Source organism: Microtus oregoni, unplaced genomic scaffold (genome assembly GCF_018167655.1).
Source record: "Microtus oregoni isolate MIOR12 unplaced genomic scaffold, Mior012 000005F_ref0000423, whole genome shotgun sequence".
Lineage (NCBI taxonomy): Eukaryota > Metazoa > Chordata > Mammalia > Rodentia > Cricetidae > Microtus > Microtus oregoni.
In genome coordinates, this window is record NW_024543064.1 from 6,523,555 (window position 1) to 6,593,730 (window position 70,176).

At 49.2% G+C, this 70,176-nt stretch overlaps 2 protein-coding genes across 3 annotated transcripts; both read right to left on the reverse strand.

Moving 5' to 3' along the window:
• Window positions 1-898: 898 nt before the first annotated feature.
• LOC121448596 (solute carrier family 2, facilitated glucose transporter member 7) lies at window positions 899-21,765 on the reverse strand. 2 transcript variants are annotated; one of them, XM_041652725.1, is made up of 12 exons: window positions 21,715-21,765; window positions 21,164-21,262; window positions 16,112-16,272; window positions 13,893-14,017; window positions 12,070-12,222; window positions 11,188-11,313; window positions 10,748-10,938; window positions 6,995-7,105; window positions 4,230-4,331; window positions 2,514-2,589; window positions 1,999-2,126; window positions 899-1,117 (listed from the first exon to the last, which is right to left on the reverse strand). In XM_041652725.1, exons 1-12 carry the CDS (start codon window positions 21,763-21,765, stop codon window positions 899-901), a joined length of 1,542 nt encoding a protein of 513 aa, XP_041508659.1. The 2 variants fall into 2 exon arrangements, with proteins under 2 accessions (XP_041508659.1, XP_041508658.1); XM_041652724.1 differs by having other exon boundaries at window positions 16,112-16,297; window positions 21,153-21,262.
• A 12,331-nt stretch (window positions 21,766-34,096) lies between these two features.
• On the reverse strand, window positions 34,097-55,295 carry LOC121448421 (solute carrier family 2, facilitated glucose transporter member 5-like). The gene is made up of 12 exons (XM_041652450.1): window positions 54,999-55,295; window positions 50,269-50,367; window positions 49,699-49,859; window positions 46,831-46,955; window positions 41,668-41,820; window positions 38,007-38,132; window positions 37,735-37,922; window positions 37,474-37,584; window positions 36,616-36,717; window positions 35,445-35,520; window positions 34,914-35,041; window positions 34,097-34,819 (listed from the first exon to the last, which is right to left on the reverse strand). Exons 1-12 carry the CDS (start codon window positions 55,029-55,031, stop codon window positions 34,619-34,621), a joined length of 1,503 nt encoding a protein of 500 aa, XP_041508384.1. The 5' UTR covers window positions 55,032-55,295; the 3' UTR covers window positions 34,097-34,618.
• Window positions 55,296-70,176: the final 14,881 nt, after the last annotated feature.

Here is a 70,176-nt window from a genome sequence, read left to right on the forward strand (position 1 = left end):
ATTTTCTGAGTTTTTATTTAATTGGCACCCAATGTTGGTCTCGAACCTATGACCCTGAGATTAAGAATCTCATGCTCTGTTGACTGAGCTAGTAGGATTTGCTAGAGGCAAGCAGAGCCATGGCTAGAACTAATGCTGCTGACTTTGCCTGTTGGCTTCACCCCATCCAACATGGTAGAGGTACGCTCACCACCAGCTCTGTGAGCCATGCTCAGGGCCCAGCTCCAGGGATGCAGAGGGTCTTAGGCTTGCATAGCATGCGCGTCGCTGACTGAGCCATCTCCCACCCCTCCATAGCACACTGAAGACTATGGTTTGGATGAATGTCCCCAAAGGTTTATGTGTTGAAAGCTTGGTCTTCAGCCCACGCGCTGGCTGTTGGGGGGTGGGTAGCAGAACTCCTGAGAGGCGGAGCTAGTAGGGGATCTCAGAATATTGTGTTGTGTTCTGGAAGGGGACTCTGTGGCTCTCCACTTCCTGGATCATGATGACGTAAGCAGTCTGTTCTGCTACACCCTTCCACCGTGATGTGTTGTGTTTGCCAGAGGCCTAAAGCTGTGGGGTCTGCCCAGTCTTGAGAAACAAGAGCCCAAATCATTTTTTTTTCCAAATCAGCTAATTGGCCCAGTTATTTTGTTACAGTAATATGAAGCTAAGACCCAGAATTTGTTGTGAAGCCTTAGCATCCCTACCTCATTGTAGAATCAGAGAATCAGCTCCGACCTGTCTACACCGCCCTCTCATGGCTGGTCTTGGAAACTAACCGCTTGTCGAGTAAATCAGTGCTGTGTCTTCCAAAGTCTTCCAGTTGCCAAGGGAACACCAAAGCCTCAGAAGGCCTGTCCCCAAGTGTCCTTCTCCAAGAGAGAAGCTGAGTACGTGTGGGCCTGCAGAGCCATCAAAAGGACGTCTGCTTGTCGGGCAGAGAGGGTGTGTGAGGCTCGGCCGTCGCTCCTCCTTTCTCTTCTGGAAGCTCCACTCCGTTTCTCTTGGCGAAGGCACAGTTGATCTCCACAAATGTCTTGCCCTTGGTCTCAGGAATTACCGTGTAGATGTAAACAGCGGTGAGGAGGCAGAGGGCAGCGAAGATGAGAAAACTGTAGGCCCCGATGGCCACCTAGAACAGAGAGGGGACGAGGGGGGAGACCCTTCAGACAACACACTTGGTGCCTCTGCGAGTCACAGGGATTTTCTTCACGGTCACTTTTATTCCACTCCTAGAGGGGAAAACAGCGGGCAAACTGGGCCCATCCCTAACCTCCAAAAGGGACCTTTAGTGTTGGGCTCCCATGGACTTCACAGGCTCTGGGTCCTTCCTGCACTGGAAGCCAAGGTCTGGTTGACCCAGGGGAGGGAAGCAGCAGGGGTTTGCTCCTCTTCTGGAACTGCCATTTTTGATCTTTAACAAAGAACCATTTCCAACTCTGAGGGGCAATCCCCTCTGTAAGAGGGGCATGGCATACTAAAGGATTTTGAATTGGGTGCTGTGGTGTGCGCTTCTAATTATAGTACTATGGGTGCTGAGGCAGGGGGACTAAGAGTTCCAGACTGAGGATACCATGCAGTGGGGAGGCATGGTAGGTTCTGGGTTGAATCGCCAGCCCAGGAAAACAAGCAAATAAAAAGAACCGGGCTGAAGCGAATCTCACACCGAGCACTTGAGAGCTCCTTGTGGTAGCTTTGAGTTGGTAGATGCTGGGGGGATTGTCGCTGCTTTGAGAGTTCACATATCCCAGGTGGGCCTCAAACTCTCTATGTAGTTAAGGACGGCTCTGAACATCTGATGCTCCCGTATCCACCTTCCAAGGGTTGGTTTTACAGCCCTGTACCACCGTAAGCAGGATATGTTGTGCTGGGATCCAACCCAAAGCCTTTTGGCAAACTCAGCAGAAACTGAACTTCATTCCCAGCCCCAGGAGGTACTTTTCAGAAAGGAGGAACTACTCATCGTCTTGAGGTAAGGCAGGGTGGCCAAGGACGGCACGAAGGGCCACTCACCTGGATGGATGGGAACGCCAAGCCGACGATGAAGTTGGTGAACCAGTGCACGGCCCCATCTACCGTGAACGCAGCCGTCCGAGAGGACTGCAGGACGATCTCTGTCCTCACCACCGAGGGGACAGGACCTGGGTGGAAGGAAGGTTCAGATGGCCCTGAATGCTCCTAGGACCTCACTTTGAACCTCAGACCCTCGGAGCACCTTACCTCCCTGTGTGGATCACCCTTGCTGGGACTGGGGGCTGAAAAGAAACCCCATTTTATCCTCAAATTACGGCAGAGGGTTGGAGAGTAGGGAGTGATAGCTGGCGCTATTTCTTCAATTGGATGCTAGTGAAGGTTTGTAGCAACCCAGCAGATGGAAACTTCACAGTGCAAACCCTCTCCAGCCCTTGCTCCATATTGGCTCCCCATCGAGGTGTGCAAGATCTCACTGGGCCCTATGGAATGCCCCCCATCAAGGTGTGCAAGAGCATCCTATAGAATGTCCCCCATCGAGGTGGGCAAGAACTCACTGGGCCCTATGGAATGTCCCACGATGTAGGCAAAGACACAAACGATGCCAAGGTAAGACAGCTCAGGGACCGTGCTCTGTAAGAGAAGCAGCGCTGTGGGCCTCAAGCCAAGAGCCTCACAGGAAGCTGAGTTCACCTGTGACTCCTACCCTCCTGCTGCACGAATTCTGAGCCCCACAGAGGCCACAAAGATAGGATGGAACCCAGAACGTTCCAGTTCATCAAGGTTTCCACAGCCTTACCTGATAGCGGTGGGGTTGAGGGGAGAGCTGCCTTTCTGTCATGTTTGAGTCAGGCGGCTTTATGTTTTATCTTCATGTCGCCCTCTTTGAGTGTGGTTAGCACTGTTTGTGTCCCACAAATCTTCTTGTCACCCTGAGTGTGGATAACTTTATTTCTATCCCACAAATCTTCATGTTGCCCTCTATGAGTGTGGTTAACACTGTTTCTATGCCACCAATATGGACTCGGAGCCCATAGATCCCTGAACACAGACCAGGAGAACCTCAGTCCTGCAGGGACATAGCAACAGTGGTCACAGTCTTGAGGTGACTGAGTGGGGATTTCAACTTATTTGACATTGTCTGGGGAGAATCCTTCTAGGGGTCCCAAAGACAAGGGAGTCCCAGACCTGCTCTCTGTTCCCTGCTCTCTATGACCAAGACAAAACCAGGTTAACAGGCTTAAACTGAACTATATGGCAGGCTCCAAGCTAAGTGGCTAGCTAGTGAGAATTAGGATGGATGCTGAAGGGACCACTGATGGCGGGGTAGGATGGATGCTGAGGGAGCCACTGATGGTGGGGTAGGATGGATGCTGAGGGAGCCACTGATGGCGGGGTAGGATGGATGCTGAGGGAGCCACTGATGGCAGGGTAGGATGGATGCTGAGGGAGCCACTGATGCCGGGGTAGGATACCATGGAGGGTCAGAAGATGGACAGTTGCCAGGGCTTCTGACAGAGGGACATAATCTTTTCCCTTTTATTACTTCCTTCTGGTTTATATGAGTTCCTGGCCAGCCAGGGCAACATAGTCCCCAAGTATTTGTTTATTTATTATTTATATTCTTTTTATGTTTTTTGAGACAGAATTTCTCTGTGTAGCCCTGGCTGTCCTGGAACTTGTTTTGTAGACCAGGCTGGCCTTGAACTCACAGAGATCCACTTGCCTTTGTTGCCTAAGTGCTGGGATTAAGGCCTGCGCCACCACTGCCTGGCATCCCTAAGTATTTTATAGCCCCTGTTATAACTGTTTCCTTTCCAGGTTTTTCCAGCTCTAGTCTTCAAGATATTTTGAACACTGGGATTTGGCGCTCTTGACATCTGGCAGGATTCCAAGAGGGGATCTGGGCTCAGCTGTCCCCATTGCAGAGGATTACCTCAAGACCGCATTTATAAATCAGAGTCCAGGGACTACAGAGATGGCTCAGTGGTTAAGAACTGTTGTTGTTCTTCTAGAAGACTCTCGTTCAGTTCCCAGCATCTATCAGGTGGCTCCCAACTGTCTGCGGTTCTAGCATCATACTGAGTTACACACCTGTATTTGCGGGCCCCGTAGAGCAAAATCCCTCATGAACTTCACATTGGGAATGGGTTTTATGAAGCAGTTGTCCATGAAAGGAGGCAGCTGGAAAGCACTGAGATTCGCCCCTGCAGTTGGGACCTTGAAACCCTATGGTGACACCCCAGCCCACAGGGCAGGACCTGAGAACAGACCTGGAGGAGGAGAGCCACGGTCAGCACCACGCAGGCCAAGCCACAGATGCCATAGCCAGACAGCAGGAGAATCCGCCGCCCCAGACGCTCTACAGCGACTGCCTGCAGGGGAGTGGATGAGGAGGAGGCTCTTAGTACTAAGGATTGACCCCAACCCCGAACCTCCACCCTCTCCTGCATGGCCCTCCTTAGGTTCTTCTTATTCACCCCTGCTACATCAGGTGAACTATTTGGTGTAAGCTACACCTTGGGATTCCACAACACTGTCTTTGTCATTTGCAGACCCCTGGATATCTACGCTGTCCTTATAACCACATTGTGTTTTTATGTGGATGTGTGAGCCTGCTTGACTTTCAATGTACTCTATGTGCATGCAGTACCCGCAGAGGACAGAAGAGGGAGCTGGAGTTCCTGGAACTAGAGCTACAGTGGGCTGTGAGCGTCCCTGTGCTAGCGCAGCGTAAATGCTGAGTCATCTCGAGACCAAAATATCCAGTCTCAGCCAGGTGTGGTGTGAGGCGTCTTTAATCCCAGCAGTCAGGACGCAGAGGCAGGTGAATCTCTGTGAGTTCAAGGCTGGCCTGGTCTGTAGCGTGAATTGCAGGACAGCTGGACTACATAGAGAAACCCTGCCTCAAAAAAAACAAAAACAAACACATATCCAGTCTCTTTTAGAACTCAAAGTCTCTGTAAAACTCCAAAATGTCTTTTTTTTTTTTTTTTTTTAAAGTTTAAAGTCTCTCAACTACGGGGTAGAGTAAAATAAAGAAATAAATGAAGTACTTTATTCCTTCAAAAAGAAAGAAGCAGGTCGCTGTCTCCATCTAAACAAAGCACCCCCAACTCCAGCACTGTAAATAACCCAGTGTCTAATAGCTGAGATTTACTCATAACCTTCCGGCTCCTCCATAGGACTTGGTCGCTTCTCTGTCTCAGCCTCTGCAGAACACACAGCCTGTCTTCTAAGCTTGGGCAGGCCTCACTCCACAGCTATCCTGTCCTTGGCAATCACACGACGGTACTGGTGCCTCCAAAACGCTGGGATCTCTGCTGCCACTGGGCTGTGCCATCACCAGCAGCCTCTCCCGGGCTCTCCTCATGGTGCCAAGCCTCGACTTCTCTGCATGACCGCTTCAGTTCTGGGCCTCCAGCTGCTACTGAGGCAGCACTATTGCCATTGGCTTCTCCTGAACTCTCCCAGTGCCAAGCCTCAGCTGCTTCCCATGACCCCCTCGTGCCTTCAAAACCAGTACCACTGCGTGACTCTTAACAACTTCAGCTGCCAGCAGGAGGTACAACCTTGGCCACCTGTGGAACACAGCCTCTGTGTGCTGACATTGAGGAAGCACTTCCCAGAAGACCTTCACCACGTTGATGCTGGTCTTTCCTTAACCACAGCTGATTGGTTCAGCTGACCAGAACTGCAGATTCTCAACCCAAAATAGCCAGCAACTCTGAGTCAGTAAGCGACTCTCAAGCTTCCCTCTGGAAATGCACGAGCCAGGCCTCCGTCATCTGCTCTGCTCTCAATGTTCTTATCGCCCGAGCTCCCACACAGCTCACCAAGCTTTGAACACTCAGCGGCCTTCCGAGCCCAAAGTCCCAAAGTCCTTAGGTCTGTCATATCAATACCCTACTTCTGGTACCAAAGTCTATATTAGTCAGGGTTTTCTGGAAGAACAGGGCTCTCTAGAATATGGATTTATTAGAATAATCTCACAGGCTGTGGTCCAGCTTGTCCAACAACGACTGTCTACCAACAGAAGGTCCAAGAATCCAGCAGTTGTTCAGTACACAAGGCTGGATGCCTCAGCTGGTCTTCAGCCTATGCTGGGGTCCCGAAGAAGTCGGCTCTAATGCCAGGAAAGGAATGGACTTGGCAGCAAGAGTGAGAGCGAGCAGGCAGAGCGAGCAAGTTTCCTTCTTCAGTGCCCCTTACATAGGCTGCCAGCAGAGATGTGGCCCAGATTAGAGGCAGACCTTCCTGACTCAAAAGATCGGAATTAAAGGTGGGTTTTCCAGCCTGGCAGTGGTGGCGTATGCCATTAATCTCAGCACTCCGGAGGCAGAGATGATCTCTGTGAGTTAAAGGCTAGCCTGATCTACAGAGCAAGTTCCAGAACTGGCTCCATTGCTAGTAGGAAACCCTGTCTTGAAAAACCAAAACCCACAAAAAACCCCCCAAACCAAACAAACAAAAAACTCCAAAATCAAAAACAAAAACCCAAAAACAAACAAACAAAACAATAACAGCAAAACCGAAAAACAAAACAAAAAAGGTTTTCCCTTCAAATGATTTCAAATGATTTAATTAAGAAAAAAATCCTTCACACGTGCTGATTTGCTTGGGTTTTAGTTAATTCCAAAGGTAGTCAAGGGCCAAGAATTGCCATCATAGCTGGCTTTGGAGCATTTGTTAGCTTCTGAGTCTCATGTTGCCCAGGCTGGGACTGAACTCATGATATCATTAAGGATGACTTTGAACTTCTGATCCTCCTGCCTTCACCTCCCAAGTGTTGAGCTGTTAAGTCTGAGCCATCGTGTGCAGTTTGACAGTGGTGCTGGGGATTGAACCCAGGAACTTGCACATGCTAGGCAAGCACTCTACCAACTGAGCTATACCCCAACCCTTGACCACAGGTACTCAAATAGTGCCTCCAGGACTAGGGTCACCTGCATGCTAACTGGCCTGAGGTTCTGTATTCCAGCTAGGGAGCTGTTTGGAGACCCTGCAATGAGAGAGAGGCTTCTCTCCAGTAACTCACCGAGACGATAGTCATCACTAAGTTGATCACACCAGAGCCCACTGTCACATACTGGGACTGGGTGGGATCCACGCCAACCGATGTGTAGATGGTGTCTGCGTAGTAGTTGATCTAAAACACAGACAGGGCTGCGATCAGAGGCCTGAGACTTGTCACTGGGCTACTGCTCTTGCTTTGAATGGTGAACAGTTTGGGGAGCTTGGGTAGGGAAGACTAGGTGGGGAGTCTGGTTTAGAATGGAGGCAGAAGGTACCAGTGAAATCAGGCATCTTTCCCCACGTGACTTTACACCCTGCAAACTCAGGTTCTCCCTTGTTTGGGGCCAACCCTAGCCCAGTCCTGGGAGGGTCCCCACTGGGTGACTCCCAAAATCATTTGCTAAACAATTCAACTCTTGAAGACCAGGTGTCACCTCTTCCTGTTACTTCTCTTAGACACCAGCAGGGTCACCTGTCCTTTCTCCAACAGGTCCAGAATAGACATTTGCCATTCTCCAGGTATTTGCCCATCCACAGAGAGAGCGAAAACAGCATCCACAGAACATGATATCATAGTTCCACAGCAAATGAGCCCACCAGGACCTCCTGACCCAGGATGGACCAATCTATGACCTTTACTGGGACCAGAGGCCAGGCACTTCTCTGCCAGTCTCTTATGGAGAGGGCTAAAAACCAAACCAAACCAAAAACAAAAACAAAAAGAACTGCAGGCAGGAGATTTTCTTTGGGGACTAAGAAGCAAAGAGAAAAGGTATATAGCAAGAAAAATGTAAAGGGTAGGGAGAGGCCGAGTGTCTGAGCTGCCTCTTCACCCTGGATGTCCTGTCCCAGCTCCCAGGACCACGCATGTGGCTGACCTTCCTTAGTGCAGACCCCAGTTTTGTAAATAAGGTCTGATTTTGTTTCCTCTCTCTCTTCTCTCTTTTTAAAAGATGTACTTATAGCCGGGCGGTGGTGGCGCACACCTTTAATCCCAGCACTCGGGAGGCAGAGGCAGGCAGATCTCTGTGAGTTTGAGGCCAGCCTGGTCTACAAGAGCTAGTTCCAGGACAGGAACCAAAAAGCTACGGAGAAACCCTGTCTCGAAAAATCAAAAAAAAAAAAAAAGATGTACTTATTTTTATCTTATGTTCATAGGTGTTTAGCCTGCATGTATGTGTCTGTGCTCTGTGTGCCTGTGGTGCCCATGGCATCCAGAAGAGGGTGTTGGATCTGCCTGGAACTAGACATACAGATGGTTGTAAGTAACCACGTGGGTGCTGGGAATGGAACCAGTGGTCTTAGCTGATGAGCTGTCTACATCTATCTGTTTATCCATCTTTCTTTTGTTTTTGTTTATGAAATTTAATCTCCGTTGTAGAAAAGGAAACGATACGAACAAAACAACAAAGACAAAGCAGATGATGTTCAAGACCATCAGAAAAGCAGACTGGCAGCAGGAAACAGGGCAGCGGGGCAGTGGGATGGCAGCGGGCTGCGGGGCAGCAGTGGGCAAGGGGGCAGCAGGAAAACAGGGCAGCGGCGGGCAGCGGGGCAGTGGGATGGCAGCGGGCTGCGGGGCAGCAGTGGGCAAGGGGGCAGCAGGAAACAGGGCAGCGGCGGGCAGTGGGGCAGCGGCAGGCAGCGGGGCAGCGGTGGGCAGCCGGGTAGCTCTTCCTCTTCCATTTTCTGTCACTCACAGAAGATGCAGGTTTAACTTGCCTGAGGTGGAGGCTTTAAAAGAGGCTGTTGTTCATTTGGTGGGGGATAGAAATGTGTGTGTGACCAAATGTAGCCAGACTTGTGGTGTTTTCCTGCAACAGAGTCCTGCTCCTGTGCTCTCACCCCGATCTAGAAGAGCTCCTCAAACAACACAAAACAAACGGACAACCCCCGGAATTTTCACTGTTGTCTGTCAAAAATATTGTTGAAAAGGTTGGCTGGGAGACTCAGAAGGAAAAGGGTCAGAGGTGTCACGGATTCTGCAGAACACAGAGCAGAAGGTAGGGGTTAGCAGTCATTGCATCAGCAGGAGCGCAAGGCAGAGTCCCTAAGGTCAATTTGGATGACAGCAAACATTAAATGTCTACTAAGAAGACACGAACATGTGCACTGAGTCTACATTGCCAGGCTGCGGGTGGGCTGGGGAGATGTGAAGGACATGGATCCTCATTCTGCTGCGGGAGGTCGGTGGGTGTCACACCTGTCTAGCGTGTTTGTGGTCACCTCATCATGGACCACAGAACGGTGGGTTTGCAGGAAGTTGAGCAGGGGTAACCTGGAAAGGTTCTCCAGACATAGGGTACTGCAAATGACTCCCAGACTCCCCAACTTAGCCATAGGTGGATGTCTTCTGATCAAGGAGACAGGGATGGGTGATGGCGGCACACTCCTTTAATCCCAGCACTCAGGAGGCAAAAGCAGGTGGGTCTCTGTGAGCTGGAGATCAGCCTGGTTCACAGAGCAAGTTCTGGGACAGCCAGGGTTACACAGAAAGTCCTGCCTCGAAAAAACAAAACAAAACGAAGATGTGCTCTTGATCATGCCGCTCTGCACTGTCTGGTGTTGTCTCTTATTTCTGCTCTACTTGGAATTCTTCAGCTCCTGCTTGACCTCATCCACGAAATCCCCCAGGACTTTCTTTGTAAACCACGGCTCATCAAGTAACATCATTGAAGAGCTTCACGACACTAGTACCGGCGGCAGCTGAGGCAAAGTACAGGGGCAAGGAGAACGTCTCGGCAAAACTGAAGTTCATTTGAATCGTCTCCACGTCTGCATCAGTTTTATTGGCCACCAGGTTGCATGGGATCTCCAGCCTGAGCTCCTGAAGTTCTGCATACCAGGTACCCAGGTTCTTCTAGGTGATTTTCCTCTAGACATCAAAGACCCCGTGCAGGCGTGAACCTTGGGGTAGGAGAAGGCATGTAAGCTCTGGAATTGCTCCTGGTCTGCTGTATCCCAGAAGTCCGCAAGATCGTGTTCTGTGTACTGTGGCTGTGTGCTTATATGGAGTCAAAACATATCCACCCAGGAGAAACCTCTACATGAGTTTGGAGGTGCCCACGCACTGTCCCCCAGCAGATGACCTTCTCGTTATCATGAACCATTCATATTTCTCTTGGTCCAGCTCATAATGCTTGGTTCTATCTTCTGCTGTTAGCTCTTGGCGGTGGACAAGAGCCGACCTTGGAGTCTTGTCGCTGTCGGCTTACAGGCCACTGTGCTCTGGTAGCAGCTTGGCCAAGTTTCTCCATCTTTATTGTATTCATTTATTCTCTCTCCCTCCCTTTGCTGCCATCCTGTGTGTGTGTGTGTGTGTGTGTGTGTGTGTGTGTGTGTGTGCGCGCGTGTGCAGGCAACAGGGCAGCGGCGGGCAGCAGGGTAGCAGCAGGAATCAGGGTTGCGGCAGCAGGCAGCAGTCTACACACATTCTATGGCATTTGAGTGGAGGTCAGAGGAGTTGTTTCTCTCATTCCGCTGTGTGAGTCCCAGGGACCAAACTCAGGTCGTCACTCTTGGCAGCAAGAGCCTTACTACTGAACTGCCTTGCAGCCTAGGTCCTGTGTCTCGCACAGGAAACACCCAGAGTAATAACATGCACTGTGCTCCCTGAACCCCTCCACCCAGCCTCAACTTGGCAGCTCATCCCTCCTGAGGGTCAGACTGAGTTTCACAGGCGTCAAAATGCAAAATATTACTCTTGAGCCTTCTGTGAATTCCTTTTAAAAAGACCCAAGGGGACCCAGACTCTGGGAGAGGTGGTCCCGCGCACCGCGTTGATCCCGGACAGCTGCTGACCCGCCATGAGCATGATGATGGAGATCAGCTGCCAGCGCAAGGGCCGAAAGGTGAAGAGGTTGAGCACTGATAGGCGACCCTCTGCTTGCTCCTTGCGCTCCTCCTCACGCATTTCTTCCATCTCGGCCTCCACGTCGTAGCTGGAGCCTCGTAGCCTCCTTAGAGCTACAGGGCAGAGAGGTAGCATGCCACATCCACCCTCTGCTATTATTGTACCGCAGCCAGGCCCTTCTCCAGAGCCCAGGCCTCGCCCCAATCGCTCTGTCCACCCAGCACACGCTCTCAGCTCTCAAACCCCGTCCACCGTGACCCTGACCCCGATCACGATCTTGCCAGATGGCATCTGCCCATTTCGTGCCGTTTTGTGCACTGGGGGCTGTGGGTGAGTAGCCCCCATTACCAGTGTCCCAGTACCTTGCCTTGCTGTCTCTTCGTCTCCTTTCTCAATCAGAGTGTAACGGGGGCTCTCGGGGAAGAAGGGCAGCGAGAGAAGTTGTATCAGTGCTGGGACCCCGGTGAGAGCCAAGAGGATAGGCCAACCTGGACAGGATAAACACCAACGCTTCAGATTTGAATCTGCTGCAGGGGTCCCACAGGGGCACAGATGTTTCCCCTCCTGTCTCGGCCTCCACTTTGCCCAACCAGGTGATAAGCGAGGGTAGTGGGCACCTAGTCCTTGCCAAAATGTGGCTGCCCACAAAGGGCATACCTGTTAGAGGAGAGTGCTTGGTGGGTAAGAACACTTGCATGAAGACCCCAGCTGCCTCCCCAGCACCTACCTAAAAAACTGTGTCTGGGGGGCTGGAGAGATGGCTCAGTGGTTAAGAGCACTGCTTGTTCTTCCAAAGGTCCTGAGTTCAATTCCCAGCAACCACATGGTGGCTCACAACCATCTGTAATGAGGTCTGCTGCCCTCTTCTGGCTTGCAGAGAGAATACTGTATACATAATTAATAAATAAATCTTAAAAAAAAAACCCAAAAACTGTGTCTGTGTATGACCATGACCCCAACATTCCTGCTGGCGGTTGGGGTTGGGGTGGAGGAGCTGTGACAAGCAGATCCAGGGAGCTCATTGACTGGCCAGCCTAGCCTCACTTACGTCTGAGCCTTCTGCTTCATCTCTAGGGCTCAGCAACACTGCCCTGGGCAAGGTCTTATATCCACAAGCTGATCTAAAGGTCACCAAAACCCAACCTGTTTGGACCGTGGGTAAGTTTGGGCTCAAATGAGCCAGGGCTGCACACACGTGCTGACCATTTACCGCTCCCCACCACACCCCACATGCTGCTGGTTACCTGTGGTATTGCCCAGGATGGTCTGCAGACTGAAGATCTGTGCCATGAGGACTCCAATGATGACGAATACCTCAGTCATTGTTCCTAAGGTGCCCCTCAGGTTCTTGGGAGCCAGTTCTCCCAGGTACATGGGAAGAGCGCTGTAGGAGATGCCTGGTTCAGACAACACGGGAATTGGGGTCACCAGGAGCCGTTCCCAGGCTCTCAGAACCCCGTGCTTAAGGTTGACTCGACCCATCTCTCAATCCTTGAGTCTCACTGGGATGGGAAGAGGGTGATGTTGATCGTTCAGTCTGAACCTGCTACCACCGCCTCTCCCAACCATCCCCCTTCAGCCCTGCTAGAGCGTGAAAGCTGTCTGCCAGGAAACCCCTTTCTCCAAAGTCTGGCATTTAGACAAAAGCCAGCAGTCCCTCCGGAGCATGAGAAAATAGTCCCTACCCACTAAAAGGAGTGATTCTTCTTCTCTGGCAACCAGGACCTATGGCTCTTCCATTAACCTATACCTATCAGCATATCAGGGTCTCTGCTGGCCTCTAGGTTCCATCAATCCTTACTCACAAGTACCTGCTATGATACTTCAATGCCCTCCACACCAGCTCACAGGCTCCCCTCCACCCCAGGTCAGGTACCTGTTCCATTAAAACCCTAGAAATATCTCACCCCCACCTCCACTCACCACCATCACCCCCCACCAGTACCCACTACTACCTACACCACCATCTACACCTACACTCCTACTGCTGTGGCTGCTGCCATCACCATCATCCCCCCCCCCCCCCCCCCCCAGTTGCTTCTCTCTGCTTTCCCTGAAAGAAAGCCTTGGCAGTTTGGAGTAAACTTTCCTTTTCACCCCCAGAGTAGCTATTTTGGTTTCTTTATGGCAGCATTCAAAAATGATACTGTTACCTTCCCGGCTTCTGGGCCAGACTACTGTTGAGTGAAGGGGTCTATGATGTGTGGTCACTCTTTATGTGAACTTAAATACTCAAGTCTTATTTTGGTTGATTTCTATTATTTCTTATGCACACATCACTTACAAAGCCTTTTTTTTTTGTTTTGTCTTGCTTGTGGTATATATGCACACAAGGCAAGTCCTCTACCACTGAGCTATGCTCAGCCCTTTCTTTTGTTATTTCCTGTGGGTGTGGTTCTGGGGGTTGGACCCAGGGCTTTGTATATATACAAGGTAAGCACTCTACCACTCAACCACATTGCCAGCCCTGGCTCTCTCCGCTTTAAGAAATAAGAGAAAGCACTATAGTTAACAATGCTAACTGCCAGCGGTCGGTGGAGGCGCATGCCTTTAATCCCAGCACTCTGGGAAGCAGAGGCAGGCGGATCTCTGTGAGCCTGAGGTCAGCCTGGTCTACAGAGTGAGTTCCAAGACAGCTAGGACTGTTGCACAGAGAAACCCTGTCTTGGGGAGGGAGGTGAGGGGGGAAATCCTAACTGTTGCCTGAGACAGAGACACTGGATTTTGTAGTCTTTTCCTTTGAAGTCATTCATCCTCCTTAGAAGATACCTGCAAAACTGGGTTGTTATATATTCTCTCTCTCTCTCTCCCTCCCTCCTCCCTCCTTCCGTCTCTTCCTCCCTCCCTCACCCTTCCCTCCTTCCTTTCTTTCCAGACTAGCTCTTCTGATAGTTAGGTCTCAAACCCTGGAGAAATGACTGAGGTGCCTATTTAACATATCAAGGCAGACTCTGGCTGCCAGGTTCTCCCAGCATCCCAGCTTGTTACAGGGTCCTCCTGGCCGTCCTGTGCCGCCTCCTATGCTAAACTTCTCCAGCCCAGGGACTGAGCTGGCCACTCTTGGTACCTGCACAGATTCCCACCAGCACTCGAGAGAAGATGATCAGCTCAAAAGCCCGGGCCACTTTGCTGACCCCCATCAGGATGGCAGGGGTGATAGCGAAGACATTGTTGATCAGCAGAGTTCCTTTTCTGCAAGACAGCAGGGGACAGGGGTGACCAGCACAGGTTTTTCACATCAAACCCAGTGTTCCAGGCTGTTCCCTGCAAAGGACCTACACTGTGCCTGAGGAGGGCTGGGCCCCGGAGTGTCCCCCAGGGTCGTGCGTGTGTAGCGATCCCTGCCCCTCAGGGCCTTCAGATGACTGGGTCGTTGGAGGGGTACTCCTCACGACCAGACTAGTGCTCTTATAATACATGATGCTCTCTCCACGTTTACTGAAGAAAGCTCAAGCTGACCGAGAATGGAAGAGCAGTCAAGGGAGTGTGTGTCAAAGTTCTAGGAGCAGAGGGCTCACTAGCAGGAGGGGGCGGTGTGTTTCCAACAGGGCAGCTGCCCTGGGTTCGAGCTTGAGGGGGCTGGGGGTAGTCAAGCCTACTGGTGATGTCTAGCATCTCTGCTGCTGGTCAGGGATGTTGACCAGATAGATTCCCATAACAGACGGGGAGCGGAATGAGACTAGATGACGTCTACCACGAAACCCAGTGGTCTGTAAAGGGGGAGGGGAGGCCTGTACAGTAGCACCAAGCTGGGTGCCTGCCCGCCAGGCCCCAGAAGCCACCTTTTGTGGCTTGCTTGCTTTAGTTTCTTTGAAATAGGGCCTCCTGTATCCCCGACCTGCCTTAGATTTGCTTTGTAGCTAGTGCTCTGGCCTCTGCCTCCAGAGGGCTAGATTACAGCTGTGTCCGGCCACACCCCTCCAGGGACTGCTAATGGCTCCCCAGCTCAGACCTGTTTGGGGGGCCCAGCTCCTGACTGTTGTAGGTGCAGCAGGGCTGATAGGGTCCTAACGAAAATGTCCTCTGGTAGTCAACACACAGGTGTGCACTCTGGATTTCTCTGGCCGCTTTTCTCTCTAGCCATAGCCCGCAGCTTCCCCCTGGAGCCTCTGAAGACCCAGGAGGATAAACAGCACATAGCAGTCCTATATTCCTGATCCCCAAAAGTCTGCGGGCCTCAGGGAGGCTGGAGCTGATGGGCTCCTACTAGGCAGGCTGACCCCACTCCACCTCCTGGTTTCTCGTGGGTGTGATCTTAGCTCCTGGGAGGCTGAGGCAGGTGGATCTCTGTGAGTGACAGGCCAGCCTGGTCTACATAGTGAGACACTATCTCAAAACAAAACAAAAGGTTTTTAAGTTTCCTCTACAGTCAAAGTTTCATAACTGAGGAGGAGGAGGAAGAAAGCTTGGGTTTCTAGAACAACCTAAATACGAGTTGACCAGGCAATAAGCGTGCATAGCGTGCCAGCCTGACCAGCGGCATGATTGGTTAGAAGCCCTTGAATTCTTTCTTCACTCAACTGCACAAGAAAGGACAAGTTCACTCTCCACCAATATTTGCAAGGAGACGCTTCTGTGTCCAGTTTTCATAAACAGAGTTTCCAACTGTCTAACGCGTGGGAAGGAAATCACTATTTCTTAGAGCTGTTTTTCATTATGGCTTCTCCACTCCCATCCTCACACAGCCTAACTCGGTGTGTGACAAGTTCCAATGAGCACAGCCTGCCCAAGCAGAAGGCATCTGTGCCCCACCCAGTGACCTCAACTCAGACTTCACCTCCCTGGGGGGACCTTGACCTGTGTGCCCTCCTTATCTTCAGTTACGCCTCTGCAACCTGGGCCAGTGAGCAGTCAAGCAAAGTGCACAGATATGGGCTTCACTTCCATTGGAGATTTGAGACCTAGCAAGGCCCGCGTGGTGATTCACTCAGCCTGCTCCCAACTTCAGGACACCTGCAGAGCCCACGTGAAGAGCGCTGTTAGGACGGGAAGCCCTCTGAACCCAGAATGAATCTCCTGGGGTGGCCTTTTTGCGCTCTTGCCACAGGGCTTACAGGGAGGCACTCAGCTAAGCTCCATCAGAACCTTCCCCTCAGAGGATGCAGCCCTCTGGGGCTTCTCCTAGGCATCTGCCGGGCTAGCTGGAGCCCTGATGTCTGCAGCTGTGCCGAAGCTTGCTTGCAGATCTGATTTCGGGGTGTCTCAGCTACTCAGCAGGAGCTCAGTCTCAGGAGAGCCTGTGGCTTGTGATGAGCTTCAAGTTTGGGAATAACATCTACTATTTACCTGCCCCACTTATCGACCATTGGGCCAACAATCAAGGACCCCAACAAGCCTCCCAGAGGGAACATGGAGACCGTACAGGACCACAGGAGCAGCAGGGAATTCTCGTCCATGAACGTTCCATACCGCTCAAAGTGCGTGTCGTTGTAAAACGACTTGAAGACCTGAAAGACAGGACCCCATCCGTTGCTCAAGCTACTGTGCCACTCACAGAAACGGCGACACAAGTGTTCTTAGCTGTCCCTGGCTGTCTCATAGAGGACTGCTCCTGCCAGTACCCACAGGACACAGTGGAACCTTGTAGTGCTCTGTTGGTGTCTGAGAGCAAAATCAAACTCTGTGTGAGGGGTAGAGATGGGAAGCTGGACTCAACAAAAATTGCTAAAAATTCCCTTTCAGAGTCTTATTCTGCCGGAGGCAATGTGGGAAAGAGTCACACTAACTGGGTGACCTTGGGCAGCGAGTGGACCTCCAGAGCCTTCATCTCCTCACCAGTTCCACAGAGCATCTGCTTCTGTTTGAGACAGGCTTCCATAGCTACGACAGAACACCTGGAGCAGCTTGGGAAGAAAAGACTGATTTCATCCTACAGCTCTTGGGTCACACCTCATCACCGAGGGAAGTCAGGGAGGGAACTGAAGCAGAGGCCATGGAGGAACCCTGCTCACTGGCTTGCTTCTCCGGCTTGCTCAGCCTTTCTTCTAGCACCCTGGACCACCTGCCCAGGGCTGTGTTCTCTCACGTCCATCCTTAATCAAGAACACGTTCACCCACAGGCCAATCTAATGGAAGTATTTTCTCAAGTTATGTTCCCTCTTCCTGATGTTGTTTTTACTCTTTTGGGGGTAAAAACTCCCAAATAAACCATACACTGAGGCTTATTCATAATTATAAAGGCCTGGCTTAGCTTGTTTCTTGACATCTTTTCTTTTCTTTTCTTTTTTTTTCTTTTTTCTTCGAAACAGGGTTTCTCTGTAGCTTTGGAGCCTGTCCTGGAGCTAGGTCTTGTAGATCAGGCTGGCCTTGAACTCACAGAGATCCTCCTCTGCCTCTGCCTCCCCAGTACTAGGATTAAAGGCGTGCGCCACCACCGCCTGGCCTTTGCCATCTTTTCTTAAATTAGCCATCTATCTTTTACCTCTGGGCTTTTCCTTTTCTATTCCTGTATATCTTTATTTTGTTTCTTACTCCATGGTTTGCTGTGTAGCTGTGTAGCTGGGTGGCTGGGTGGCTGGGTGGCTGGGTGGCTGGGTGGCTGGGTGGCTGGGTGGCTGGGTGGCTGGGTGGCTGGGTAGCTGGGTAGCTGGGTAGCTGGGTAGCTGGGTAGCTGGGTAGCTGGGTAGCCCCCCTCCCCCGGAGTCCTCCTCCTTCTCTGGCTAATTCTTTCTTCCAGATTTCTCCTTGTATTTATTCTCTCTGCCTACCAGCCCCGCCTATCCTTTCTCCTGCCTTGCTATTGGCTGTTCAGCTCTTTATTAGACCATCAGGTGTTTTAGACATGCAAAGAACCACAGCTTCACGGAGTTAAACAAATCCAGCATAAACAAAAGCAACACACCTTAAAATAATACTCTACACCATCTTCCAAAGTAACTCTAGCTTGTATCAAGTTGACATAAAACTGGCCAGCACATTAATTATGTTAGTGACAGCACTTAGCCTGTGTGGTACTTAGAGGAGATGTTCAGGGCTGGGCATGCAGCTCAGAGAGTGGAGCACTTACCCAGTGCGCACAAAGCCCTGGTTCCTTCTCCAACCCTGGGTAAGATCAGCTATGGTGGTGCACACTTGTAATCTCAGCACTTGGGGGAGGTAGAGGCAGGAGGATCAGAACTTCAAGGTCAGCTTCAGCTATGTATAAGATTCTGCCTTAAAATGTGGTGTGGAGAGGGGAGGCTGGAGAGATGGTAGCAGTTAAGAGCACTTGCAGCTCTTGCAGAGGACTGGAGTTTGGTTCCTAGCGCCCATGTCAGGTGACACCCGCGTCAGGTGACACCCATGTCAGGTGGCTCACAACCACCTGCTTCAGAGACGCTTCTAGCCACTATTGGGGCACACACAGAGAGATTTAAAAAACAAAACAAATCGGATCCCAAACCGGGGGTGTAGCTCAGTGGTGGAGCACTTGCTTATCCTTCCAGGCCCTGGGTTTAATTCTGGACACCACAAAAACAAACCAATAAGCCACAATACTGGACAAAGAGATTTTCTGCTGCCAGGGAGCCAGCCTCCAGCAGGGCAAGGCTCTAAAAGGATCCCCCAGTAGGCCTATGACATTTTTATCTGAGGGGTAAGACACTCACACACTCTTCTTCCATTCTGTGTTCCCCATTCTGCATTCTTATCTCTATCCAGAAATGTCCCTCTGTCTTGATGTCTTCCTTCTAACTCACTTTATTTTTTTCTGTTACAGCTTATAGACCCCAGCAAAATCTTTCAAGCAATGTAAAAATTTCAATGTAGTTTCATTGTATTTTTCAAGTGAATGATTACAATGAATACAAGTAAAAAAACAGCATGTTTTTCTTATACAATTAAACACTTTATGTATTGCAGGTGAACACCAAGCTGTCCCAAGAACCCACGTTCATCCGCTCGTCCTTTCACTTGGACCCGAGCCCTTGTTGTAGATTAACAGAGTGTGAGCAAGCAGGGTATTTTTCTCAGCCGGTTCTTTTGCTGGCAGGCTGCATATTTCCATTTCGAAGAAAGAATCAATCGCTTGATTTTGTATCTTGAAAGGTAATTTTATAAGGAATCTTAAAAAAATCGCAAACCTAAACTTTTGTGCATGAAAACCAGTCAGCTCTACTTTAAATCTTTAGGGTCCATACTCACTCCGCGATGGCCTTTTATGCTAGGAGACTGAGGGCAGAAATGGGTACAAGGACTTAATCGTCGTCTTTGGGCACTGATCAGTTTTAGCACAGAAAGTGCATTAAGGAGTAATAATTGGGCTGCTTTGTGATTTGACCCCTAGCCTAATAAATCCCTCAGTTCTGTGTCCTTGTGAGCTTTCGATGGTTTTCCATGGTTTTTCGTCTCAAAGCGATTATCAAAACATCTCAACCTGCCCTGAGGCCGGTTTCAGCTTTGTTTCGGCTGTGATGCACTCTGAAAACTGTGACTATGTCTTTCAACATTAAGTTTTAAAGAATTTGAGCCAAGCTGGCTCCTGGGACTCAGTTAGTTGTTTTCCTTAATCATTAACCTGAACTTAACTTAATCCTTAACATCTATGCAGCTCCTTAAGTAAAACTCTAAGGCCCTAGCTGTGTGGTGTTTTGTTGTATTTATTTTCAATCATCAGAATTCTATTTAAACTAACATTATTGTTATTATTAATCAGATAGCACAGATTAGGAAGAAATCATCTTCATAATAACATTAAATTATTAATTAGACATCACAGATTAGCTAGAAATCACATTCATAATAATCCACAAGTAAAAATGCCCAGTAGAACGTGCTATTTCAATGAGATAAACCCTCCCCACACCCATTCACACCATGCCAGATACCAGAGAAAGATGGCAGCAGCCAACCTGTAAAGGCACAGCAGAAGCCAAAGACATTCTGGAGTCTGTGGTCTCGGGGCCTTGCCTATTGGAGATTCACCCATCAGGGATTTTCTCCTCCTGGTGGGCTGACACCTGGAGCTTCAGTTACTACCTGTTGCTTCTCTGACAGGGCCACCGCAGTGGTTCATGCCTCTAATCACCACACTGGAGAGGTTGAGGCAGGAGGATGGTTCGGGGCCAGCTTAATATATAAAATATCTCAATAAACCTAGGACTGGGACCGGTGAGGTGGCTCAATGTCAGTGCCAAAGCAGATGACCTGAGCCAGACCCTCAAGGTAGAAGCAGAGAGAGTATTCCTGTGAGCTGTCTTCTGAGTTCATACACTCGCTGTGGCAAGTACATGCCCACACATCCTCAGACACACTCCAGACAGACTGGATAAATATAAATAAATAAATGTGATTATACATGTGCGTGTTTTCCCCTTTGTTCTTTTGAGACAGGGTTTCTCTACGTAGTCATGGCTATACTGGAGCTTTCTGTGTAGACCAGGCTAGCCTTGAACTCACAAGACATCCTTCTGCCTCTGCCTTTCCAGTGCTGAGATGAGAGGTGTTCACCACTATGTCTGGTGAAATAAAATATTTAAAAAAAAATCCCCTGGCTGGGGATGTTGCTCTGTGGTGGAGCACTTTTCTGGTGTGCCTGAGGCCCTGGGTTTGATTCTCAGTATTGCAAAAAAAAATACCATCAAAACCTTCATAAGATCAAAGATGCTCCATCAATGATAATATATAGTCTATATAAATGCAGTCCATATGCATACAGATTCACCTATGTATATATACTGTGGGGAACTGCTTGCTTTCCTTCCTATAAGCAATGCTATACTACTTCTCATCCTCAGCGTCTGGGATGACAGGAGAGCCTTGCTGTGCCTGCCTCCTGTGACACTGAGTCTTAAAAAATACTGTGAATTTACACACTTAAGTGAATAGACCATGCCAACCAAGGCGCTTGTCCCCTTTGCCCCTCTAGGGACATCCTTTCTACATCGGTCCTTGGGAGTCCTGCTTCCTTGGTCTCTCCCTCTGGACCTCAAGTCTCCCAGCAGTCTACCCTGGCAGGGACCAGGATCTAACCCTAATGCATGAGGTGATTTGGTGGAGCCCACTCTCTATGGAGAGATACCTTGCTCAGCCTTGGTACAGCTAGGGGTGGGGCCGGGGCCAGGGCTTGTTCCTGCCTTAAAGAGGTGATGGGACAGACTTAATTGACTTCCCAAGGGAAGCCTTACCCTCTCGGAGGAGCGGATGAGGATGCGGTTGGGGGAAGATGGGGAAGTGGGAGGGAAGGAGGGAGGGGGAACTGGGGTTGGTATGTTTAAAAAAAGATGATATTTCTGGGGAAAATGCCTCTAGTTGCCTCTGGTCCTCAGAGGTGGGTGTCTAGAGGAGTCCTAGGAGAAGATGGAGGTTTGCAGAAGTGAAACAGCAGCTGACTTTTACCCATGAGACCCGCCTTGTGCCCACCTTGTGAGGTGTGTTGATCACAGAGATGTTGTAGCCATATTGGAAGGCTGAGCCAAAGGCTGCACTTAGCGTAGTCAGGATCAGTGTGGGCTGGAGGCGCTGCAGGAGAGATTTCCAAGATTAGGGTCTCTGGGATGGTTGGTTCCTGAAGCTTCTAGGATGGGGGGCGGGGCAGGGAGGCTAGGCCTCCATTTCCTCCTTGATGGAAAGGAAGGTCTGGATGGGAGCTGGAGGAGGCCACCCAAGCAGGTGCTGCCAGAGCTGGGGCCTCCCTTTCTGTTTCCGGGCCCACGTTTCTCCTGCCTTTGCCCTTGAGGGTGAAGGGACAGGGTAGATGAGGATTATGAAGCAGCACCATCTGGCCTCCCCAAAGCTTTGCCGGAGCGTGCTTGCTCTGAGCCACGGCATTTGGGTGTGGCAGTCCCCTTGCGACCTTCTGTGTAGGCAATCTCCCCTCCAACCTCTCCTTGATAGACTGATTCCAAGTCCCTCATCTACATACAAAGGTCTCCGGATTGGTGGGACAGGCAGTTTCCAAAATTGGCACTTACTCCTTTCGTGTGTAGCTTGGGCAGAGGTGTCTCTGTCCCCTTGTTTTCCATCTTCATCAGGTAGGCGAGCAGGCACACTCTGCCTCTGTTCTGGCTGCCAGCTGATCTGCTGAGTTTCCCCAAGGCTGGCTTAGCATATGATCCTCCTGCCCTCTGGACCTTAATTGCTTTCTACAGGAACCCATTCTCTTTGATAAGATATATGTTGACGCTTTGCCAGTGGCATCCACGTGCAGAGGGGCTATGGGTTTGCATCCTACAGCTCCCAGCCACACAGGGAGAGAAAAGACGCTGCTTGGTCCTCTGAAATGAGTTGTGGAAATCAAAGCAAGCTGCAACTTCAACCTCACAGACGTCTCTTGTGTTCCTTCTCCAGATGTGCCTCCTCATGCCCTGGGCTAATTGTCTATTAGGGGAAAGCACCCCAGTTTTTTCTAGTGCAACTTTGCTGGCCAGAGTGGCAAACTCCTATAATCTCAGCACTTGGGGGGAAGGGAAAGGAGAACCATGGGTTTGAGGTCACTCCAGGAAATACAATAAGGCCTTGTATTAAAAGAACAAAAAACAAAATCCAAAGACTGAGGAGGTGGCTCAGAGGCAATCGATCAGCTGCTTGTGTGTATAAAACTCTGGATTTCAGCCAGGCAGTGGTGGCACACACCCTTAATCTCAGCTCTCAGGAGGCAGAGGCAGGAGGATCTCTATGAGTTCAAGGCCAGCCTGGTCTACTCTACAGAGCAGGTTCTGGGATAGCCAGGGCTACATGGAGAAACCCTGTCTCAAAAAAAAAAAAAAACAAAAAACAAAAAAAAACCCCAAAACAGAACATAAACAGACTCTGGATTCCATCCCCAACATTGAAACCAAGACAAGGCAACCTTAATAATTTACATTTTTATTTAATTAATTATTATTAATATCATGATTATTGTTGTGTACGTGTGGGAGTTTGCATGTGTCATGGAGCACAGGTGAAGGTCAGAGGACCACCTGCTGGGGACAGTTCTCTCCTGCCACCGTGTTGGTCACTGGGCTGGAACCGAGGTTGTCGGCCTTGACAAGTGTCTTTCCCAGCTGAGCCGCTCCTGGGCCTTCTGTGTTTGGTTCTCTGTGTGTGTATTAGTTACTCTGCTGTCTTTGTGATAAAACATGATGGCCACTTAAAGCAGAGAGAGACTGTTTGGACTATGGTTCCAGAGGGATGAGAGTCCATCAAGGTGGGGAGACAGCAGCACGAGGCAGGCTGCGGAACAGGGGGTCTAGAGCAGAGAGGGTAAATTAGAAGTCGGGGGAGGATACCTTCTCTCACAGCCCACTCAGTGATACCAGGTGTGCAAATACTGGAGCCTCAGGGGACATTTCTCATTCAAAGCACTATGGTGTGTGTGTGCGTGTGTATGTGTGTGTGTGTGTGTGTATGTGTGCATGTGTGTGTGTGTATGTGTGTGTGTATGTGTGCGTGTGTGTGTATGTGTGTGTGTATATGTGTGTGTGCGTGTGTGTGTATATGTGCGTGTGTGTGCGTGTGTGTATGTGTGTGTGCTCGTGTGTGTGCATGTGTGTGTGTTTGTGTGTGCTCGTGTGTGTGCATGTGTGTGTATGTGTGTGTGTGCGTGTGTGTGTGTGTGTGCGCACGTGTGTGAGCGATGTGAATGTGTGACTTCAGACATGCACATGGAGGTCTCAGGACACCTTCAGGATCTGTTGTCGGCTTCTACCTTATTTGAGATAGGGTCTATGACAGTGTGGTGCTTCGTCTGCTAGGTTAGGGGCTGCCAGCTTCTGGGAACTTTCCTGTCTCTGCCCCCACCTTGATAAAGGAGCACTAAGATTCAGATCCAGGCTACATGTCCAGCTGTGACATGGGTTAGAACTCAGTGTAGCAAGCATTTACTGATTGAGCCATCTCCCCTAGCCTACAGCCTTATTATTTCTAATTACAAGGAGAAATTAAAGTATTAGGAATAATGACTACAAGTAATTAGTAAATAATTGTAATTGCTGTGGTTTGGGTTTGGGTACCCCAAAACCTATGTTCCCAGCTTGTTGCTGGTGGGAAGTGTTGGGTTATTGGGGTGTGCTCTTGGAGAGGATTGTGGGATGCCTGTGTGTTGTAAGTAGAGTGGGCCTCTTCCCAGCCACCCGGCTAGCTTTAACTGAAATAATTACATGGAAACTGTATTCTTTTAAACACTGCTTGGCCCACTAGTTCCAGCCTCTTATTGGCTAGCTCTTACATATTGAACTAACCCATTTCTTTTTTTTCTTATTTATTTATTTATTTATTTATTTATTTATTTAAGATTTCTGCCTCCTCTCCTCCACCGCCTCCCATATCCCTCCCCCTCCCCCAATCAAGTCCCCCTCCCTCATCAGCCAGAAGAGCTGTCCAGGTTCCCTGCCTTGTGGGAAGTCCAAGGACCTCCCACCTCCTTCCAGGTCTAGTAAGGTGAGCATCCAAACTGCCTAGGCTCCTACAAAGCCAATACGTGCAGTAGGATCAAAACCCAGTGTCCTTGTTCTTGACTTCTCAGCAGTCCTCATTGTCTGCTATGTTCAGCAAGTCCGGTTTTATCCCATGCTTTTTCAGACCCAGTCCAGCTGGCCTTGTTGAGTTCCCGATAGAACATCCCCATCGTCTCAGTGTGTGGGTGCACCCCTCGCGGTCCTGAGTTCCTTGCTCATGCTCTCTCTCCTTCTGCTCCTGATTTGGACCTTGGGATTTCAGTCTGGTGTTCCAATTTGGGTCTCTGTCTCTATCTGCCTTCATCGCCATATGGTATTGGCATAAAAACAGAGAAGTTGACCAATGGAATCGAATAGAAGACCCGAACTTTAATCCACAAACCTATGAACACCTGATTTTTGATAAAGGAGCTAAAAATATACAATGGAAAAAAGAGAGCATCTTCAACAAAGTGTGCTGGCATAACTGGATGTCAATCTGTAGAAGAATGAAAATAGATCCATATCTATCACCATGCACAAAACTCAAGTCCAAATGGATTAAAGACCTCAATATCAGTCCGAACACACTGAACCAGATAGAAGAGAAAGTGGGAAGTACTCTACAACACATGGGCACAGGAGACCACTTCCTACGTATAACCCCAGCAGCACAAACATTAAGGGCAACATGGAATAAATGGGACCTCCTGAGACTGAGAAGCTTCTGTAAAGCAAAGGACACTGTCACTAAAACAAAAAGGCAACCCACTGACTGGGAGAAGATCTTCACCAACCCCGCAACTGACAAAGGTCTGATTTCCAAAATATATAAAGAACTCAAGAAACTAGACTGTAAAAAACTAATCAACCCAATTATAAAATGGGGCACTGAGCTGAACAGAGAATTCTCAACAGATGAAGTTCAAATGGCCAAAAGACACTTAAGGTCATGCTCAACTTCCTTAGCAATCAGGGAAATGCAAATCAAGACAACTTTAAGATACCATCTTACACCTGCCAGAATGGCTAAAATCAAAAACACCAATGATAGCCTTTGCTGGAGAGGTTGTGGAGTAAGGGGTACACTCATCCATTGCTGGTGGGAATTCAGATTTGTGCAACCACTTTGGAAAGCAGTGTGGTGGTTTCTCAGGAAATTCGGGATCAACCTAACCCTGGACCCAGCAATACCACTCTTGGGAATATACCCAAGAGATGCCCTATCATACAACAAAAGTATATGCTCAACTATGTTCATAGCAGCATTGTTTGTAATAGCCAGAACCTGGAAACAACCTAGATGCCCTTCAACGGAAGAATGGATGAAGAAAGTATGGAATATATACATATTAGAGTACTACTCAGCAGTAAAAAACAATGACTTCTTGAATTTTGCATGCAAATGGACGGAAATAGAAAACACTATCTTGAGTGAGGTAAGCCAGACCCAAAAAGAGGAACATGGGATGTACTCACTCATATTTGGTTTCTAGCTATAAATAAAGGACATTGAGCCTATAATTCGTGATCCTAGAGAAGCTAAATGAGAAGGTGAATGCAAAGAAAGACATATAGTCACCCTCCTGGAGATTAACTTTCATTGGGAGATGAAAGCAGAACTAACCCATTTCTAATAATCTGTGTAACACCACAAGGTGGCTTACCAGGAAAGATCTTAACCTGCATCTGTCTGGAGTGGGAGAATCATGGCGACTGCCTGACTCGGCTTCTGTTCTGTTTACTCCGCCTACCTAATCTTCTGTCTATTAAAGGGCCAAGGCAGTCTCTTTATTTAACCAATGAAATTAACACAAAACAGAAGACTCTCCCCCATCACCTGTGTCTTCCTTTCCCTTCTCTTCCTGGGTATGAGGTGAAAGAGTGTGTTCTCATCATGACATGCTGACTCAAGACACAAAAGCAAAAGGACAAACTGACCATCCAGTGACGGATCCCAAACAGAAACAAGCGCATGTCTGCATGCCTGTTTTAAAGTTGGTTATGGGCCTGGCAAACGGCGCAGAGGGTGAAGGTGCATACTGCCATGTCTGGTGGTTTGAGTTCAATCCCAGGAACCCACGTGATGGAGGGAGAGAACGGATCCTCTTTATCAGGATGGTGAAAGCTGATTAATACACATGTTTAATAAGTTATTAAAACATTGAATAACAGAATGATATTCATGTTAGAATTATCTCTGTTAGAAAAGGAAAGGAGGGAGAAAAGGAAGGAAGAGAGAGCCATATCTCCTGTCTCCACCACCTTAGTGCTGGGATTAAAGGCGTGAGCCATTGCCACCGGATCTGTTTCTGGATTGATTTTGTATAGCCCAGGGTAGCCTTGAACTGACAGAAATCCATCTGCCTCTGTCTCCTGAGTCCTGGGATTAAAGGTGTTTGCCACCATTCCCTGGCCTCTAGTGAGTGGCTTAGTTTTGCAATTTGATCTTTGGGCAAGCATTATTTATTAAAATATAAATAAAATATCACTACAGAATAGTCCCTTAATTTTGATTTTTCTTCTGTTTTACCAGGTGGCTCTTCTGATACAGAGATTTTGGATTTTCCTTTAACAAGCACGTTTGGGTTTAGAGAAGGAGAGAGCCACACTCTAACTACAAAGCCAGTTTTAATCTTTAACTGCACTGGGTCTGCAAAAAAAAGGACTATTTTCCTTATATCTATGGAGAGCAGAATAAACAAATATTTGGGAAGATTTATGAAATTTTATCCTGTTGGAAATATGACATATGAATAGACCAACTGACTCTTTTTCTTGAGACATTTTCTCTGAATGTTTTATTTATTCCATGTTCTTCAGGTTCCCTAATTGGATGCTTTTATTCTCTTGGAAAGGAGAAGGCAAAGCCCTGACCCAACCCTAACTTTGGGGAGTCTCCCTTTGGGCAGGTTATAGCTAACCAAAGGCATTTGTCAGTCTTATAAGTTAGTTTAGATTGAACGGCCATGCTGTTTTATGAACGATTGCCTCTCCTAATGAAAAAGTCTCTCTTGTTTGAATTTAATCTTTATAAATTTTAATGGTATCCATAGATTTTCTTCTTCTGTGGAAACAAAAGCAGAACTTCTTCCCCAATGTAACATATATCCTGGTTTCCATTCTGAGGTCAACACATTCTCGAAATATACAGGCTGGTTTGATTGGGCAGTTTTTCCCTACTATCCAATGTCTTTCTGCAGCTGTTGTTCCAATCTCATTAGCATTTAAACAATTTAAAGTTAATAAAGCATTGTAATCTATCTCTGCTTTTAAAGTGTGTTTAGATCTTTCTTTAACTGTTTGTCATGTGGGATTGTGTGCTATACCTGTAATATGCAAAAAAACTGTTTCATTTTGCTAGAGACATATACTGGAGCATTGTCAGTCTTAATTTAATTTTCCAAACTCTACTAAAATAAAACACATCCATTTGCCAAATTTCATTTCTTTGAGTACCCTTTGGGCTACTTTCTTCAGGTACTGGAGTTTGGTTATACAAAGAACAAGTAGAACCTTTACTTTTAAGTTCCTGACTTGTTGTCAAGTGATAGAAAAAAAAATCTTTTTTTAACCCTTGCTACTAACATGATATTTCTTAGGAAATTCCAATGCTGCTAGCACATTCCCAATCTATAGCTGATCAATTTCATGAATACCTTGGGTCAGAGGGCCTGGTAGGCCCATATGGGATCTGATATGTGTTTTATGTGAAGGAAGATTTCTATTTCTGATTATTTCTAATAACTGAGTAAATAGCAAAGTTAATTCTGAATCACTTGGAATAATTTCAGTGGTTTTGAGATGCAAAACAACTCTTTCTGCATATTGAGAGTCAGAAACTATATTAAGAGGGTCTAGAATATCTAATAATACCATGAGAATAGCATATAATTCTGACTTTTGAACAGAATAATAAGGGATTTAAGCCACTTTACTTGAATTTCCTGACTTATAACCTGCCTGTCCTGGTTTATTTGTGTCAATATAGAATGTAGGGGCTCCAGAAATTGGTGTTTCTTATACATTGTGAGGAAGAATCTAATTATTTCTCTTTAAAAATTGAAGTCTCTTGTTTTGGAGCTATTTGTTACTAATCTCTCCCAAGAAATTCCTGGAATCTCTTTGTCAATATTCATTTTCTGGCCACAATGAGGCAATTTTAGCATTGGTAAAAGGTACACAAAATCTGTTGGGTCTATTCCTGTTAACTGATGTCATCTCAATTTTCCTTTCAGAATCAGTTCAGAAACCTTTTCTACATAGCTCTTTAATTTTTATTCTGTTTGTGTGATAAAGATATTCATTCTAAGATATTATTCTCTCTCTGCATAAGAATTCTCGTAGAGACTGCATAGAGGCTAGTGTGACCAAGATACAATACATGTATGCATCCTGTAATTTCTTTTCTACCACAGCCAATTCTTTCTCAGCATCAACTGATAATTTTCTTGAACTATTTCAGGCCTTATCACCTTGTAAGGTCTGAAATAAGTTACTTAGTTTGTGAGTAGCATATCTGATTGTGGTTTGTAGCCAGTTAGTATCATCCAGCAAATTTTGAAAACCCACAGGGTTTGCAATTGATCTCTACTCATTTGTACTTTCTGGGACTGAATATTTGTAAACCTTTCTTATACTCTAGGTGTTTAATAGAATCTTCTTTTGTATCTTTTTTCAGGAGTTATTCGTAATTCCCAACACAGTGAAATTTTCTTTACTTCTTCAAACATTTTTTCTAAGCTACCAGGATCTGAATCATCTAGTATGATATCATCCATATAATGGTAAATTTTTTTGTTGTTTGTTTTTCGAGAAAGGGTTTCTCTATAGCTTTTGGAGCCTGTCCTGGAACTAGCTCTTGTAGACCAGGCTGGCCTCGAACTCACAAAGATCCACCTCCCTCTGCCTCCCGTGTGCTGGGATTAAAGGCGTGCGTCACTACCGCCATGCATAATGGTAAATTATAGATTGAGGAAAATGTATATAAATATTTCCAATAGTTGCTATACAAAATATTGATACAAGTTGAAGCTGTTTAACATTCTTGTGGAAGAATTTTCCACTGATAACTTTTAACAGGCTGGGAATTATTATAAGTAGGCACCATAAAGGCAATTTTTCTGTATCCTGAGGTGGGGGTCCAAGGGAATCCTGCAACCCACAGGGAGAGGGAGTGAGTCAAGGCTGCTTGTTAGTTTCTGGGCTGCCCAGACTCCTGAAATAACCACACAGAAACTGTATTAATTAAATCACTGCTTGGCCAATCAAGTGTATTGCTAGCTAGCTCTTACATCTAGAATTAACCCAGCTCCATTATTTTATATTTTACCATGAGGCTTGTGGCCTGCCGGCAAGGTTTCAGCATATCTATCTCTGGCCACAGCTCCATGGCTTCTCCCTGACTCCACCCTTCTTTCTCTCAGCCTCCAGTTTAGCGTGTGTGTGTGTCCCTGCCTAGCTCTGTTCTACCCTATCAGGCCAAGCTAATTCCTTTATTAACCAATGGTATTCACAGCATACAGAGGGGAATCCCACATCAAGTCACATAAACCGTGGACACAGAAAGCTGTGCTGAAGAAGTTTGTGTGGCAGGAAACGAGGGCATGGGGGCTTCCTGAATGACAGAGCTTCCTGGTGGTGGGTAGCTAACACTGGCAGCATTTGGGGCCCAGCTGGGGATGGGCGGAAGCTGGAGGCTGCTGTAGAAAGGCTGCAATGGGAAACCCCCAGACTCTTATGGAGGCCTTGGGGGAAGGAGGGAAAGCCTGCCATGGGCGTGACTCGTTTATGTCGGATGCCAAATGAATGTTTATCTAACTCTCTATCAATAAAAACTCGAGAGTCAGATATTGGAGTAAGAACCAGATTGATCAGAGACATGGCAGAGAAGTGACTAGTGACCTGTCTTTCTCTTTCCTTTATCCAAAAGAGCCAAAAATCTTTCTAAGCCCCTCCATACTGCTTCCTTTGTCTCTCTATATGTCCTTGGTTCTCCAAAAACATTTATGGGTAATTTTGGTCAGCTAGTAGCTAGCTCTACTCTCTGATTCAAAGTAAACTTTATTGACTGATGTAGGATGCCCCTCTGTATGTTGTGAATATGTTTTATTGCCATTAGTTAATAAAGAAACTGACATGGTCGATAGCCAGGCAACATAGAGCCAGGGGAAAATCCAAAAAGAGATACAGGGGAAAGAAGGGAGGATTGAGGGAGACACCAGCAGCTGCCAAAGAAGCAAGATGTGAGGTAGTAAGCCACAAGCCTCATGGTAAAATACAGAGTAATAGAAATGGGTTAATTCAGTTGTAAGAGCTAGTTAATAAGAAGCCTGAGCTAATAGGCCAAATAGTTTGTAATTAATATTAAGCCTCAGAGTGGTTATTCTGGAACTGATGGGCAGGAGCGAAACCTCCAGATATAATGAGCAGTCTTGAGAGTGTCAAGAGTGTGATCAAAATATCCCACAGCAATCACCAAGGGTTCATTCAGACAGGTGCTGGGGCTGGGGCTGAGAATTATGTCCTGATCCATAGTCAAAGAGAGAGTCACTGGGCCTGCTTGGGCTTTACAACCTCAAAGCCCACCCACAGTGACATGCTTCTTCCAACAAGGCCACACCTTCTAAGCAGGTGACCAAGGTTAATCTACATTTTGGTCCATGAAACAGTGTAGAAATTTCTGGCCAGAGGAGATTCGAGGCCGGATTTGGGCTCCAATGTGTCTGGTTTGGGGGCTAGAAACCCTTTCCCAGGCCTGCCTTTCCTACCTCTGTTGGCAGCACCTGGAACCCTCCCTGTCAAGACTCACTACTCCCAATACATTTTCGTTCTGATTCACAAAATGCCATTTCTAGGGGAGGGGATTGATTTGGATTTTGGAGATAGATTCTCATGTATCCCAGGCTAACCTGGAGTTCATTATGAAGCCAAGGATGACTTTGAACTCCTAATCCTTCTTCCACCTCAAGCGCTAGCTTCAGACATTTGCTACCACGCCTGGCTTAGCCTTCGGAAGGGTTTGACTTCAAACCTCTACAGTCTGGATATTTATTTCCCATAAGCTCTGACCACACCACTCTGATACCTGTGAGAAAACACTCAAGCCAGAGGACAGAGAGACAGATGGAGGACAGACAGACAGACAGAGGACAGAGAGGTGGAGGACAGACAGACAGAGGACAGAGAGGTGGAGGACAGGGAGACAGACAGAGGACAGAGAGGTGGAGGACAGACAGACAGACAGACAGACAGAGGACAGAGAGGTGGAGGACAGGGAGACAGATGGAGGACAGGGAGACAGACAGAGGACAGAGAGGTGGAGGACAGGGAGACAGACAGGAAACCTGAGGACAGGCAGCTAGAGGAGGGGGAGTCAGAGGACAGGGGAACAGATGGAGGATAGACAGACAGACGGAGGACAGGGAGATGGAAGACAGGGAGACAGACCAAGGATAAGGAGACAGACGAAGGGCAGGAAACCTGAGGACAGGGAGCTAAAGGAGGGGAGTCAGAGGACAGGGAGACAGATGGAGGACAGGGAGACAGACGGAGGACAGGCAGACAGACAGAGTACAGGGAGACAGACAGAGGACAGGGAGACAGATGGAGGACAGGGAGACAGACGGAGGTCAGGCAGACAGACAGAGAACAGGGAGACAGACAGAGGACAGGGAGACAGACGGAGGACAGGGAGACAGATGGAGGACAGGGAGACAGACGGAGGACAGGGAGACAGATGGAGGACAGGGAGACAGACGGAGGACAGGGAGACAGATGGAGGATAGACAGACAGACAGAGGACAGGGAGACAGATGGAGGACAGGGAGACAGACGGAGGACAGGGAGACAGAGGGCAGGAAGAGGTGGCTGTTGTGACCATTCATGCCTTTGAAACAGTCCTTAATCTAAGGACTTACTCTCTGCCCTCACCCCCAACAAACTGTGCCCCTTGGGGTCACTGACCACCAAATCCAATGAGCCTCTTCCTCTCGCCCCAGCAGATGGCAGACTGGTCACTGGATCTTCCTTGTGGCTTCCACGCAACCCCTAACTTCTGTAAACATCCAAGGTACTCTCACACAAATGAAGTCTGAACTCAGTATCAGAAAAGCTCGGGGGACTAGCTTCCTCCAGGGCTCCCAAACTCTTCTGTGGGGCAGTCAACCAGCCTGGGGATCTTGTCTGCACCGCCCATGGACTGCCCATCACCCTCGAGTCCTCCCTAAGTGTTCAGGGGCCTCTCTTCCCTCCTCCCTGTCTCCCACTCTGTCTGTCTCACTAACCTTCTCCAGCCCCACCTGGAACTGCTGGAAACTCTGTTCCTCCAGCACCAAAGTTACCTTGATGCTTTGCAGTGCTGGGGATGGAACCCAGGGCCTCACGTACGCTAGGTCCTACCACTGAGCTACATACTCAGCCTGGAACCAGGTTCTTATCAGAGCGGCTCTCAAGACTAAAGGGTCACTGAGTATGGCAGAGCACCCATTTAATCCCAGTCCTCAGGAGGCAGAGGCAGGCAGACCTCTGTGAGTTCAAGGCCAGCCTGGTCTACAAAGTGAGTTCCAATCTAGTCAGGGATATACAGTGAGACCCAGTCCCCTCCTCAAAGAGATTTCTAGGTTCTCGTATAGGCCTTAACTTCCTGGGTTTCCTTCTAGACTAAACTGCTGAGGGCTCCTCTGAACAGAATGTCCGACTTTTATTGACTCCTCACTAATTGGAGAATCCTTCATATTTTCTAAGTCTTTACCACCCTACGTCCAGGCCTCATACCTCTTGCTATATAACGCACCCACGCAAGCAGAATTCTAGACATTTCTAGGTATAACTGTGCGAGTCTTAAAGTGCTGTGAGCTGACAGCAAGGTCTCGAATCTATTGCCACATGGCATACCCCAGGATCCCACCTGTCCTTTCCCCACGACCACAGCCGAACGACTCTCACTGTCTGCCACCCACTTATGCAATTGTTCTCTCCCAGTGGCTTCCAAGCGTGGGTTTCTGTTGTCTCGAGACGAAGGTTCATTCCCAAGCACATCAACATAGCAGAGAGTACCAAGCATGCAGCCTCCAGGCTACAGACATATGAAGTCATTTAATTCCTGCGGCAGCCACTCAGGACATGTCCTGTCGGTTCTGCTTTTACTTGAAGTGCAGAAAGGCTAAGGAATTTGGCATTTTGCGTGAATGATAAATGGAAGAACCAAGGTTTGGACCAGAGAGTGGATTCAGGGCTCCCCTGGCTCCAGGTACTGTTCCTGTGAACCGAGTTCACAACAGTCCTCAGTCCTCACCTCCTAGTTCTGACGTCACCACTCTTCAGCATATATGGAATCTGTCTTTCTGTGTTGCTCATATGTTGTGGTAGGTCAAGGATGGCTCAATCAGAGCATGTACTTCCTGTGTGTCAAGACTGCTCTTGCCGGTTGCAAGACTCAATGCCAGTAGAATCCCTATTCCATGTCTGTAAAAACTGCTTCCGCCTCCCATAGCCGTTCCCTGCCATCCTGACTACTGCACAACAGCCCATAGCCCGTTCAGCACTTCCTTCCCCACACCTCAAGGCTCTCTCTATACTTGTGTAACACACACACACACACACACAGGTGCGCATACACGCACACACACACACACCCATGTCACCAAGACTCCAGTTCTGATGTGTTGATGTAAGGGGCAGCCCATCCTTCCCATGTCCCCTTCCTGCAGCATTAGGCCTCCTTGGCATTCACCCTGTGACTGTGGACAGGCAGAGCCCCTCCCCCGATTTTATACAAAACATCCCACAGCTTTGCAGCTCTTACCCTTCAGCAGAGAGTGTCCAAGAGCCTCTCTTTGCCCGATCCTGCACTTGAGAGACCAGCCACCCTCAGCGGCGGGGGTCTCCCCTACAGCCCTCTTTTGCTCAACAGAGAATTGGTATGTCTTGGTGAAAAGTGATCAGATGTGTTTTATTGGCTATATGGAGGTGACACCATGTTCCACTAATACTATCATTTATAGTTAACAACTCATGCTCAGTGAGTCTCTTCCCGTGGTCTCTTCCCAAGCTCGGTGACAACGCTGGGTCAGGAGAAAGGATGACTTCACTCCTGAGCAAAGGCCAGTGACCCCCGAGGCACATGGGGGCCACAGAAGGGTCACCTTGCTGGTATAATGTGACCCTCACATCTGTTTTTGTTAGAAAGGCTATGTTACAGGACCCCCACCACAGTCAGCTCAGCAAAGAGGAGGGACGGCATTGAGGGTGACGAGAGCCTGTGACTGGCCTCTATGCTTAGAGACATCAGAAAAGCACAAAAGGAGAGAGAGGTCAGATGTCCCCACTAGATGGAGGCTGGTGACGGGGCTGGCATTCCCCGCCCGGCTCATCTCACTTCCAATGTCACAGACAACAAGAAGCCAGAACCAAAGTCCAGGAGAAAGGTCCACGCAGACCAGCTCTGTGGGCTCGGCTGCTACTGAACCATGGCAGGTGGGAGGTCTTGGAGTTCCTCCTTGTCTGGGTGGACGTCCGACACCTTGTTCTTCTTGGCGAAAATCTGGTTGATCTCAATGAATGACTTGCCCTTGGTCTCAGGGATGACCATGAAGATGTAAATGGTGGTGAGGAGACAGATTACCGCGAAGATGATGAAGCTGTAGGCACCGAGACCCACCTGTGGGGAGGAGGGACCAGCGGGGGAGGTTATACACATTAGGAGGTGCTGGAAGGTTCTGGCCCGGCAGCTTGGGGATTCGGGTGCCACTCACTTGAATGAATGGGAAGATAAGCCCCACGGCGAAGTTGGAGAGCCAGTGGACGCTGCCCCCGATCATGTAGGCAGCTGGCCTGGAGGATTGTAGGAAGATCTCGGTGATGAACAGGGCAGGGATGGGACCTGAGAGAGGGAAGATAGAGGGATGAGGGAGAGAAGAGGGAGGATGACAGCTAGGAGACACACTCCCTGAAGGCAGAATGACTCACAAAGGATCCTCGAGCCCATGAGTGTTTTGGCACCCTGGTTACCTGGCCACGGGGGCAGTACGTATCTCTAAGGCACAGGACTTTGGATGTCGGGTGTGGTGGATGGCAGAGGCTGCCTGTGGCACTCACTCTGCCAGACTAACATGGCAGCGCCTTCAACCTGTTGTGCTAATTGCAGCCCCTTCCATTCTGGGCTAAAAGGAGCAAGGGAGAAGCCACTTGGGATGCACCCACCATCCCTGGGGATTCTCAGAGAAGCTCACGGAGGACCAGGATGTGGGGCACTGAAACTATGAAACCAGTTTAGGGATACGTACTGGGCCCCACGGCATGTCCGATGACGTAGACGATGACACAGACGATGCTGACATAAGGCATCCAGGTGACGGTGTTCTGTAGGGGTGAGAAGACAGTGAGAAGAAGAAGAAGCAGGTCTTGGCAAAGCAGAGACCTGCTGGAACCAGGGGCCTTGGGGACCTCAGAGCAGAGGTGGTACTGCTGGGTCTGCAAGGAGCCAGCGGTGACTCTGCTATGCCACTTGATGAGATTTTAGAAGTTGTCTGAGAGAGGCTGGATCTGCTGAGGGAGGGACACACAGTCCCGAGACATCTGACAGACTATACTTGTTAAAGTAAGTTCATTTTTTGGTATCTAGTGCCTTTACTATGGTGAGAACACAGGTGCGGAACAATACGGTGTTGTTCCTGAGCGGGGCCACCAGCATGGCTGGTAGCTGCTGTGGTGGTCTTTTTCTGAACATACCCTGCAGCTAAGTTACTAACAGGTCTTGAGATCCTTGGTGGCTAAACTGCTCTCCTACTGTGTGTTCAGCCTGTAAAAGCTTATTTTTCCATTAATATAGCCATTTCACAGACCTGACTATACCTTGACTTCCTATACAATCAGCTCTTACAACCTATGTTAAATGCATAGCTTTAATCTTCCATGCCTTGTCTTTCCATGACCTTGCATGTCCATACGAGCAGTGTGTGTGTGTGTGTGTGTGTGTGTGTGTGTGTGTGTGTGTGTTGGTAATTACTTACTGAAAGTAGCCAGCAAGCACACTTGAACAACAAATATCCCACGTGTAGGAAGTAACGTGGATATAGGTGGATAATATTTACGTGTGACTTTGAATGCTATTCTGGGCCAGTTGGGGTAAGTAAATAATAAAATTTTCTGTAAAATAGCCAGGTGGTGGTGGTGCACATCTTTCATCCCAGCACTTGGGAGTTTGAGGTCAGCCTGGTCTACATAGTGAGTTCCAGGACAGCCAGGGCTATGTTAGGGACAGACATCAGACACACAGAGATTACAGGTACAAGACACAGGGAGAGAAGTGGAGAATTCAAATTTGGGTTTCACTCTTAGTTCAAAGCATCCCAAGAGGAAGTCCCCGCCCCCTCGTCATTTCTTGATGCGACACCAGTGTGTTTTAGCGCCTTCTCTGAGGCTTCTTTAAGTGGTAAGAATTGCAGTGTTTCTTACCTGCAGCGCCAGTGCGACCGTCACCACGATACAGGCGGTGAGGCAGGTGGAGAAGCCAAGGAGAAGCAGAAGTCGCCGTCCCCAAAGCTCTACCACAAATACCTAAAGGTGTGGGAGGGAGGAAGTGAGGTGCTTGAGCCAGTGCCCAGTGTTTTTGTGGGACAGAGAACCCCTGCCTGGGGCTGCCATCGTGGGAAACCTCACTATCCCTCAATCAACTTTTGAGGGGTCAGGAGGAGTGTGTGCCAAACCACTGGTATGTACACAATCGTACACGCACGCACAGAGCATGTGTCTTTGGGTGGTCCAGCTGAGTCAGTAGGGCTCCAGATGTCCACTCGTAAATGAGAGCCCAACTTAAGGGCCTCAGTCCCATGGCTCTAAGCCTCAGGCCTTCTGCAAGGAAGGAGCCAGGCATTGGGATAAACTTGAGAGACCCTGCCCTTGTGGAGGCCTGGCTGGCTCCTCTGAACAGGAGGACAAGTCTCTCTCCGGTACTACCTAAGAAGTGAGTCATGGGCAATAGCCCCTTGCAGGGCCACTGTGTCGCCCTGTGCAGAGACCCGCCCCATTTCTGCTGTGCTCCGCAGCCCCAGCCCTAAGAGGTCAGAGTCACGGAACACAGTGGGAGCGTCTGGAGTTGGGTTTGGGCCTCTGCTTCTAGGAATCCACGGCTGCTCCCCATGGGAGTCAGGCACAGCCTCATGCCAGAACTTTGAGGCTGAGGCCTCAGAGCCCAAGGGGCACGTTGCATACCTCAGGCCCCAGCTCTCTCCAAGGCTGGGACCTTCTTCAGTCCCCAGATATCGCTCCCCCCACCCCGGAGGCTGATGGGACTGCAGACTCACGGACACTCACCGTGACAATGGTCATGAACACATTGACTGCCCCTGTCCCGGCTGTCACAAACTGGACGTCGCTGCTTTTCACACCTGCGCCGAGGTAGATCTCGTCAGCATAGTAGTAGATCTGGAAGGCAACCACGGGTTTGGTGGAGGGTGGCCAGTGACCCACCGCACCCCAACCCCTCAGAGCCATAGGCAAGGCTCGTTTTCAGCACCTGGTCACACACTGCCTGCTGCTGCCCCTATGCCTGCGGGATGCCCACCGGTACCGTACCGCGTTCACTCCTGACAGCTGCTGCCCGGCCATGAGGGCAATGATGGAGATGAGCTGCCAGCGCAGGGACCGCATCTTGAACAACTTCCACACAGAGATGAAGCCTGCTGCCTTCTCGGCCTCGTCCTCTTTCCGAATCTCCTCTATTTCCCACTGCACGTCTTCCCAACCTCGAAGCCTCTGCAGGGCTGAGGGAGAGACGGACAGGGCGTGAGCTCAGGGCTGAGGAGCCTGGGGATCAGGGGTCAAGAGGAAACCACAGCAGCCCTCACCTTTCTCAGCAGCTGATTCGTCTTGCTTCTGAATCAGCAGGTAGCGGGGGCTCTCGGGGAAGAAGGGCAGGAGAATGAGCTGCAAGGCTGCAGGCACCCCAGTCAGCCCCAGGAGGATCGGCCAGCCTGCAAGCAAAGGTCTCCTGTCACAGAAGCCTGGGGCCTGTGCCCTCTGCCTCGGCCCCTTACACGGTACCAGGCAGTCCATACCATCACCCTGAGGGTATGCATTGTCCTTCAGGGACCAGCTGGCCAGAGCGGACCTAGGCTAACACTGTGAATCCACCCCAGGTGTATGTCCAGAGAGGCTTGTGCAGGGGACACAAGGACGCCTCAACTGGGGTGGCCAAAGCAGCCCCGATAAACTCAGACACAAAACCAGCAACAGTGCAGATACCCATTATAGTCCTCATAGAATGGACACAGCAGCATTCTGTGTTTCTAGAATGTTCTTCAGCATTGCAACAGAAACAGCGGTGACCCGGAAACAGCTATGCAGTGTGACATGGAGCAGAAAAACTTAACGTTCAATGCCCTTACATCAAGTTCAGAAGCAGATAAATCAACCCTACTGTCTCCAAAGGAGAGGAGCCTAGACGCAAAGAAAGAAAAGAAGGGTGTATGTCAGCCCGTTCCCCACACCCCGCTTCTGGGAAGGGAGATGTGATTGATGGGTCTGATAGCTCTCTCTTGACCTGCAGAATGGTCACGGTGTCTGGTTTCTTTCTCCTTTATGTTTACTGGGAATCATACATGATATGTTCATAATAAAAATAACTAAATAAAGGGGTCACAGGATGGCTCAGTGGTTAAGGGAACTTGCTGCTCTTGCAGAGATCTGGATTCAGTTTCTTGTTGTGGAATATTATTCTGGACAAAGACGCTTTACGTTTGTTTCTGCTGCATATCTTTAGGAATGTAAGGATGTGTGTCTAATTATGTAAGGATGGGATGCATGTGTTTCACCTTGCCTGAGGCACCTGACTGGTCTAATAAAGAGCTGAACGGCCAATAGCCAGGCAGAAGGATAGGCCGGGCTGGCAGGCAGAGAGAGTAAACAGGAGGAGTGGAAAGAGAGAGGAACAAGAGAGGAAGGGAGAGAAGGAGGGAGATGCCCCCCAGACATGAGAAGCAGTGAAAAGTAAGGCATACAGAAGTAAGAAAGGTAAAAAGCCCCGAGGCAAACGCTGCCTGCAAGGTAGATAAAGAGAAACAGGTTAATTTAAGTTAAAAGAGCTAGCCAGAAAAGAGCCTAAGCCAGGCTGAACATTCATAACTAAGAAGTCTCTGTGTCGTGATTTGGGAGCTGGCTGGTGGCCTGAAACAAAAAGCCTGGTACAGTTTCTGGCAGCCACATGGTGTCACAACACACATACTCAAGAGAGAAACAACAGCATACTCAAGCGGGGGACAGAATTGTTTGCTTGCTTTTTCAATCACTTATTCTTATTTCGTTCTAAGCACATAGGTGTTTTGCCTACATGTATGTCTGTCTGTGCACCATGTGTGCGCCTGGTGCCTGTAGAAACCAGAAGAGGCCATGAGAGCCCTGGAACTGGAGTTGTATGTTTAAGATGTGTTACAAGGCGCAGAGAGGGATGGCGGGAGGAGAGGCTCCGGCCTAGACAGTGGTGAGGTTAGAGGCTAAGGCTGAACTTGTTTCTCTTCCTCTACCATGTGGGTCCTCTGGTCATTGATTTTGCAACAAGTGCCTCTAACTACTGAATTTTTTTTTAAGAAAATAGAATGTAACTCAGGCTGGCTTCAGGCTTACTCTGTATCTCAAGCTGATTTTAAATTCCTGGGCCTCCTTCCTCTACCTTCTGAGTTCTGGGATTACAGACATGTACCATTAGCTCTAACTTCCCTGGGTTCTTAGTAGTTGATTCCATAGAAGAGAAACAGGTCCGAGGCACCCTCATTTAGCTGCAATCTTCCTCAAGACACGTGGGAAACTCTGAACCTTCGCCCCATCCCAAATCCATTGCTCCTAGCCAGGAAATTGGCTTCTAGCTTCTAGACTACGAATTCCATCCAACGGTAAATTCAGCTTCAGCCTCATCATTTTCTAGGCTGGAACATCTCCTCCCACCATCCCTCCACTGCCCCTTGATCAGAACCAGGCCCCAGATGATCCTGGGACCCTGTGCCTATCCCCCTGCCCTGTCTGCAGCAAGTGCTGCTGTCCTGTCTCCCGTGCGAGCCATAGTCACCAGCCTCTGGGCCCTTCCTCCCAGGCCCTACGCTGCAGCTCTCTGTAAGGAGTCACCAAAGATCCCCAGACAGTAATCCAGATCCGACTGTGCAGCCTTGATACTGGGGTGCCTCTTCCTGCACCTCCTCTGACTTCACGCCTGCTCGCCATCCCTGTTTGAGCAAAGCAGCTGCTCTATGCCAGGGATCAGACGGAGGACGATAAAGTGGGGATGGTCAAGACCCAGCCTTGCACTACAGTAGGGTCACAGAGAAGGGCGGAGGGCTAGGATGCCACCCTTTTGAAGTCCCCTAAGAGTAAAATGGATTTTGACACCTTTGGTGTCTCTGCCCAGGTCTAGAATGTTCCCTCCTTGGATAGGACTGTCCCCGCCCTTCTGTCAATGCTGTGCAGTGCAGACGTTGGCTCCTGGCTTTGAGTCCTGCTGGCTGTGGTGATCTGAGACTCCACCTGAGTCCATTCATCTGGGATCTCAGCTCCTAGGGAGAATGTGGCCCCTTGACAGGGGTGTTCTGGACACACACAGGACTGATGGAAAGATAGGAGGGGGTGGCAGTGCAACCCAGAGCCAGGCCCAGGACATTGGACAAGTTTCCAATCCACTGAGTCTCGGGTCTGTATCTGTAAAGTGGGCGCATTTAAAGTCCATGATCTCATGGGCTACTGGGAGGAACAAATGAGCTACTGCAGGAGACATGGTGTCTGGGGCCATCGCAAGCAAACACCACGTTCTGACTGGTGTGATCAGTGAGACTGGTCTCCCTCTTAGAAGCCCAAGAATCAGAAAAAAAGACAAGAAGGAAAGGGAAGAAGAGAAGAGATAGGAAGAGAAGAGACAGTAAGAGGAGAGAAAGGAGGGGAGAGGAGGAAAGGGAAGAGAGGAGAAGAGAGGAGAAGAGAAGAGAAGAGAGGAGAGGAGAGGAGAGGAGAGGAGAGGAGATGGAGTTGGGCTGGGCTCTGTTGGTAGAGATCTCTGGATTTGGTCTTCAGCACTGCATAAAACAGCTGTGGTTTTGCACACCCGTAATCTCAGTACTTGTGGAGACGAGGAGATGAGGAGTTCCAGGTCGTCTTTGACTACAATGAGTTCGAGGACAGCCTGGGTTACATGAGACCGTGCCTCAAAAACAAAAAAAGTGGCTCAAGACTCAAGGCAGAGAAAGAGGAGGTAATGAGGTCATTTATAAGTTATTGTGTGCTTCTGAGCATGTGGACAGTCACTTAGTAGTTCAAGGGACATAGGCCCTTCCTGTTCAGTCAAGACACCTTGCTGTCTCCTAAAAGGAATGTGTCGCCACATGCTTGTTCAGGGCCCACAAAGTGCATGGCAGGCTATGGACAGAGCGTGGCACCAAGCACTGTCTTCCTGGACAGAGCAGGGAAGTCAGCAAAGTCAGTAGTTTTGGGGTGGAGGAGCAGAGGGCGGGGGCAGGGCTCTGTTCTCACCTTCCTCATTGGCTAAGAGATCCCGAAAGCCAAACAGCTGGGCCACAAGGATGCCAACGGTGATGAAGAGCTGGGGCACCACCCCAAGAGCCCCTCGCAGGTTTTTAGGGGCCAGTTCCCCTAAGTACATAGGAACCACATTGGAAGATACACCTGAAGGAGAATTGAGATAAGAATTTAACCAGGAAAGAGTCGGGGAGACAGATTTAGTCTTTAAGGACCCGTCCTACCTTACCAAGCATGCTCTCTAGCCTAGCCCTCCCTTAAAATGGGGGAGAACTCGGCTGGTACTTGCTGTGCAAGAATGACGACCTGAGTTCAATTCCCACATAAAGCTGGATATGGGGATCTATACTGGTAATCCCAGTGCAGGGGGCTAGGGAGGCAGGCAGATCGCGGAACTTGCAGGCCAGCCAGCCTGGTTCAATGAAAGACCTTGTCTCAAAAAGCCATGTGCAGAGCAAAATAAATAAATTATATATATATATATAATCTCCCTGAGAAATTAAAAAATGGTGGCTTGGCAGTAAAGAGAACTGGTTGCTCTTGCGGAGAACCCGAGTTCTGTTCCCAGCACCCTCACCAGGCAGCTCGCAGCCTGTAGCTCCAGCTCCATTGGATCTGATGCCCTCTTCTGGCCTCTGCAGGCACCTGCACTCATGTACACAGAGCCAGCCCCTAGCCCCTCCACTCAATAATAAACTAAATATTAAAAGCATAGGTGGGGGATTGGAGAGATGGCTCAGTGGTTAAGAGCACTGATTGACTGTCCAGAGGACCTGGGTTCAATTCCCAGCACCCACACAACAGCTAACAACTGTCTGTAACTTCAAGATCTGACATGACACCTTCACACAGACACACATGCAGGCAAAACACCAATGCACATAAAATAAAAATGAATATTAAACAAAAAAGACTGGCTGGAATGAGGGGAGTATAGTTCAGTGGTAGAGCGCCTACTGGTCTGCACAAGGCCTTGGAAAGTAAGTAGGTTTATAAATTTGCCCAAAACTGCGGTGTACACCTCTACTTCAGCACTTGAGCAGGAGAATTACTGCAAGTTCTAAGCCAGTCTGGTCCATATAGCAAGTTCCAGGTCAGCCAGGACCATGTAGCAAACCCTGTCACAAAAGCCAAAGGAGGGCCAACAAGATGATTCATTGGGTAAAGACACTTGATGCAAAATCTAACAACCTGAATTTGCTTCCTGGGTACCATATGGTGGAAAGGGAGAAATGACCCCTCCAAGATATTTTTTGACCTCCACAGACTTGGAGTGGTATACGCGTGCCCCTCACATCCACATAATACACACTCAATAAATAAATGTAAAAAATAAAAGCAACGCTGGGCGGTGGTGGCGTACGCCTTTAATCCCAGCACTTGGGAGGCAGAGGCAGGAGGATCTCTGTGAGTTCGAGGCCAGCCTGGTCTACAAAGGGAGTTCCAGGACAGGCTCCAAAGCTACAGAGAAACCCTGTCTCGAAAAACCAAAATAAATAAATAAATAAATAAAAAATAAAAGCAACAAAGTGAAAACAAACTGAAGTCGGGCAGGTGTGTCTCCATTAAGGACACTTACAAGGTGGGAAGCAATCTCTACTTTGTGTATTCTGGGGGGAAGGGGTCTTGCTGTGTAGCCCATGCTAACCTCAAACTAGAGCTCCTTCTGCCTCAGGCACCCAGCTCTAAAAAGACAGGGATAGCCCATGGCTAGCTCTATTGGGGCAGACTCTCCAGACCGAGCTGGGAAGACCCTAGAGTTGGAGCTGGGGGTTTGCAATGTCTGTGTTCATTCCTTCTGGCCAGGGAAAGCCTTCATTCGGTCTTCTTGTCAAGGGGTTGATCAACAACGAACCCTTGATCCGTGAGCCTCCGGAACCAAGGCTCAGCTACCTTTGCTCCTCACCCACAGCAGGGCTGTGTACTTCATTCTCAGTGAGCTATGTGCTTGGTGCGGGTGGTCCAAGGGGCAGGACGCCTGATCACCTGACTGACGTCCAGGTGTGAGCGAGAAGCGGAGCCCAAACAGAGCAGTACCGTACCACTGGGTCCAAGTGTGAGCTGAGAACCTTCCTAGGGTGTCTCTGAGGTTGTAACTACTTTTCCTACTGTCTCGAGGTGTTCTTTACCCTTTTACATCTTGGAACACAGTGTGGGGTTTCCTGGAAACTGCAGCCATCTACTGTCACCACTAACTGAACAGGGGCGGACTTGAAAATCCAGCTGGGCCTGTGATTAGGCAGCGGATTACAAGAGGCCTTCTGACTGTGGCCCCATCCCACGGCCACTGGGCTCCTTCCTCCCATGGGCCAACCGCACACATCTCTGTTACCCATTGCACTGGTCGCAAGGCCTCTGGCCATTGCCGTGTGTGCTGCCCATGCACCATGCCCTTCCAGAACTCCCCAGAGGAAATCATAAGATGTTTCTTGGTCCTAGGGATGGTGGTCGGGTTTGTACTTTTGCTGACTTATTTCCTGTATAAATATCATGTGTCTCATGAAAACAAAAAGAAAATCCACTGTCTGCTGTTAAGACATTAAAGGGAAGTGTGAGCATGTGGAGCAAGCCTTTCTTCTTACAAAACTTGTGTGCTGGTACACGCCTAATAATCCCAGTACTTCCGAGCTTGGTGCAGGAGGATTGCTGAAAGTTTGAAGTCATCGTGGGCTACAGAGGAGACCTTGTCTCAAAAGCAAATATGAACAAATGAAAGAAAACAATTGAGGTCTTGCTACACATACACAGTCCAGGCTACCTCAAACTGGTAATCCTCCTGCCTCAGCATGTCAAGTGTTAGAGTATAGTGAGGAGATCCCATCTCCACAGGCTGGAATTTATTTGTGTGTGTGCTGTGAATGAAGCCAGGCCCTTGATCTTGCCAGGCAAGTGTTCTACCACTGAGCTGTATTCCCTGTGATCTTTTATATTTTGTTTCGTTTTGAGACAGGGTATGTGTGAGCTAATTGAGACCTTATTCTGTAGCCCAAGCAGATCTTTTTTTTTTTTTTCCAAGCAGATCTTAAACCTGAAATCCTCTTACATTTGCCTATTAGGTGACTGAAATCATAGGTACATGCCACCAGGTCCAGCTTAGGTTAACATTTTTAAATTACATTTGTGTGTGTGTGTGTGTGTGTGTGTGTGTGTGCTTTTGGGGAGCTAGGCTTCCATCACACGAGTTCCTGGGATAGAACTCAGGTGGTCAGGCTTGGTGCCCAGTTGCCTCCACTTGGTGAGCCATCTTTACCAGTCCTAGGTTTGAATTTTTAGCTGTGATTTATTGATTAGCGTTTTTAATATTTTCTTATTATTTTTGGAAACCCATCCTGGATGCTTATGATCAATGGGAAAGAGACTGCACTAGCTTACAGCTGACAACGTCTAGAAGTTTCTGCAGGGAAAACCAAAGGCAGAGCCAAGTCAGGTGAGGCCATGATGGCAGGGATGGCTTCCCCGGGTACTCTCAGGGATAGGGGTTGGGGGGATGAGGAGCAAGAACTCAGTGCTGAGTGAAGTTTGCCCCATGGCTAGTTTTCTCCTAATGTGGCTATTTCTCCCCCCCCCCCCCCACTGTCTGGCCGTTCTTCACTCTGGCTAGCCTGAGCTAAGTTTTGTACATCAGGCTGGTCTCAAATTCACAGAGATCCATCTGTCTCCGCCTCCCAAGCTCTTGAATCAAAGGTGCACCACCTCTGCCTCACCAGCCTGTGGCCTTCTCTGCCTGCTGAGGAGCTGCAGGGATTTTCCTAGGTCAGCCATCCCTACCCCACATCGGGAAGGAAAGTTTACTCTGAGACCCTCTGGAAGGAGATGGCTGAGGGCGGAGTTCAGGGGGTGCCCACCCTGCTTCTGAAGGACCCTGAGAATTGGCAAAGCCACTCCTGACTGGGCACTGGGAAAGGCTGACGGTTGGGGAAACTGGCAAGTGTGGCTTTCAAATGTTCTAAAAGTGTCTCCATTTCTAGACAGTTAGGGAAGAACTTTCTGGAACCAATGTAGCAGATCCCAGGCAGCCATAAGCCAGTTTCAAACACCGCCCCCACACCCTCCAAGAGGGTTTCTATGTCTAAGCCTGACTGTCCTGTCCCTGCCTCCTGAGTGCTGGGTTTAAAGGCATGCACCACCATTGCCCAGCCCAAGTTCCACAACTTTTTAAAACTATATTTAACTATAGTTAAAAAAAAAAACAACAGAAATCTATTGTTCAACTTGGTTCTCCCACAGATGCACAGATGAGCAACGACTGAAACAAAATTTCATTAGCCCTTTCTGTTCTCGTGATGTAGGACGGTCTATTCTCAAATAAAGGAGCTGCTCACTAAGTAGACGGCACTACCCTCGCCCAACACTACCCTCACCCAACACTACCCTCTGGCCGACACTACCCTCTGACTGACACTACCCTCCGGCCGACACTATTCTCCGACAGACACTACCCTCCGGCTGACACTACCCTCTGACTGACACTACCCTCCGACAGACACTAACCTCCGACTGACACTACCCTCCGACTGACACTACCCTCTGACTGACACTACCCTCCGACAGACACTACCCTCTGGCCGACACTACCCTCCGACTGACACTACCCTCCGACTGACACTACCCTCCGACAGACACTACCCTCCGACTGACACTACCCTCTGACTGACACTACCCTCTGACAGACACTACCCTCTGACTGACACTACCCTCTGACAGACACTACCCTCTGGCTGACACTACCCTCCAACAGACACTACCCTCTGACCAGTACTACCCTCCGTCTGACCATTGTCATAGCCGATGCTGAGATTCTGATAAAGGGACGAGACTGGAAGGACCATTCTAAACTCAGGCTTTGTAGTTTTTTCTTACAGAGAAAGCTTTCTTTGGCTGGGAATTGTGGCTCAGGGATAGAGTGCTCATCTAGCTCTCACGGCCCTGGGTTCAATCCTTGCCTTGGAAAAACAAGCCAAAGACAGCGTTCCTTGCAGGAAGCATTACAGTGAGGGTATGCCCAGTGCCCACTCATGAGGACGAGGCACAGACTCAGGTGCCTGTGTAGGGTCCATTTCAGTCTCTGTGTTCCGGAAGCCCCAGACTGCAACAAATTCCTGGGAGCTGGCTCCACCTCCCCCGTGCTGAACGGCACTGCGGGTCAGGGCTCCTTACCTGCACATATTCCAACCAGAAGTCTGGAAGCAATGATAAGCTCATAGGTTTTGGCAACTTTGCTGCAACCCATTAGGATGGCTGGGATGATGGAGAATATATTGTTGAAGAGCAGGGCCCCCTTTCTGTAGTGAGTGTGAAAGAAGGCAGGTCAGCGTGAGGACTCATTCATTCACATCCTCCTCGTGAATTCACGCAGTCAACACACACTCAGTGTCTGCTCAGAGCAGTGGCCCCTGGTGACGGCAGTGAGCTTCCTGGGACCTGAGACTAACAGAACAATCCTGCTGTGGGAGCCGAGGACAGAGGGCATCGGTGACGGGAACAGAGGGGAACAGACTTGTCCTAAGATACAGTAAAATCAGTCTGCTATGACGTCAGTGGGCTGCAGTCGTGGATCCCCGGAGCCCAGTGGTTCAGACCAAACCTGGTGGCACATTGTGGAGATTGTCTCAAAAACAAGCGAGTCTTGGGGGTGTGGCTCGGGCGGGAGAGTAGCTGCCGAGCCTGTGCTGAGGCCCTGATTGAGTTCCAGCATAACAACCAAAACACCAAAAACAGAACATGCGGACTGGAGAGATGGTGCCATAGTTAAGACCGTTCTGCTCTTGCAGAGGACCCGAGTTCAATTCCCAGCACCGACATGGTGGCTCACAACTGTCTGTACCTCCAGTTCCAGAGGAACTGATACCCTCTTCTGGTCCCCTTGGGCATCAGATTCACATTCAGGGAAAATACCCAGACACATAAAATAAAATGAAGAACAAAAATTAAACAAACAAACAATAAAAAACGAATCTAGACACAGATTTTGTATCCTTCACAAATAGTAATTCAATAAGATAAAAGACAAAAAAGTAAAACTGGAATATTCTAGGAGTATAAAAATCTAGGTGGCTTCTCAATGAGGAAGTAGTTTTTGGTTTAAGTGAGTCAAAGGACCTGACTTGTTTCTTCTCTGGCACACAATGCTCATTCCTGGGGGTGTCCCCAGCCATCGCCGGGACCAAAGTCTCTTGTCTGGGTTCCCAAACATTAGTTATTTGAATAACCCCCAAAGAAGATAAGATTTGCTATCCTGGTCACTACCTTCCTCTCATGACAAGGCCTTCAGTTTTAGGCCCGTGTTTAAAAACACCAGGACCGATCCCAGGGACATGAACTGGCTTTTTGGAGCCCATCCCTTATGGTGGGATACTTTGCTCAGCCTTGATATATGTGGGAAGGGCTTGGTCCTGCCTCAAGTTGGTATCCTACACCTTGCTAACTCCCCAAGGAAGGCCTTACCTCTACTCTGAGGAGTGGATGAAGGATGGGAAGAGGGAGGTGGGGGGCAAGAGAAGGGTAGGAAGGGGGAACTTGGGTTGGTATGTAAAATGGAAAGTTAATTTTTTAAATAAAAAGATATGAAGAAAAGTCAATGGAATGTGACTGATGAAATGGATTATCTAACAATAAAAGATAATATTCAAAAGGGAAAAGCTGATGATAAATATCTATAAGTTTGGGGTAATAAAAATCTATCTGCCCTGATGGGGCATGCTGGCACATGACTGTAGTCCCATGGATCAGGAGCTCAAGATCACCCTTGACTACACAGTGAGTGGCCCAGCCAGTGAAGGGCCTGCTGGACAAACGTGGAGACCTGCATTCTGATCTCCAGAACACATTCAAAAAGCTAGGGACAGTGGCACGTAGCTGTGGCCCCAGCAATGGAGGTAGAAGGGATGGGGGCAGGGGCCACAGGGAAGAGGAGGCAGGAAAACTGGCAGAGTTCTGACATACGCTGAGCAGCCAGCTAAACCGAATCCGGCAGCCTCGAGATTCAGGGAGGTGAACAAAGGTGGGGCTGTTGTAGAAGAAAGCCTGTAATCCCAGCACTTGGGGAGTAGCCACAGGGGGATGTCTGTGAGTTTGAGGTCAGCCTGGGCTACATAGTGAGATCCTATCTTTTAAAAAAAGATGGGGAAGAGGATGAATAGATAGCCTAGTGGTTAAGAATTCTTGCTGCTCTTGCAGAGGTGCTGTGGGATAAGGCTCTGTACCCTGTAAAGATTTGTCACTCATATTGGTTTAATAAAACACTGTTTGGTCAGTAGCCAGGCAGGAAGTATGAGTGGGGTGACCAGACTAGGAGAATTCTGGGAAGAGGAAGGGTAGAGAGGCAGTTATCAGCCAGACACAGAGGAAGCAAGATGAGAATGTCTCACTGATAAAAGATACCAAATCACATGACTAAACATAGATAAGAATTATGGATTAGGGGGGAGGGGGGAGGCAGGGAGGGGAGCAATAAAAATCAATAAAAAAGCAAAAAAAGAATTATGGATTAATTTAAGTTGTAAGAGCTAGTTATAATAAGACTGAGCTAATAGGCCAAATGGTTTATAATTAATATAAGCCTCTGTGTGTTTCTTTGAAACTGAGCAGCTACAGGACCGGATGGGACAGAAACTTCAATTTACACAGAGGACCTGGGGTTCCCTTCCTAACACTCCCATGGCAGCTCACACAGCAGTCCTTAACTCCAGTTCCAGGGGATCCAGCACCCTCTTCTGGCTTTATCAGGCACCAGGCACACAAGCAGTGCACATACATACATGCAGGCAGAACACTCACACACATAAAAAAAAAAAAACAAAACCAATATTTTTTCTAAAAGGGGAACTCAATAGAGGAAAGACAGTCAACATTTACTGCTAGCTTCCTCAAGCACACATACATGTTTGCACTTGCACAACTATGCTTACATGCACACACCAACACCAGTAAGTACATACACCATAACACATACATGTATGCACACATGCACACACACATGTTCACAGGCATACACACGTAGCCCAAGACAACCTACTCATCTCTTACCTGCCCAATTTATCTACCAAGGGTCCAACCAGGAGAGAGCCTATGAAGCCCCCAAAGGGGAACATGGACACTGTCACGGACCACAGAAGCGTCAGGGTGAAGGAATCAAAGAAATCCCCGGTTCTTTCGTTGTGGGTGTTGTTGTAAAATTGTTGCATGAACTGGGGGCAGAGAGCATAGAACCAGATGAATTCTTTTTGCAGAAAGAATTAATGGAGGTGTTTAGCCAGATGGAGACAGGGCCAGAGCTGCCTGGCTAGTGCGTGGGTTGGAACATCCATGGGAAGAACTCTGACAGACCAACCCCTGCAGTATTTCTCACACCTGGAATGGCTGCGGTCATCCAAATGGTGTGGCCACTGCCCTCCAGGTGACTCCACACACTGCCATCCCAGAAGGTATCTTCATGAGAACCTGAGGTCTGAGGACTTGGTCACTGGCTTGGCCTGGGTCCTGACGGCCAAGGCTCCTTAAGGGGTAGGCTGTGTTTGCTCTCTGGGGACCACATGCATCTCTAAGCCCCTCCCTCTGTCCGCAGCTGTGACTCACTTACTACAGTGGCTTACCTACCTCTGATGGTGAGTTGACAACAGACACGTTGTACCCATATTGGAAAGATGAACCGAAGGCAGCTATCAATGTTGCAAGGGCCAGCACCAGGGTCAATTTCTGTGAGAGGCAGGGAGGATGTCAGGGAGCAGACATGGGAGGTCTGCTGTACTTCTAGCATGTGTAGAAGGAGCTGCGGGCAGGCCTGCTTTTCGTCCCACCCGGCTCCTGCATGGTTAGCTTTACTCCCGATATCTGTCTTTGGGCTTTTATTTTTCATGCTACAATTAGTTGCTAGTTGGGTGGGTGGGTCGATGGGTGGGTGGATGGGTGGGTGGGTGGGTGGATGGATGGATGGGTGGGTGGGTCGATGGGTGGATGGATGGGTGGGTGGGTGGGTGGATGGATGGATGGGTGGATGGATGGGTGGGTGGGTGGATGGATGGATGGGTGGATGGATGGGTGGGTGGATGGATGGGTGGGTGGATGGATGGATGGATGGATGGGTGGGTGGGTCGATGGGTGGATGGATGGGTGGATGGACGGCTTGGTGGATGGGTGAATGGATGAATGGATGGGCACTGGGTGATAGATGGGTGGATGGGTGGATGGATGGGTAGATGTCTGGATGGCTGGGTGAACGAGTAGATTGATAGGTGTATTAGACATTGACTGGTTCTTGTACATGCTAATCAAGCTTTCCACCATCATTTAGGTTTGTTTTTTGTTTTTGTTGTTGTGTTTTGAGGCAGGTCTTGTTAAGTTGCCCAGGCCTTGAATTTTTGATCATCTTGCCTTAGTCTCCCTGGATTCTAGCATTGTAGATGTGTGAGGTGTGAGCTACGTGCCTGGCTGGCTAGCTTGCTCTCTCTCTCTCTCTTTCTCCCTCTCTCAGACAGAGTCTCTCTACTATGTGGACCAGGCTGGCCTTGAACTCACAGAGATCTGTCTGCCTCTCCCTCTGCAGTGTTGGGATTAAAGGCGTGCGCCACCACACTTAATCCGCGAGCTGTCAAGAACAGGTCCTGATGATGGAGTAGCTCTTAGAAGAGTTCTAGGCTTTCATGCATCTCTCCAGCTCCAGAGATTTCTCTCAATCTCCAAGAAGAGAGCTGCACGGGCTGGGGGCCCTCACAGCAGAGGGGGGTCCCCAATAGTCCCTGCCTAACAGTGGATGCCACTAACCAACAGAACAAGTTACTGAATCAGCCCCATGAGCATTCTTTCACTGCTGACCTGCAGTGTTTAAAAACTAGATTTACAGCTGGGCGGTGCCAGAGCACACCTCTAGTCCCAGCACTCGGGAGGCGGAGGCAGGCAGGTCTCTGTGAGTTTGAGGTCAGTCTACAAAGTGAGTTCCAGGACAGCCAGGGCTACACAGAGAAGCCCTGTCTAAAAAAAAAAAATTAAAAATTAGATTGGTTTAATTATGTGCACGTGAATACAGGCGCTCCAAGAGGCCAGAGGTCAGAGCTGCTGGAACTGGACTTACTGACAGCTGTGAGCTGCCCAGTGTGGGTGCTGGGAATTGAACTTGTGTCCTTTGGAAGGGCAGCAAGCACTCTTAATGCTGAGCTATCTCTTCAGCAGCTTTTTGATCCTCTGATGAGGAGTATGGCTCATGAGGCTACATCCCACCTCCAATAACAAAACTGACCAGTTTTTGCCCCCAAGCTGGGTCCTTTCTCCTTCCCCTCCTGGAACTATAGGGCCAAAAAGACTGAGCACCAACTAACAATGAAAGAGGCTTTTATTCTTGATCAAAAATAGTAGTGGGGGAAAGATTTACAAATTAACCCCCCCCTTTACCTTTTAATATTTTTTTTTTAGATGGAGGGAGGGTTTCATTAAGTTGTCTAGGCTGACTGAGCTGACTTGAATTCTCTCTGCAGCCCGGTCTTCCACGGAATTTGTGTTCCTTGTGCATCCCCCCCCCCCCCTCACTTCCAAGCAGCAGGTAGGTCTGGCCTGCTGCTTTACAGTGTGTACCATGGTGTTTGCGCACGCTTTGTGAAACGATTAGCACCGTTTAGCTTATCAGTACGCTCGCCACCTCACGTCGTTATCTTTGTGTCTGTGTGTGGTGAAGGCGTGTAAAATGTACTCAGTGAATCTCAAGCAACCAAGGAGGACTAGCTCCAATCAACACGGTCAGCGTGCTGCCCATCACCGCGACACTCCCTGCAACCACAGGCCCGGCCTGCAGCTCCAGGGCTCCCGCATCCCAACAGAAACTTTGTACTCTTGAGCGGCATCGCCTGCCCGGTACCTCTTCCCCAGGCCCCTGGCAACGGCTCTTGGGGTTAGCGCCCGAGTCTGATAATGCAGCTTGTGTCTTTCTATTCTTGCCTCTGCCACTTAGCATCCAGGCTGCAAAGCAGTGGGACTCCTCCGTCTTTTGAGAGCGATTAACTGCGTATCTTTACGTGGTTGAATCCTGTGTAACGCGAGTTACAGTCTCACCTCAACTTTCTCTTTCTCTCTTTTCCTCCTTTCAAGGTAAGGGAGGAAAAAGAATTTGGGACTAGGACGTGGCTCAGTGACAGGGCACTCGCGGAGCCCTCCTCCGCACCCCACTCTTACCAAATTACTGGGGAAACATCTCGAGGCTTCAGTAAAATAACCTTCATTGGGGTTGGCCCTGTTGGGTGCGATTCAAGAGTAGAGGGAAGGCAAAAAGCCCCCGCCCCACGACCCAGCTGATCTATATATAGTAATTGCCTCATGTGGGTGAGCTTATTAGTGAGTTAATAACAAGACAACAGGGAGGACCTGGGGAGGACAGAAACGCAGCCGTGTCAGAGACACATCACAGAACACGTCTTCATTGTCCAAAGTGCTGCTTTGTAGGGAAAAGAGGAAATTGTACTCAACAGTTCTGAAGTAGTTTTGAGGCCTGAGCTGCACAGCTCCCGAGGGACAGCTGGGCCCAACTGCTGCCTGGCATCTTCCCAGAAGATCGTGCAGCCTCTGCCTCCCTGGTTTCTCCTAATCCCCAGGCTCCATGCCTGGCTTTAGGCCTGGACAATGGGGTGCGGGCAGTTGAGGTCAACCCATGCCCCGTGGTAGGGGCTCTCTGAGCTGTCTCCCTCCACCGAGCGTACATCTGCAGAGTGCACCACATGCGGACACCCCCATTCTTTTCCTTTCTCCTTGAGCAGTGGGCACAGCGTCTCTGTGACCCTGAACATTTCAAGTTCTTAGCCTCAGGTGCCTTCCTATCAACTACAGGTGATGGCATTTGTCAAACCCTTTCTCAGCCCTGACAATTCCAGTGAAGTTTGCGTGGTGGCAGCACAGGCCTGGAATCTCAGCCGTCTGGGAGGCAAATTCAAGGCCAGTTTGGGCAATTTAGAGAGCCCCTATTTTAAATTGAAAGTGAGAAAATGACTGGGGGTGTAGTTCAGTGGGAGAGCACTTGCCTAGCATGTGTGAGTCTCTGGGTTAAGTCCCCAGCACTGGGAAATCAACAAATAAACAACAACAACAAAACAAGATAATCCAAGTGAGGTCCCTAGGTGCGCGGAGGGGTTGATTCTGCCCCCTAGAGGACATTTGTTTATCATACCTGAAATAAAGTGAGTCAGAGGCCCCGATGGTCCCCCATAGCTCTAGACAGAGATACCTGGTGCCCAGTGTCAATAGTGAGGTCACTGGCTCCATAGGATAAACCGAGCAGTAATATCAAGAGGGGCCTTTCCTCCTGGCCAGACACTTCCCATGCATTATCTGTTCTGGCACCCAGGAGAGGGGGTGACTATCAGGGCATTTGATAGGCGAGAAGACACTGAAAGAGTTAAGCGAGGTGAGATGACACGCACCTACATTCCTAGCCCTTAAGAGGTAGAGGCAGGGGGACCAGGAGTTTGAGGCCAGCCTCGGTTGTACTAACTATCTCAATAACTAAATTACTACAATTAAATATCTTGCCAAAGTCTTAGCCACAGCTCAGATGGGAAGGAGCTGGCCTCAATAACAGACACTTCTCCCTCCCAAGCCCACTCCCACTTTCTATGCTGCAGGCCAGGCTTCCTGACTGTATGTCTTAAGGACCTCAATAAACACTATTTGGCACAAATGCATGTTTCTCACCCACTTAGGAGCAAATGCTCCTGGAAGGATTAAAATGCAAATTCCTTGAAAGTATTCTCTGATTCATGTCACCTTCTTGGCACAGTGGATTTTCTTCAGTCAAAGAAATCTACACCTAACCTCCAGCTGTACTGTGCGTTTGGAACAGAAAAACAAAACAAAACAAAACAAACAAACAAAAACCAAAAAAAACCCAAAACCCTATTTTGTGACAGGGTCTCTATCCTAAGCTGGCTTTGAATTCCCTTTGTAGCTGAGGTTAACCTCAAACTCCTTGTCTTCCTACTTCTACCTCCTGACTGCGAAGACATAAGCGTGTGCCGCCACACCTGGTTAGACCTCAGACTTCACGCATCCTAGGCAAGCACTCTGCAAGTTGAAGTCCACTCCCCACCTCCCCCCTCCCCGGCAGCCCAATTCCTGGTGCTTTCTCAACAGCTGTTCCAGGGGCATGATTCCTAACAGGCATCTGTCTATTAACACCAATCACGCCTCCTACTATAAAAAAGCCCAGCTGTTGGTCGGGCTTCTGAGCGAGCGTCCTCTTCCAGAGAGAGACCATCCCGCTGAAGGCTGGACCTGCAACACCAGAGCCCCGGGGAGTCTCAAGGACAGCTGGGCAGGCCCACAGCTCTGGCTGCCGGCAGCCACACACTCACCCCTTCCTTCTTCTCTTGCTCTTCTTTCTCCATCGTTGCTCCGCAAGGGCAGCCTGCAGCTCAGCTCCTCAAAGTGCCAGCTGTGCCGTGTGCGGAGGGAAGACATTTAGAATGCACTTTGGTCATGCCAACTCCCAGCCAATTGCATTTTTATTGCCAGTCTAAATCAGAATAACCCTTTCGGGCACCGAGAAACTGGCCCTTCCTTTCACTTCTGCTTTTTGAGTAAAACCTCTAGAGTTTGGCTAAACCAGGGTGTCTGTCTCCTGAAACTGCGGGCTGAGCCTGGGACCCGGAGGAAACAGCCCTCAGTGTGTTTTCACCGCTCAGGTTTCCACCAGTCATGTTCTCCCAGAGTGACTAGAGAGGTTATTTCTGTCTGGAGCACAAGGACCCAAGCAGCTGTCACCAGCCCAGTATACTTAACGTTAGCTAATGGGCGACAGATGGGGCCGTAGAGACTTAGCAGAGTGGTCCCCAGGACGAGGTCTACAGTCGAGTGTCCCTAGTGGAGAGTCAGTGATTGCCCAAGGAACCATGCCCAAACTATTATTATTATCATCTTAATATTACTATTATTATTGGTGCTGGAGACCAAGCTGAACGCAAGAACTCTAATGCTGGGCTATGTCCTGGCCCCAAGGAACACTTTTTGAGGAGAAATTTTTATTTTGTCTTTTTAAGGAACCCTGAGTGGCCCAGAGAGGTGCGCTCATCACTATGGGGAAAGCAGGGCAGGGTAAGTCTCCACAGGCGGGTCTGGGCCCAGCAGTCTGCCCACAGCCTGACCACTGCCCGCTCCTGCGCTCAACACGTGTGCGGTTGCCAGGGCGCTGAGCAGGCCAAGTGGCCAAAACCCAGAGCAAAGTCCCACCAGGCCCGCAGATTTTCGTCCTTGTCAGACATGTTCTTTGATCTATTGCTGAGGCTCAAGTCCAATCTCCTTCCCCTTCAGCAGTTTATTCGGTGCCCACTATGAGTCCAGGAATGTAGATCCTCTCAGGTGGCGACGGAGTGGGGGGGATATCTCCCTTCAGCAAAACTTCACTGTTTTCTTCCCACACAACTCCAACACAAGGGTCTCCAACTAAGGCGTGGCAGGACCAGAGCTTTCCGTGTATATCACAGAGTTTGAAAAAGACACCCCTCCCCCGCCAAAAAAAAATGCACGAAAATTGAGGATGGTTGGCGGTGTCACTTACTTGGGGAGTAAGAAGTGGGGGTATAGGAACTAAAAGAAAGGTCAAGTTTGCCATCTGGGACATGCAGAGGCCTGAGACCGGCTTCTTAGCCTTAGCCCCCCCCCCCCCCCCCCACTTATTTCGCTTTTCTCTGTCCGTTTTGCGGTAAGAAGGGATCTGAAAGCTGAGGGTTCAATCCCTGCCTTGACTTCCCCAACAGGGCACGGACAGGCCTGTGTTCAGACCCTGAGAGAATATCCAGCGGGTATCTAGTTCCTGCGCAGTCGCAGTTCTGCGTAACCAACGCTCATCCTCAGTCCCAAGGGCTCGCGGCGGAGGCCAAGCTGAGCCTGGGAAGAGAGGAGCGCAGCTGCGCGGGACCCTGTGTCCCCTGGATGGAGCCGCACTTCTGTCTCGCCCTCTTCATTCTAAACCGTCCTTCTCCCAACAAACGCAACCTACCTGCAGCACAGAAACCACGGCCATTGCCCCAAGGCCACTTCGAGCTACTCCCGGAGGCCGTTCTATAGTCCTGTCCTTTGTGTTCCCTGAAGACCTGTCCTGAGTGTCAGGAACCAGCAATGCCACAGTTAGCAGTCTCTAGGGGTGGAAGGAGGGCAGTGGGCACTCTTGGGGACACAGCACCCTAGATGCTTCTGGCTGGGGAGTGTGTGGATCTTCACAGTTTTCAGATTGCCCCTCTTATTGTCTCTCCTCCCACCCCAATTCCATGATCAGTGGCCGATGGAGCCTTCCCTGGCCATCCTGCCCTTGCTTCTGTCTCCAAAATGTTCTAAAAGATTTATTTCATTTTATGTGTGTGAATGTTTTGCCTTCATGTATGTGTGTGTACCACGTGTGTGCTTGGTGCCTGCTCAGGTCAGAAGAGGGAGACAGATCCCCTGGAACTAGGTTCCAGAAGGTTAGGAGCCACCCTGTGGGTGCTAGGAACCAAATCTGGCTCTTCCGCAAGAAGAGCAAGTGCTCTTAACTGCTGAGCTACCTCCCAGCCCCTCAAGTTGCTTCTAAATGGGGAAAGAACTTTGCCAAGAGTTCTGGGATGAAGCTGCAGGTCTCGGATCTCAATTCCAAAATCATGATTAGTAAGACAACACGGAAACTGCCAGAGCACAGTTGTAGAGTAGGTCTTGCCTGGTGTGGTCACAGCTGTAACCCCAGCACTTGGGAGGTGGAGGCAGGTCATCAGATCAAGGTCATCTTTGGATAGACAGCTGTGAAGACCAGATCTTGTAACATGAGGGGCTGGCTCCTTGTTTGTTGGGGTTTTTGTCCTGCCCAGTACCCCACAACTCTTTAGCCTCAAAGAAAATCACACATAGGTCTCCATGAATTATAAGCTGATTGGCCCATTAGCTCTAGCCTCTCACTGGCTAACTCTCACATCTTGATTAACCCATTTTTCTGATCTATGTTAGCCATGTGGCTCAGTACCTTTTTCAGTGGAGCAGATCATATCCTGCTGCTTCAGTGATCTGGGCAGGAGAGGTAGGAATCAATTTCCTCCTTCCCAGAATTCTCTTGTTCTCCTAGTATCATTTCTACTTCCTGTCTGGTTTTCCCGCCTATATTTCCTACCTGGCCAATCAGCGTTTATTTAAAACAAGATTGACAGAATACAGACAATTCTCCCACACCAAGATCTAAAACAAAAAGGAAGCAAGAAAGGAAACGAAGGAGCAGGACAGGGGTGGAGAAGGAAAACTTAGAATTTTGGAGCTACTTTTCCTGGGCTGTGAGTTTACGTACGATTTTCCTTTAAGTCAGTGTTGGTGTTTACTGGGCCTTTTGTTACAGCAGAGAGGAGAGGTAATGTGTACAAAAAATATGCTTGGCTCTTGGGGCTCGGACTCTCACTGGGGAAACAGAATGTCCTACTTTACTTCCTAGTGCTGTGATAAAGACCTCAACCAAAAGCAACTTAGGAAGGAAAGGGGTTATTTCATCTTACACCTCCTGAAACCAGTGCCCTTGAGGGAAGCCTAGGCAGAGAGTCAAGGTGAAAAGTAGAAAAGGAACCGAGCAGAGACCATGGAGGAGCATGGTTGGTTACTGTCTGGTCTCCATGGCTAGCTTCTTTTATCCATCCCAGGACCACCACCCCAAAGGTGGCACCACCTATAATGGGCTGGGCCCTCCCAGCATCAATCACTCTTCAAGAAAATGCCCCAGAGATTTGCCCACAAGCCATGAAGGCGGTCTCTCATTTGAGGCCACTCTTCCCACGTCAACTGACAAGAAACAAAGCAGCGTACTGAGCATAGTCACGTACTGAGCGTGGTCACATACCGAGTATAGTCACGTCAACACGTTGAGCAACTCAGGGCTGTTAATGGCCCTTGGCAGGGGTGGGGAAGTCGGGGTAGGAGTTGAGCTGTAAGTAGGGGAAGGTGAAGAGTTCTCTGGTGGCGGTGGGTACTGGAAAGGGGACAGTATGTACTAAGCTATTGGTAACACACTAAGCGTGTGTGTCGCAAAGAAGGAATTGCAAAATCAAGTTGTCTGAAGTGCAAAAAGGGAACAGGAGGAGACTGGCAAGACGGGCAGGCAGACAACTGTGGGGCTTGTAGCCTTGCTTTCTGGACCTTTTTGTTTTGTTTTGTGTTTGTGTTTGTTTTTAAGACAGGGTCTCTCTACACAGCCCTGACTCTCCAGAATCTATGTAGATGAGGCTGGCCTCAAACTAACAGAGATCCAGCTGCCTTTGCCTCCTGAGTTCAGGAGCTTGCTTCTCGATAGGAACATAGGGAAGGAATTAAGACTTTGGAGAAGCTGGGAGTCCTGGTTTCCTTTCTGTTGCTGTGTTAAAAACTCCAGACCAAATGCAACTTGGGGGAGGAAGGATTTATTTGGCTTCCACTTCTGGGTCACAGTACATCATGAGGGGAGATCAGGGCAGGCACTCAGTCAGTAGTCAGCCACATCATAGTCATGGTCAAAAGCAGAAAGGAACAAGCGCACTGAAGCCGTCTGCTGCTCTCAGGTAGCCTTTTCTTGTTCGGTATCTATAGTGCAGGAGCTCCTGCCCACAATGGACTGGGACTTGTCAATCAACAATCAAGACAGTCCCCTAAAGGCATGCCCACAGGCCTGATCTGAGCACTTCTTTAGCCGAGGCTCTTGCCTCAGATGGTTCTACGTTGACACAGTTGACATTTAAAACTACCCATCACACTGGGCTTTGTAACAAATATCCATATATATGCTATTTATATATCCCAAGACTGGGAATGCTGAGGTGGGAAGATCTGAGTAGCAGCCAGTCTGAACTTTATCCTGAGACTTGGTCTCCAAGAGGAACATTTGGGAAAGGAACGGGCATGAAGTTCAGATGCCCACCGTGAAGAAGGCCCTGGGTTCCCCTGCAGCACTGCAAAGGGGAAAGAAAGCATTTAATAAAATAATTCAACATGTGACCTTGAGTGGAAGTTGTTCTTTTGAAAAAAAAAAACAACAACTTAATTTTTATTTAACTTTTATGCCTGCATGCATGTATGTGCACCACGTGCATGCCTGGTGCCTGAAGGAGCCAAGAAGAGGACATCAGACCCTTCAGACAGGAGTTAAAGGTGGCTGTGAGCCACCATGGGGGTGCTGGGAACTGGCCCCGAGTCCTTTGGAGTCATGCCTCCAGTCCCTTGGTGGTTGGCTACTGCATGTCACCCAGGTTGGCCTAAAACACCATATGTAGTGAAGATGACCTTAAACTCCTGGTCCCTCTGCCTCCACCACAGAATGCTGGGATTGCCTGTCTCAACTAACTGGAGGAGGTGGGAAGAGATGCGATCGGGTTTGGTTTTATTTTCCATGCCTGTGAAGGTAGCCACAGCTCTTACCACTGTGCCACACTGCCACCCCTGCAAATTTTTTTTAAAATTTTTTTTAAAAATATTTTTATTTATTATGTATACAGTGTTCTGTCTTCATATATGCCTACTCGCCAGAGAGGGCACCAGATCTCATTACAGATGATGGTTGTGAGCCACCATGTAGTTGCTGAGAATTGAACTCAGGACCTCAGGAAGAGCAGTCAGTGCCCTTAACCTCTGAGCCATCTCTCCAGCCCCCCACCCCTGCAAAATTTAAAGCCAGTGGTATAGTCTTCCCCTGGCAGTGGGTGGTCTGAGGACCCCAGCATGCCGCTGGATGCCGCTGGAGGTTTGCCGGCTCCTACCTTATCACAATTGCAATCTCTTTTGTTTACATTCAAATTATATATAGTATTCTAGTGAGCACGAACATCTCTCCTGTAGTCTTTCTATGTCAAGGGGCGGCATGGCAGGTTATTCATGTACACACAGTGTTGTGGAAAGCGCTGGATACAAACTGAGGTGGGTGGGCATGTGCCGGGGGTTGCTCTGAGGCAAGGACGGGCAGCGGTTGGTGGGTCAGGCAGCCGTCACGATAAGGAAATGATAGTGGCGAGGTCCAATCAAGCACACTTGCTCTTCAGCAGTGCTGTTGGGTTGCACCTTGTCTAGAGAGGGGTTGACACAAGATGTCTAAAGTCCAAGGCCTGCCTCAGGCATCTCCTCACTTGTGCCCTGCCCCGAGCTCTACCTAGCAGGGGTGTGTCCCCTGGCCAGGAGAACCCAAGGCCAAAATGCTGAGCAGTGAGGGAGGAGAAAGGCCGGAACAGGAGTCTGGTCTAAACACTCAGCACCTGTCCACGCTTCTGACCAATGTCTCAGAAGCAGGGAGGCTGCTGTCCACGCTCTGACTCAGCCCCTGGAGGGGAAGTTCCCAAGTCTCAATCAGCTTGCTCTGTTCTTTCTCTACCAAGAACAGAATTTGACCTCATCTATCCCAGAGTTCAGTGGACAGTATAGAAGGGTGCGTTCCTCAGAACCACGGGCCTGGGGCATGACAGCCATGTTGTCATTGTTCCTCAGCAACCAGCATGTTTTCTGATGATTAAGCACAGCCTCTTTGTTATAGATAACTGTTTAAGATTTACTATTTTTAGTTTTATTTGTGTGTGCTTGTGCATACGTCATGTGTGTGCAGGTGCCCTTGGATGCCAGAGATATCAGCTTCGCTTTGGAGCTGAAGTTACAAATTGCTGAGAGATGCCAGACGTGGGTGTTAGGAACCCAGCTCGGAGTCTCTGGAAGGACAGGAAATACTTTTAACTATGGGACCCATCTCGCTAGCCGTCCCTCCCTCCCAAGGTCATCACTTTTCAATCTGTGGTTAAAAAAATACGTAAGGGTTATCATTTATTTACTTAATTTATTTATTTCCTTTTTTATTTGGATGCGTGTGTGGTGCGCGTGCATGTGTGTACACACGCCCGCAGAGGCCAGAAGACAACCTGGGCTGTCATTCTCAGAAGCACCGCCCACCTCCTTGGAGGGGAAGCATCTCCCTGGGGCCTGGAGCTCACAACTTAGACTAGACAGGCCGGCTAGCCACCCCAGCAATCCTCCTGTCTCCACCTCCCCAGTTTTTTAACAGGAGCTCTGTGGATTGAACTTGGGTACTCGTGCTGGCAAGATGAGCTTAATGACTCTCGCCCTTTAGCCTTCTTATGGCTATGCTGGGGGATAGAACCTAGGACTGCCTTGGGCATGTTTAAGCAAGTGTTCTGTCTCTGGGATATAGCTGCTGTTTTTGGTGTTTTGAGCCAGGGCCTCAGGATGTACCCCAGCCTGGTGTGTTTCCTCAATGTTGGGATAGCAGGTTGTATCACCTCATCCATTTTAAAACACTTTATACATTTTTTTATGTGTAAGGGTGTTTTGTCTGCATGTCTATCTGTGTGTCGTGTAAGTATATATCTGAGGAGGTCAGAAGAAGGGTCCTGGATCCCCTGGAACTGGAGTTATGGATGGTTGTGAGCTGCCGTGTGCTGGTAATGGAACCAGGGTCCTCTAAAAGAGCAGCCAGTGCTCTAACCCTCTGAGCTAGCAATGTGGCCCCATCTTAGCCCCTTTAGTGGGTTCATCTCAGGGGCGGGGATGCTGCCCAGTGGCAAAGCACTTACTAAGCATTTCGTGTTGCCCAGATTCGATCCCCAGCATTTCCAAGCAAGCAGCAAATCACCATTATTTGCTGTTGGAGAGAGGGTATCTGGGAGGGCCTGGAGGGAAGAAAGGAAGGGGGAAATTGACATAATTCTGTTTCAATAAAAACATATTTTATAGGGCTGGAGAGATGGCTCAGTGGTTGAGAGCATTGCCTGTTCTTCCAAAGGTCCTGAGTTCAATTCCCGGTAACCACATGGTGGCTCACAACCATCTGTAAAGAGGTCTGGTGCTCTCTTCTGGCTTCATACATGCACACAGACAGAATAGTGTATACATAATAAATAAATAAATATTTAAAAAAAAACATATTTTATAAAAGCATAATGCTAAGTAAAAAAAAAAAATCCACCTAGAAGGCTGTCACATGATTTAAGTGGGACCTTAGGAGGAGGAGGTAGACACAGTTTGCATCCCTTCAGGGAAGAGGTCCTCACAGCACTACATGAGAACTTCAGTTAACTACGGTGAGACACTGTGTGCTTCAAGCCGTGGGAGGGCAAGACAGGAAGCGCTACACATCCCCTAGAGTACTTTGATCAGCGAGCACTGCAGCCTACAGCCTTGCCGAGCGGTGTGTCATCCACCAGCACAGGACAGAGCTACAGCCAGCCAGATACTTCCCTTTCCCACCTTCACAGCCTGGGGATTGTATTGCAGAAGCCATAGGCATTGTGGGGCTACACGGCTCCCCCTTGCATCTAGACTATGAGCAACAGCCCACACGCTTAGGGCTCTGGGAGGTGGAAGTTCCCCCAGGCAGTTGAGTCTGTGGGCTATACCAGCGCAGGGGATTGTAGGAAAGGCAGTCTTGTAGCTGAGCAGAGCGATGCACACCTTTAACCCCTTGGGAGGCTGAGGAAGGAGGATCAAACAAGTTCTGGTCCTGTGTGGGTGGACTACAGGATGAGTTCCAGGCCAACCTGGGTAACTTAGAGTTAGGCCTGCCTGAAGTCTACAGAATGAGGACCTGACTCAAAACATCCACAGCAGTTCCTCCCATGTCTATGCCCAGCCTGCGGGCAACTCACCCTCAAAGCTCCCCTAGATGTTTCTTCAGCCGATTATACGAGGACTCTCAGGCCGGTCTGCGCTTCCTCCTGGGATGGTAGCTAAGGGGGTGATGAAGGGGAGAGCCCCAGTGAGTGGCTCTCTCTGGCATCTTGTCTTCAGAAAGGCAGCCCCGAGCGAGGAAACATGACCGCCTTGTACCTGAGCTCTCATGGTCCACACAAAGGAAGGCTGCCAGAGGCTGGGGCAGTGGAATATACATGCCTGCAATCCCAGCCACAGAAGCAGGAGGATACTTGATTCTGAAACGTGATTAAAGTCCAGACAACACAATGAAAAAAAAAAGTCATCTGGGGATAGTGGTGCACACCTGTAATCTTAGCTCTGGGGAGGCAGAGGCAGAGGGAGCATGAGTTCAAGGCCATCCTTAGCTATATAGTGAGTTTGAGGCCAGCCTGGGCTACATGAGAGCCTGTCCCAATAACCGTGTCTTAGTTTGCTTGACAAACACTGACCAAAAGTGTTTTGGGGAGGAAAGGTCTATTTCACGTCTCAGCTTACAGTCCATCGTGGTGGGACACCAGGGCAGAGTCTCAAGGCAGGAACCTGGGGCATCAGGAGCTAAGGCAGAGACCACTTATCTGCTCCCTTGGCTTTCCTAAACCCAGGACCGCCCACTGGGGGTTGGCACCGCCTACACTTGAGCTGGACCCTCCCATATCAATCATTAATCAAGAAAATACTGCAGGGCTTGCCTAACAGCAGATCTGATGGAGGCGTTTTCTCAGTTGAGGGTCCCTCTTCCCACATGGCACTAGCCTGTGTCAAGTTGGTAAAACACACAAACGAAACAAAGTAACTAATCAGGACCGCTACAGTGGGAGGTATCCACCCAAGTGCGCTACTTGGGCACAGGTGTAAGCCGATAAAGCCTTTATTAGCCAGTTCTCGATTACACTGGTGTTCCGGATCCTCATGGAGTACTGAGTCTTTCTCAGGGTGAGCTTTTAAGTACAAAAACCATGTTGTGGGTTGACACACTTCGGTGAACAAGAGCAGTTAGCCCGACTCTGAGCTGCAGAAGCCAAAAAGCAAGCTACATTTAGAGACTTCGCAGAACTATGGACTTTGATGGATTAGCTTTTTGTTCTCATTGTGGCAAGTAGTGCTGTCTGTGTGCTATTATATCCTGAATGGTAGTTCCATCATGGAAACCGTGGTGCTAAGGTCTGTGGTCTGCTGAATTACCAAAACAAAACCTCAGCAAACGGAACAAAGTAGCCCGAGTCTGGGGTGTGGCTCAGAGAGCACTTGCCCAGCATGGGAGGCCCTGGAGTCCATCCATAACACCAGCCCTAGATGCGCCACAGATACAATGTTTACAAGCTAACTCCTGCCTCCGGGGTCACTATCCCCCCACAACCAGTTTCACTCCTGAAATTTGTCTACATTCCTGTTCTCCCCTACACAAACAGAAATACACAAGTTCTGAATTATGCTGGCCTAATGGGTAATTTCACGGATTGCCTTTCTGATGTAGTAAGTTTGTATATTCTGTAACAAATTTGTCTTTGTCAGCTTGTTCTAGCAAACCTTGGAATCTTTTAACTTTGGTGACTATACCCTGACGCAATGTGCTCAGGCAAGCTCCGCTGTCTGCCAGGAAGAAAAGTGATAGGGAGGACCAGAGAGTGGGAGGGCCTGCCTCCTCCTCTGGCAGCATGGGTATAAGAAATTGCCGGGAATTCTTGCATAAAAAGAGGCACCAACAACAGTAAGTATTAGGCTGGAGAGAGGGCTCAGTGGTTAAAAGCACTGACTGCTCTTCCAGAGGACCCAGGTTCAATTCCCAGCACCCTCATGGCAGCTCACAACTCTCTTTAGCTCCAGACTCCGGGGATCCAATGCCTTATTCTGGTCTCCTTGGCAGAGGTGTGCAATGGTGCACAGACACACATGCGGGCAAAATACCATACACATAAAAATAAATAATTAAAATGTAAAAAGAGGCCTTTGTTGGAGCTTGGGAAGATGGCTCAGATGTTAGAGCACTGGTTGTTCTTCCAGGGGACCCAGGCTCAGTTCTGAGCACCCACATAGTGGCTCACAACTTCCTGTAAATCCAATTCCAGGGATCTGACCCCTCTTCTGACCTCCAAGAGTGCCTGGTATGCACATGGTCATACAAGCAGGCAAAACACAGATACGTAAATAAAATATTTTAATTAGCCAGGTGTGGTGATACCAACCTTTAAACCCAGGACTCGGGAGGCAGGCAGATCTCTGCGAGTTTGAGGTCAGCCTGGTCTACAGAGCAAGTTTCAAGACAGTTAAAGCTACAGAGTGAGACCTTGTGTTATAATCTGCTGGCCTGGTCTGTCACCTGGGTACCCTGACCCTTTAAGAGACAAGTTCCACCCACTCCCAACCTCCCCCATTCTGGCAAGTGGACTGCCTCTCTCTCTCTCTCTCTCTCTCTCTCTCTCTCTCTCTCTCTCTCTCCTTCTTTTGGAGAGGCAGCTTTTGCCTCTCTCCCTTCTCCCTCCTTTTCTCCCCTTTCCCCCTTTCCCTTTCCCCTCCATAACCCACTAAATAAACTCTATACCCAGACTCTCTCTGCATGGCGCATCTGTCTCTCACCTGCTGAAGTCTCCCACCCACCAAGGGGACCCTGGGAGACCTCGGTGACCAGTCGCTGCCCCTCGTGGCACCGGCCTTCGGTCCGCCATGTCTTTATAAATGACAACACCTTGTTCCAGGAGAAGAAAAAAATTGTCTCTTTGGGGTCACCACTGATGCCCGCAGCTGTTCCTGGGCTCTTAACTGTGATGTCTTCTGTCAGGGTGCGGCAGGAACTGGAATCTTCAGGATGACTTCAATTGCCCAAGACAGGCTGAGTAACAGCCAGGTGACATCTTGGGTCACAGACTTTCTCCAGGTGTCGTTGAGTGATGTCCTGGAATCAGTTTGGTCTCACTGTTACCTAGTTACAACATCTGAGCTTGGGAGGCCAACACTGATACACAGTGATCTAATATTAGCAGGAGGGAGACTGTGATTGGAATGTGGTCTCTCTCCAGAGCTGGAGGCTCACAAACCTCTTTTCTCTTTTCTTTATCAGTGGCCTGGGCCCTGCAAACATGCACTCAAGGAAAATACCCTGCTCTAGCCACACCGCCAGCCCTCGCTTGCTTCTTTGTGTGTGGGTACATGTGGGTGCTTGTGTGTGTGTGTGTGCCTACACGTGGGTGCTTGTGTGTGTGTGTGTGCACACGTGGGTGCTCGTGTGTGTGTGCATGTGTGTGTACACGTGGGTGCTCGTGTGTGTGTGCGTGTGTATACACGTGGGTGCTCGTGTGTGTGTGTGCACACGTGGGTGCTCGTGTGTGCGCGTGTGTACACGTGGGTGCTCGTGTGTGTGTGTGCGTGTGTGTACATGTGGGTGCTCGTGTGTGTGTGTGTGTGTACACATGGGTGCTCGTGTGTGTGTGTGCATGTGTGTATACACGTGGGTGCTCGTGTGTGTGTGTGCATGTGTGTGTACACGTGGGTGCTCGTGTGTGTGCATGTGTGTGCACACGTGGGTGCTCGTGTGTGTGGTGTGCATGTGTGTGTCCACATGTAGGAGTGGAGGACAACATCAGGTATCATTTCTCCAGTGCTAGCCACCTCGCTCTTTTGAGAAAGGGTCTCTCAGGCTGGAGAGATGGCTCAGAGGTTAAGAGCATTGCCTGCTCTTCCAAAGGTCCTGAGTTCAATTCCCAGCAACCACATGGTGGCTCACAACCATCTATAATGGGGTCTGGTGCCCTCTTCTGGCCTGCAGGCATACAGACAGAACATTGTATACATAATAAATAAATAAATATTAAAAAATAAAAGAGAAAGGGTTTCTCACTGGGACCTGGCCCTCGCTGATTAGACTGGCTGTCCAGTAAGCCCCAGGAGTCCTTCTGTCTCTGCCTCCCTAGTGCTGGGATTATCAACACACACCAATATGCTTTACTTTTTCAGTGGGTGCTGGAACTTGAACGCTGGTCCCTATAATCACTCAGCAAGCACTGAGTGATTTGCCCACTGAGACAGCATGTCTATGGGGAATTATCTTGCTTGCCTTAAAAGACACAGGAGCCCTAACCTGAAAGCGAGCAGCACCCTGACTGTCTGAGATTATTAAGCATGCTTGTAAGCATAGCTCTCTGCTTTTCTGTGATTGTGCTATAAGCAGCTGCTTTGAGTTTCTGCAGCTGTGAGCCTCCTGAAATGATAGACTATCTGTAATCTGAATCGTCAGTTAAAATAAACCATTTTCCTATGTTGCTTTTTGTTGTTTTCTGGAGACACTATGTAGCCATGGCCTGCCTACAACTCTCTATGTAGACAAGGCTGGTCTTGAACTCCCAGAGAACCACCTGCCTCTACCACCCAGGCACTGGGCTTAAAGGAGTAGTATTTAGAGGTCTGCTGGGAAATCTGTGAGAACAAGAGGTCACCCTGTTAGGTGTTCACTGGATAAAGGCAGAAAGAGGCCACCAAGCATAGGGACAGTGTGGAGCAGGGAGAAGCAGCAAGCTGCATTTCCTGCAGGGAGAAGGTCAGAGAGATTGGGAGACAGGGGAAAGTGCCAGGTAAGGGGAGCCTGGAATGCCACAGCCAGGGGGTGGATGCATGGACCCTGCACAGCTGACTTCCCACAACCAGGGGGGCTAGATGCATGGCTCCTGCATGTCTGGTTTCCCACAACCAGGGGCTGGATGCATGCATTGCTCCTGCATGACTGGTTTCCCACAACCAGGGGCTGGATGCATGCATTGGTCCTGCATGACTGGTTTCTCACAACCAGGGGCTGGATGCATGGCTCCTGCATATCTTGTTTCTCACAACCAGGGGCTGGATGCATGGCTCCTGCATGTCTTGTTTCTCACAACCAGGGGCTGGATGCGTGGCTCCTGCATGTCTTGTTTCCCACAACCAGGGGCTGGATGCATGCATTGCTCCTGCATGACTGGTTTCCCACAACCAGGGGCTGGATGCGTGGCTCCTGCATGTCTTGTTTCTCACGACCAGGGGCTGGATGCATGGCTCCTGCATGTCTGTTTTTCCTGGAGCCCACCTCTTTGTGCTTACATAAACGAACCCCAGTAAATCACGGCACTGACGTGCAAGGCCTTTGATCCCAGCAATGTGAAGCTGAGGTTTGGACTTATGGTCTAGACGGAGTTGGGTGCTTCAGAGGACTTCCTGAACAGGAAAAGAAGACAGAGTGAGGCTGGCAGTCAGGACAGGAAGGACGAATGGACAGAAAGGGAGAGAGGCACGGCACAGTGAAGAGAGGAGGGTCATGGAGGGCCAGGGAGGGCCGTGGAGGGTCAGGGAAGGTCATGGAAGGTTGTGGAGGGTCAGGGAGGGTCATGGAAGGTTAGGGAGGGCTGTGGAGGGCCATAGCGTGCCAGGGAAGGTCATGGAGGGTCAGGGAGGGTCATGGAGGGTCAGGAAGGGTTGTGAAGGGTCAGAGAATGTCATGGGGGGGCTGTGGAGGGTGAGATAAGGTAGAAAACAGTGTGTATGAGAACTAACTAGCAAAGGTAGAAGGTTCTGATGGATGGAAGAGGGGGTGTATGATCCAGAATTACAGAGTGCAGCTTGCCCAGGACTTAAGGAGAAAAGCTAGACAAGAGGGTAGGTGGCTGCAGCCAAGAAAAACAGGTACCTACACCTTCTCAAGTGTCTATCTGCGAAGCCCAGGCATGTGACCCATGGCTACATACCTTAAAAGCAAGGGTTCTCCAGGCCTCAGGCCATCTACCCTTCCCCAATTCAGTGCTAATTAGTTTAGCAAGCACACAGGAGAAAATAAAATGATTCATCTAATTTAAAGCAGCAAAGAGTTTTTGGACTTTCACGCAGCCAAAAAAAATCATGCTTCCAAAAAAAATATCTCACGCTAGGCTTCATTATTCCACAACTGTGAGTTCCAAAAACAAAAGAAGAGAGTGCTGGGAGGTGGCTCAGCAGCTAAGGGCATTTCCTGTTCTTGCAGAGGACTCAGGTTTAAGTTCCTTTTATCTGCTGCCCACAACCACCTGTAACCCCAGGTTCTGGGGCTCAGACTCCCTTCTGGCCTCCAAGTGTGCTGCACACATATGGTGCGCTTACACACACAAGAGCAATCACACACATAAAAACAGAGTGAAGACAAATGAAGGGTTTCCTTTATTCTTTTTTTTTTTTTGCTTGTTTTTTTTTTTTTTTTTGTTTTTGTTTTTCGAGACAGAGTTTCTCTGTGATTTTGGAGCCTGTCCTGGAACTAGCTCTTGTAGACCAGGCTGGTCTCGAACTCACAGAGATCCGCCTGCCTCTGCCTCCCGAGTGCTGGGATTAAAGGCGTGCGCCACCACCGCCCGGCCTCCTTTATTCTTTTAAGAGAGAGACAGAAAGAACGAACCGAGGCTTCCGAAAGTTGGCTGAGTTTGGTGGCAGAGACCTGTGTAAACAGAGACTGCTCATTCATTTCCTGGCTTTTCTGTGTGATTATTCTGGTCTGGGCAGCCAGGAAACCAAGGCATGGGTCTGTAATTCCAGAAACCGTGAAACTGAGACGGGAGGCTCTCAAGTTCAAGGCCTGCCTGGACAACTAGTGAGAATACCTTGCTTCAAAATACAGAAAATAAAAGGACTGAGGGAATAGCTAAATGCTAAACACTTGTCTAGTTTGCACAAGGGCCTAGGTTTAATCCCCTGGTATCTCCAAAACTAACGTGTGTGTGTGTGTGTGTGTGTGTGTGTGTGTGTGTCCAGACGGACAGAGGCAGGAAGCAGGTGACAACTGATTGGGAGAACAAGAACCACAAAGTGCTGAAGAAGGGGGAGCAAAGGCTGTAGCTCCCGTTAAGGCTGAGGTCACATTTTGGTGACCAAGGGGGCATGGGGAGATAAATAGAG

What these genes read in the sequence shown, in the direction of transcription:
- LOC121448596 (XM_041652724.1), bottom strand. Translation starts at nt 21,765, where the DNA reads ATGGAAAACAAGGGGACAGAGACACCTCTGCCCAAGCTACACACGAAA. An exon ending in ATGGTCGATAAGTGGGGCAG is followed by an intron (nt 14,018 to 16,111) that starts GTAAATAGTAGA and finishes GCTGTCTTGCAG; the next exon opens with AAAAGGAACTCTGCTGATCA. An exon ending in TGGCGTTCCCATCCATCCAG is followed by an intron (nt 1,118 to 1,998) that starts GTGAGTGGCCCT and finishes TCTCTGTTCTAG; the next exon opens with GTGGCCATCGGGGCCTACAG.
- LOC121448421 (XM_041652450.1), bottom strand. Translation starts at nt 55,031, where the DNA reads ATGGAGAAAGAAGAGCAAGAGAAGAAGGAAGGG. An exon ending in TCTGGTTGGAATATGTGCAG is followed by an intron (nt 41,821 to 46,830) that starts GTAAGGAGCCCT and finishes ATTCTCCTTCAG; the next exon opens with GTGTATCTTCCAATGTGGTT. An exon ending in CGGACATGCCGTGGGGCCCA is followed by an intron (nt 35,042 to 35,444) that starts GTACGTATCCCT and finishes TCCCTCTCTCAG; the next exon opens with GTCCCATCCCTGCCCTGTTC.